At 38.4% G+C, this 72,089-nt stretch overlaps 4 protein-coding genes across 4 annotated transcripts in view; all 4 read right to left on the bottom strand.

Moving 5' to 3' along the window:
* Positions 1–5,424, bottom strand: part of LOC141631220 (protein FAR-RED IMPAIRED RESPONSE 1-like) — a 6,490-nt gene extending 1,066 nt beyond the window's left edge. The window contains exons 1-2 of the mRNA XM_074443921.1: positions 5,348–5,424; positions 1–156 (exon numbers count right to left, since the gene is read on the bottom strand). The exon at positions 1–156 is cut by the window's left edge and continues 5 nt beyond it. Coding sequence (XP_074300022.1) covers positions 1–156; positions 5,348–5,424 — 233 coding nt within the window. The remainder of the gene's footprint in view (positions 157–5,347) is intronic.
* Positions 5,425–10,321: 4,897 nt separating this feature from the next.
* On the bottom strand, positions 10,322–10,969 carry LOC141631219 (protein FAR1-RELATED SEQUENCE 5-like). The gene has a single exon (XM_074443920.1). The coding sequence runs from the start codon at positions 10,967–10,969 to the stop codon at positions 10,322–10,324; it is 648 nt and encodes a 215-aa protein (XP_074300021.1).
* Positions 10,970–27,864: 16,895 nt separating this feature from the next.
* Positions 27,865–30,330, bottom strand: LOC141631217 (protein FAR1-RELATED SEQUENCE 1-like). Its single transcript, XM_074443919.1, has 4 exons — positions 30,062–30,330; positions 29,851–29,965; positions 29,047–29,544; positions 27,865–27,975 (listed from the first exon to the last, which is right to left on the bottom strand). Exons 1-4 carry the CDS (start codon positions 30,328–30,330, stop codon positions 27,865–27,867), a joined length of 993 nt encoding a protein of 330 aa, XP_074300020.1.
* On the bottom strand, positions 30,330–70,812 carry LOC141631216 (protein FAR1-RELATED SEQUENCE 5-like). Its single transcript, XM_074443918.1, has 2 exons — positions 70,599–70,812; positions 30,330–31,486 (listed from the first exon to the last, which is right to left on the bottom strand). The coding sequence occupies exons 1-2, from the start codon at positions 70,810–70,812 to the stop codon at positions 30,330–30,332; spliced, it is 1,371 nt and encodes a 456-aa protein (XP_074300019.1).
* Positions 70,813–72,089: the final 1,277 nt, after the last annotated feature.

Genomic DNA, 72,089 nt, shown 5'->3' with positions numbered 1-72,089 from the left:
CCCAATGAATCCTTCAAGGTAGTAACCTCTAAGTTGTTCGACTCCAAGAAACCCTTACAACTAAATCCACCAATTGCATTCTTTAACTCCTCTTGAAACTCCTCGAAAATATCATGTGTGTAAATCTTCGCACCATCACTCTCTATTGCCAACTTACTGCATAACTTAGGTGATACCCGTCGTAAAGTGTCAAAAATAATATTTATATTCCGAACTAAAACTATAGATAGTGATAGTAAGGGTCGAACCACAGGGAGGTAGGGAATTATTAGTTGCTTTCTATTTTAGTCTAAGGGTAACAATGAGGGGGGTTTTGATTGATTTATAATTAAACTAAATGCAAATAAATAAATAGGCAAATGAAACTGACGATGTAAACGATGATAAAAAGGATGCTAAGACGATCGGTTCATTGTAGCTACGACGACGCAAGTCCTAGGTAAATCTGAAATAATCACGTAAGGTGGGAAAATAAGAAGTCCTCTCAGACCAACTTAACAAGTAGCGCCGCTCAGCCTAAGCTACTAGTCCCTAGGTCTAACTAATACTAGCTCACGCCCTGAAAAGTGATTCCTAATGCCTAAATTTTACTTATCTTACGATCTTAGTATAATTTAGTCGTTCAATTGGTAGTCTATTGCCCTCCCCTCTCTTTCGATATATTGGGTCGGTCAATTCCTAAGAATTTAACAAATAGCCTCTTGGTCTTTTATCAAAAATTGCAATTAAATCAATTGAACAATGCTAATTCTTACGCGATACAGTCGATTGACTAGTTGGGGCAGTCGATCGACCAGGTTTTCAGTCGATCGACTATTGACATCAGTCGAGCGACCAAACCCCGAAACAGGTCTACCTATTTTACATCGTCTACGCCACAAATTCCCTCACATCTTAGCTGTAACACCCCAAGTTATTGAGAGTAAGGTTGTCCCACATCGGGGAATTGAGAAGGTTGTGATATGTTTATAAGGGATTCCACCCACCACTTAGTAACAAGGCCTTGTACTTTTGGGCTTAAGTGAGGACAAATAACTGGCCCAAAAGTGCACACCCATCTTATTGGGTTGTGTTACGACAGTGGTGGGTCAGGTTGTTATAAATGGTATCAGAGCGACCCTGCGACCGTATGGTGAGCCCGTGGTCGGGAGTACCCGGGTCACACACCTAGCGGGGGAGGATTCTGGGCTTGGCTGCGGTCAAGTTGGAGGCACAACGAGGACGTTGTGTTCTTTAAGTGGGGGAGATTGTAACACCCCAAGTTATTGAGAGTAAGGTTGTCCCACATCGGGGAATTGAGAAGGTTGTGATATGTTTATAAGGGATTCCACCCACCACTTAGTAACAAGGCCTTGTACTTTTGGGCTTAAGTGAGGACAAATAACTGGCCCAAAAGTGCACACCCATCTTATTGGGTTGTGTTACGACAGTGGTGGGTCAGGTTGTTATAAAAGTAATAAATTGATTCATATTGTAAGATACTGTAATACCCCGTATTTTATTGAGCGAGATATTATTTAGTAGTATCGTAAAAGTAATAAATTGATTCATATTGTAAGACGAGTCGGGTTTATAGTTTTAGGTGGCATTTTTGGGTCAAGATGTTATAACCCATTTACCCATTTACCAAATGTTATAACCCATTTACCCATTTACCATATAACCTAATTTTAACCTAAGTTTAACCTAATTCTACCCTAACACAACCCGCCTCACATTCCCTCAACCCGCCTCCCTCCTTTCTTCAGCTTAGATCTCGGCTTTCACGCAAAACGAGAGAGAGAGAGAGAGCATGGGTGGTCACGGTGCAGCAAGGAAGGGCTAGGGGTGGTCGTCGACGTTCTTAGGCGGCCGTGGTGGCTGTTATGGTGGCGGAAAAAGGTAAGGTTCAGCACCTCCTCCTCTGTTTTGTTTTCTGTCGAGATGTTGGTCATGGTTTCGTGTCTTATAGAGGTGTTAATGTTGATTGGTGTCGGGGTAGGGGAAATGGGTGATGAGTGGCGAGTGTAGTGGTGGTGGTTAGGGTGGTCCTAGGTGGTTGTAGGGGCAGAGAAAGGCGGCATCGATGGGGGTGGTCAAACGGGTTATAATATGAGTTTTCAGGCGAGTTTTATGGTTGGGATTTGGGGTGGCGCCACCGTTGACTCGGGGGAGGTCGAACGCGGGCGGCGTCACCGTGTCTTGGTTCGTGGGTTGACGGCGAGTGGGGCTGTGGTGGTTGACAGGGTTATGGGTGTAGAGTGCGGTGGTGGTAAAGGAGAGAACAGGTACATTTGAGGAGGCACGGCGAGTGAAGCGGCAGATTACCGACCACAGTTCGACTCGCCGGCGGCGATCGACCAGTGAGTGGTGGTCGTGGGTGGTGAGGTCGAGTGGGTGTTGGGTCAGGTGGTTGTCGCGGTGGTGAGGTGGCTTGTGGTGGTGTGTGTGCGGCGTGTGAAGGAGTGCGGGCTGTTTTGGTTTTTAAACGGATTTTTCATCATTTAATCGTTATATTTCGTATCGGGTCGTATTCTAAATTAATTAACTTAATTCCCGAGTTAAGTAAATAATTAAAGACGGGTTGTTTGAATTGTTTGTGTGACTCGGGTTTTTCCTTAAATCGTTTAATTCATTAAAATGGTTATTTAATTTAATTCCGAGTCATCTAAATTAGTTATTTAATTTAACTCCCGAGTTATTTAAAATGATTCAAGTCGGGTTTTGAGTCGGGTTGGTTAAAAGAGAAAAGTTACTATATCGGGAAAGTTTCCATTTTAAGAAATTCTATTTTTAGTAACTTCTATTTTGGGAACGGGAATAGTTAAGTAATTGGTTATCATTTCATTATCTTTCAGAGGGCGAATTATTGTGGATTATCACCGAGCTTCCGACTATTTGACTGCGGATTCGAGGTAGGGAAATACACTTGACTTACCGGTGTTGTTAAATTGTGTTGAGTTGTTGTGTTATATGTGACCGAGCTGTGATCGATGACTTGTGCGTGGTTGTAATTTATGTTATGATTCATACACTGGAGTGTGGTTGACTGAACTGTTCGTGTTGATTATGCTATTTCATTATTTTGATAGCTGGCATGATTTCATTCATTGATATACATATCATGTTGCATTGATTACTGTTGAGCATTGCATATGCATTGGAGTTGGAGGATGGTGTGGTGGTGACGATGATGAGATATGATGTGATGTTGTGATAAGGCCCAGTGGTTCTGCGGGACTTGCCCTGGTGTCCTCCGGCGCGGCGGGCGGATCGACTACGGTCGATATATATAGTCTACCTAGGGGATCGGTATGGCTGGGCGTCGGGGTTGTGTGTGATGAGTTGAGGTGGAGATGGAGGTGACGAAGTATCATGCATATCATATTTTCTTGTTTTATTGTTTTCCCTACTCAACCTCGTGGTTGACCCTGTGTATTCGTGAACACCTGTGATGAACCGTTTTATGGGGAGCGAGACTTGACGGGTTTATGAGATAGGACGGGAGCTGGATGGGCGTGAGACACTGGATCAGATGACCTAGTGGCTAGTTCATCATCTAGAAGACTTCACTTTTAATTACGTCAGTTCTTGTAATTTAATTTAAAAGGAGAATTTGTAATAGTTAAGTTAAGATGTTAAATAAATTGCCTTGGAGAATAATTTGTTATTCACTACCTCGGGAAACCGAGATGGTAATGATTCGGTTTATTAGGGAATGTCTTGCCAAAGGCTCCTTCATAAACAAGGGGTGTTACAAAGTGGTATCGGAGCGAACGATCCTCGGGCCTAAACCAATGAACCTAATGAACGTAGGATTTGTCTAAATAAAATGAACCCCAGGAATAAACTGCTAGGAGCTCACGGTGCGGTTAAGAAGGCGCCCTTAATGCGTGCTCTTTTGCCCTCTCGGTTTTGAACCAGGCAACCCAAGAGAAAACGAGTGAATGGGGTAGTTAGAAGGAAAACCTTGGATATAAGCGAGTTGATGTATACCTTGAGACCTAGTCTTGAAATTATGATATTTATCGGATGGATGTGAATGACGTGTTGATAGTGCTATTATGTATGCGGTAATATGTGGTTATGTGATCCCAAAGCCATGCTAGTATAGTATCGTGATAGTAATGAGAGACACCATTGAATTGCTTGTTTCTAGTCGTAGCAATCGTGATTAGATGCAAGGGGTAGGTCGGGAGGCGAAGGGACATCTATGGGATGGATGTTTACGTAAATACAAAAGTGTGAGATTTAAGTTAGGATGAGTTAGTATCGATAGTATGGTTGTAAGAGCTTGGAACATGGAAAATGAATGAATTAGTGTTGAAATCCGTTTTGTTTGATTTTACTCTGTAATTGATCTTGCTGTCATTTCCTTCCTGTTAATTTTCTACGGATGAAAATTTTATGAGAAATAGCCTCGTGAGTTAATGTTCTTTTGGCGTTGGTTTCATGCTTATAGGGTATACGGATTAAGAGTAATAACTGTTTTAGTGGGCTGTGGTTGGGAAGTTCCTGTGCAGTGATGTGTTGACCGACGATTTTGTAAAAATCCTCATTTAATTTGTGTAAATGATTTTTGCATAATTCCAACTCCATCGACTAGAGGTTTTGCATACGTTTTCAAATTGATAAGCCACGAAAATTCTTGATGTCTCTATATTAAAAGGTAAGCTTTGCGAATTGACCCAAGTTTCGGACCAATTCTTTGTCACATACTTGTTTGGACCAACTGAGTTGTAAAATTCTTTAAAAATTGAATTCTTGAACTTTCGACCTCATTCTTTTTATCACAAATTATTAACTCTCTGTATGTTAAGAAAAGTAATCTAACTCAAGTATTCGTTGGACGGTTATTTATTTGTGATTTTGGAAAGTTACAACGTGAATCATGACCTGTAAAATGTGCGTTCTATGCTAAGTTTTCACACAGTTGTTTGATTAATTCATGAGCCTTAGTAAGGTGAAATTATAATGTTTTATATGATGATAGTAGCACGCATGTTCAGTAGTCATATATCTTAACAAGTGATAAAATTAAAACTTAGTTGATAACATTGTTGGCATGATAGCATGAGTAAAATTGGATAGCTTAATTTGATTCTTAATCGAGGGTGAAATGTTTATACGAGTCTAGTTGTTTGCATACTTTGTATACATTTGGCATGATGTAATGTCTCTGGGTGTGCATCTTATTTGCATAGTGGTCGGGTATATATATAAATATAAAACTATATTGTCATATCTTGGTAAGTTGATAGCGTTAAAAGTTAATTGATTTGTTCTAACATACACGCATGAGTAATTATAATAATTAGGTCTAAATGTCTACACATGAATGGTAGTAATGGTTATGCCTAAATATTACCACATGTAGGATGTCATCGGAGTCCTAAGGTCCTTTTTGTGAGCCTGTGTGCTTATAGTTATACCTATTGCTTCCATTGCATTAAATGATTTCGGTTGAACCTAAACCTATAACATGATAATAAACAGTGTTGTTATTTTTGTTATTGAATATGTTCGTTATTACAATATCGTAAAAATACTAAAGTGATTCTTGCAATTGCATGAGTGTGATATAAAGGAAACTGTTTGATATAACACGACAATTGGCATATTTATATTCTCGAGTCGTTACTATCAATTTTATTAAAATAAAAATTGTCATAATAACTATGTTGGCAATTATAATGGGATAACTCTTTTGATGATTCACATGATATGCATGGGTTTAAATGATAGTCATTATAGTTACATTTAATTGAGCCTACGAGTTGCCTAATTATTCAATCATGCAAATCAGAGAAGTTGTTCAAGTTGCTAATCTTTTATCATAGCTAGTGTTCTACAAAGTATATGATGGCAAATGTATATGTTTAAACTATTTATACAAGATCTCTTGTTTTGCTGAGAATGAATTCTACCAAGTTGCTAGACACAATTGAATGATATGGTTGCTAGGATGTGAACCATAGGTGTGATACGGAAGTAATGTTGTCGTTGTCATAGATCATATGTAGTTACTTTTATTGAGAAACATGTTTTCAGAATTGATATCGTGCAAACAATTTTTTATAATTTAAAGTATGAATTATGGGTATGTTGGTGATTGCTTAAATTCATCGACCTAATTCGTGACCTAAACCAATGAGTGAATAAAGGGTTGAATGGACGTGTCAATAAGATCCTGTGATTGTGATAGATAATAGTGGTAGATCTATTTCTGTGGTATGTTTACAAATGTGAGAAGTTCTTAAATTGTTTTGTTGATTTTGCTCTCGCTCGTTCATAGTCTATAATTGATCATCAAACTTGTTTACTTGTGAAACCGTGTAAACCTTGGTTCCTTTCTTGTTGTTCTTTTAGTTTGAGGTTGTGTTTTAAGTTAAGCATGAGCTAGTAATAAATGCTACTTGTTGACAATCAGTTGATTCCTTAATAAAACCTCGTTTCGACCTTAATGTTGATGCGCAATCTCTTATCATGCATTATTTCCTGTCACATGTGGTTGATAATGATTTTGTTGTATAGGTATATGAAAATTGAAAAGAGGTTACGAGGACGTAACCATGTTTCTAGTCGGGTAGGATTGTAAAATCTTAATGTTTGTATTGCACTTATTTGTAGATGGTGGTTTTGATCAAGTAAATGTTCCGTTGTGGGGTACCTATGCAAATTAGTTCTATATGTTTGTTCCTATACATTAGTTGGTTGATGTGTAGAAGAAGAGTGTAGTAAACTATTGATATTGAGATTGAGATTGGCCACTAGTATTGAGTTGTGGGGCCTGTGTGCCGAGTTATGTTTACGGTCCAGTGTGATCATGGTTATTGAGTTACTTGAGTTCGAGATCGGAATTTAGATGGAAGACGACGGTGTTCTCAGATGAATATTTAGTTGTTATGCATTTGTGTTCTCAGGTAGTTATTAGTTGTAGTTAGTTGGGTTAAGTGAAAATGAGTTAAACTTCGGGACGAAGTTTATTTTTAGGAGGGCAGAATGTAACATTTCGTGTTTGTTATGTTTAATTGATGTGTCAAAAGTGTGTGTTAACTGTGTTAGAAATGCGTGACGTCCGTATGTACGATATTGTGTACCCTTCTGAGGTTTGAGTATGGGAGCGAACTTCGGGACGAAGTTCATTTAGGGGGAAGACCGTAATACCCCGTATTTTATTGAGCGAGATATTATTTAGTAGTATCGTAAAAGTAATAAATTGATTCATATTGTAAGACGAGTCGGGTTTATAGTTTTAGGTGGCATTTTTGGGTCAAGATGTTATAACCCATTTACCCATTTACCAAATGTTATAACCCATTTACCCATTTACCATATAACCTAATTTTAACCTAAGTTTAACCTAATTCTACCCTAACACAACCCGCCTCACATTCCCTCAACCCGCCTCCCTCCTTTCTTCAGCTTAGATCTCGGCTTTCACGCAAAACGAGAGAGAGAGAGAGCATGGGTGGTCACGGTGCAGCAAGGAAGGGCTAGGGGTGGTCGTCGACGTTCTTAGGCGGCCGTGGTGGCTGTTATGGTGGCGGAAAAAGGTAAGGTTCAGCACCTCCTCCTCTCGTTTTGTTTTTTCGTCGAGATGTTGGTCATGGTTTCGTGTCTTATAGAGGTGTTAATGTTGATTGGTGTCGGGGTAGGGGAAATGGGTGATGAGTGGCGAGTGTAGTGGTGGTGGTTAGGGTGGTCCTAGGTGGTTGTAGGGGCAGAGAAAGGCGGCATCGATGGGGGTGGTCAAACGGGTTATAATATGAGTTTTCAGGCGAGTTTTATGGTTGGGATTTGGGGTGGCGCCACCGTTGACTCGGGGGAGGTCGAAACGGCGGCGTCACTGTGTCTTGGTTCGTGGGTTGACGGAGAGTGGGGCTGTGGTGGTTGACAGGGTTATGGGTGTAGAGTGCGGTGGTGGTAAAGGAGAGAACAGGGCTGTTTGGGGAGGCACGGGTGAGTGAAGCAGATTGCCCAGATTGCCACCACAGTTCGACTCGCCGTGGCGATCGACAGTAGTGGTGGTCGTGGGTGGTGAGGTCGAGTGGGTGTTGGGTCAGGTGGTTGTCGCGGTGGTGAGGTGGCTTGTGGTGGTGTGTGTGCGCGTGTGAAGGGGTGCGGGCTGTTTTGGTTTTTAAACGGATTTTTCATCATTTAATCGTTATATTTCGTATCGGGTCGTATTCTAAATTAATTAACTTAATTCCCGAGTTAAGTAAATAATTAAAGACGGGTTGTTTGAATTGTTTGTGTGACTCGGGTTTTTCCTTAAATCGTTTAATTCATTAAAATGGTTATTTAATTTAATTCCGAGTCATCTAAATTAGTTATTTAATTTAACTCCCGAGTTATTTAAAATGATTCAAGTCGGGTTTTGAGTCGGGTTGGTTAAAAGAGAAAAGTTACTATATCGGGAAAGTTTCCATTTTAAGAAATTCTATTTTTAGTAACTTCTATTTTGGGAACGGGAATAGTTAAGTAATTGGTTATCATTTCATTATCTTTCGGAGGGCTTAATTATTGTGGATTATCACCGAGCTTCCGACTATTTGACTGCAGTTCTGAGGTAGGGAAATACACTTGACTTACCGGTGTTGTTAAATTGTGTTGAGTTGTTGTGTTATATGTGACCGAGCTGTGATCGATGACTTGTGCGTGGTTGTAATTTATGTTATGATTCATACATCGGAGTGTGGTTGATCGAACTGTTCGTGTTGATTATGCTATTTCATTATTTTGATAGTTGGCATGATTTCATTCATTGATATACATATCATGTTGCATTGATTACTGTTGAGCATTGCATATGCATTGGAGTTGGAGGATGGTGTGGTGGTGACGATGATGAGATATGATGTGATGTTGTGATAAGGCCCAGGTGGTTTTGCGGGACTTGCCCTGGTGTCCTCCATTGCGAGCGGGCGGATCGACTACGGTCGATATATATAGTAGTCTGGGGATCGGTATGGTGGGCGTGCGGGGTTGTGTGTGATGAGTTGAGGTGGAGATGGAGGTGACGGAGTATCATGCATATCATATTTTTTTGTTTTATTGTTTTCCCTACTCAACCTCGTGGTTGACCCTGTGTATTCGTGATCACCTGTGATGAACCGTTTTATGGGGAGCAGACTTGACAGGTTTATGAGATAGGACGGGAGCTGGATGGGCGTGAGACACTGGATCAGATGACCTAGTGGCTAGTTCATCATCTAGAAGACTTCACTTTTAATTACGTCAGTTCTTGTAATTTAATTTAAAAGGAGAATTTGTAATAGTTAAGTTAAGATGTTAAATAAATTGCCTTGGAGAATAATTTGTTATTCACTACCTCGGGAAACCGAGATGGTAACAGTTCGGTTTATTAGGGAATGTCTTGCCAAAGGCTCCTTCACAAACCGGGGTGTTTAGCAAAGGGTGATTACCTACGCATATTAAAATTGATAACAACAACGAAATTGAAATAAACGATATGGGAAAACATAATTTGAATGATTAAAGCAATAAAACGCAATAAAGAGATTAGGGTTGCGGGAATCTAATATATCAATTCTATGCTAATGACAAAATAAAGTAGAAACTGAAATTAAGGACAAAATAATACCGAAGTAGGAAGCAAGAATTGAATCCGAAAGCAAGCAAGGAACTTTATTGAGAAATTAATGTAAACTAAAGAACCCTAAATTTTTGATGATGAAAACTGAATAAAAACTGAATGCTAAAGCTACGTTATATAGGAGTATCACGCAACTCTTATTCCTAAACCTAATATACAATGGGCTTAAGCTAAATCTCGTCTTTAAATTCTCGTCACACTCGTGGAGTGGTCGATCGACCACTTGGACCAGTCGATCGACCAACAGCGCTGTACAGAATTGCATTCTGACGATTCCTGCAGCGCGCACCGATCTTAAAACAGCTGTCATTTCTTCGTTACTTGGTCAAATCAGGCGTTCTACGCGGCGTTGGAAAGCTAAGAGGATAAATTTTACCTCCAATTGGAATCACTCGATTATCTGCTCTAGAACTCGAGATATAGCCATCTGAAGCAGCCTGCAATGTCGTGAGGTGCTTCTTTGCTTGTTAAACTCGTACGCACCCATGCTTTTGCTATCTTCAGGCCTTGAAATGCATTCTAAACTTCAAGTCCGAGTCAAATATTCATGTCCTTCCTAAGCTTAGCTTTCGGGGTCAAGATTTGGTTCATTTTTTACTCATTTCCGCAATAATCTGCAATATTACATAAAAACACGAGAGTAGACAGAAATAGGGGAAATAGTAGAATAAACTACATATAATAGACATAAAATGCGTGGAAATAAAGATGTAAAACATCATATTATAGACACGCATCATTAGGGTTTGAATGACGGTTTTCGTTATCAAGCCTCTTCTGGTTGTGTCTTTGTTGGTCCAAAGCACTTTCAAAGCGCATCCAAAACTCAACCAGAGTACCATTTCTCGCCTCAAACCTCTTGAAAAAATTGTTTTCACTTTTCGACCGCTGTATCGTCCTCATAATACCACCCATTCTCAAGTCCTTACAGTGCGCCATCACCCACTGCCTCCTTATATCATAGCAGTCCGTAAACCATTCAATGTCAGTGGGTACGTGTTCCTCCATTATTGCTGACCATCTATTGTCGAACTCCTCTACTTCAAGTTCCTCGTCCCATACAATAGCATTTAACTTTTTTAAAAATACCTGGTAATCTTTCCTTTTGCTACCATACTTACAGGGAACCTTATTCATAATGTGCCACATGCAGAACCGGTGCCGTTCTGTCTTGAATTTTTCGGGTACTGACGCAATTATTCCAGGATCTTGATCTGTTATTATGTACTCTGGTTCCTTTCCTCCCATAGCAATAAAAAACCTCTCGAACACCCAATTAAACGATTCCGTAGTTTCTTTCGCTATAAGGGCACAACAGAAAGTTATTGATCGTTTATCGTTGTCAATCCATGTGAAGGGAGTGAAAACCATCTTTTACTTGTTAGTGGAGTAAGTAGGGTCGTAAGAAACGGCATCTCCAAAGACAGAATAGTTCCTCCACCAATGCCATCCTGTGACATCCCCATACTCCAAGTGCCTTACCAGGACCACTCAGGTATAAGAATGTCACCATCTCGGTTTCCCGAGGCTATGATCATCAAAAGACAATAAAGAAACAATACTTAAATAGTATAAAGTTTAGGTGATTACAATCCAAAAACCAAAGTAATAAAATACGTATACATGTTCTCAAAACCAAATGTCTAACAACTACTCAAAACTACAACGGAAGACTCTATCATCTCGTGGTGACACATCCCAGCTAGCCCATATGTCTCGACTCATACCTGCTCAACAACTGCTCACCATCCCCGAATGGATCACCACAATTTTTCAAAACAAAGACGGGGTCAGTACTAATCACACAAATATATAATTACAAAAGGACAGAAACCAACACAGCGCAATCGTCACATAACCCAAAATCCAAAATCAACTCCTCATCACTGACTACACACTAAAGCGTGTAGCCCTGCTAGAGTACCCATCGCAATAGGTTACTCCACTCCGCTAGTGGGGGACCGCAGCCGTTCCCACCTAAGCCCCGCTCATCTCCATTGAGCGATAAACCCAAATCCATTAATGTGCACATCCCTTCTGTGGCGGGTTCCACAGAAGGCGAATAATGGGCGTGAAGCCACTCCCGCAAGTGACTCCACTCAGCCAGGGACGTACCCCGAAGAACACAGACAGATACAATCAATCACAACCATCAACAGTAACCAAATCTAACAACCGTCACAATACGAGTATGATACTATAAAACAACCACAACCAACAATCAACACATTATGTGACTAATACTGAGTAGGGAAACCCTACCTGGAATGCAACATACGCAGACGATCTCAACAGCTGTATCAAAATCTCTCTTCTATAAATCCTTCTCCTAACATACAATCATATAATTACTAACAACACAATAACCAACAAAAACCCCCAATCCCCCAAATTAGGGTTTAAACAAACTTAACTAATTACTATAAAATTGGTACGTAGATCTTACCCTCGACGCAAGGATGACAAGGACACAAAGAACAATGGAATTCGACCTCTCAAGCTCCGGGATTTGTCAATAACACGGATGATGCGAAGAACGTAGGTTGAATCTCCTTTTTAATGTGATTATGTTTGTAGAAGTGTATTATGAAGGTGACGGAAAGATTTATATACTAATCCGTGTTATTAACAAAACCCGTCGAATTATCACCCGTCAACCGAGCTACTCGATCGAGTAACTGACGTACTCGATCGAGTGCCACTTACTCGATCGAATACCCAGGCTGCTCGATCGAGTACCCTACAGACAGAATACTGTTTCTAAAATCAAAACACCCTTACTCGACAGAGTAAGGCCCACTCGATAGAGTACCCAGAGACTCATAAAACCGTAGTATTACAGTCTTCCCTCCTTAAAAAGAACTTAGTCCCCGAAGTTCAAACCACAACAAAATAAAAACATACTACCACACTCCCGACACAACAACCAAAACAAAATGCAACATAAAAACTCCGATACATACTACCAACTAAACTCAACCCGACTCAAACCACTACTAACTATACCCAAAAACAACTTAAAAAAGATGCAAAAACTCTTCGCGATCATCTCCTACCCCCCTAAAAGAAACAAGGTTACGTCCCCGTAACCATACATACCTGATCAAAAAGGAAAGGGTAACGCTCTCTCATGGCCTCCTCTGCCTCCCATGTAGCTTCTTCAACCTCATGATTGGACCAAAGGATCTTAAGCAAGACTGTCTCACCATGTCTAGTCTTCCTAACCTTCCGGTCAAGAATCTGCTTAGGCACCTCAAGGTCTGCAACACAATCCTCAGATGCTCCTCATGTTCCTCCTTAGTCTTGGAATACACTAAGATGTCATCTATGAAAACCACAACAAACGTGTCCAAGAACTGACTGAAGACTCTGTTCATTAAATCCATAAACACAGCCGACGCATTAGATAACCCAAACGGCATTACCACATACTCATAATGGCCATACCTCGACGTAAAAGCGGTCTTTGGTATGTCCTCCTCTCTAATCTTCACCTGATGGTATCCCGATCTCAAATCAATCTTGGAAAAGACTGATGCACAACTCAACTGATCAAACAGGTCATCTATCCTTGGCAAAGGATACTTGTTCTTCACCGTCACTCGGTTCAGCTCCCTGTAATCTATGCACAACCTCAAACTCCCATCTTTCTTTTTCACGAAAAGAACTGGTGCTCCCCACGGTGATACACTAGGTCTAATGTATCCCTTCTCTATCAGATCATCTAACTACTTCCTGAGCTCCTCCAACTCCTTAGGACCCATTCGGTACGGTGCTTTAGAGATTGGCCCCGTCCCCGGTTTCAGCTCAACACTGAAATCTAACTCCCTCTTCGGTGGCAACCCCGGAATCTCCTCTGGAAAGACATATGAGAACTCCCCCACCACTGGTATCTGATCAACTGTCGGACTCTCTATCCGGTCATCTCTCACATGGCACAAGATCATCGGGCACCCCTTCCTCAGATAGGACTTCAAGGTCACAGCTGCAATCAACTTAACTTTGGGTTTGACAACAAACACACTATAAGACACACTAATGCCCTTAGGGCCCCTCAAAGACACTTTTTTTGATGACAGTCTATCTTAGCTTTGTACTTTCCTAACCAATCCATCCTGACTATCATCTCAAAACCGTCTAAAGGAAACTCTAGCAAGTCTACAGGTAGATCAACTTGGCCAACTATCATAGATACGTCCCTAAATAACCTCCCACATGTTACAGACTCTCCCGAAGGTATGAAAACTTTCTCACTTACAGACTCATATTCTCTCAAACCCAACTGTTTAACATGACTCGAAGATACAAACGACTGAGACGCCCCCGAATCAAACAAAACAAAGGTGTAAACACAATTAACAAGAAAGGTACCAGTGATAACATGTGCGTCGTCCTCACCTGCTTGTTTCTCCATCATAAACAGCTTTCCACTGGTCTTCTGCCCACCTCCTTGGACAGTACTGGTTGAGGTAGTCGGCTTAGCACCCGACCCCTGGTTGTTGTTGGTGTTGGTAGCTGGCTTCTGATAAGAATTACCGCCATTGCGGTTACCTCCCCCGTTGTTGCTCTGACCTCCCCGGTTATTCCATGACCCACCTAGTCTGTTGCTCGCAAAACTCTGTGCCGGCCCCTGAGAAAAGCTCCCCTGTCCCGGCCTCTGGTAACCCCCGCTCACCGCACTGGTGCACTCATGTCTCTTGTGGCCTACACCGCCACAGTTAAAACAAGTCATCCCCCAGCTGCTGCTACTGTTCCCACGGTCACGCCCATAGGAAGCCCCTCTACTAAACCCCGAGCCAGATGAATATGCTCTAGCCTGAGTGTGGTTGCCCTTCTTGTAGTTAGATTGGCCACCACCCTCGCTCTCAGCCTTTCTTTTCTCAGCAACTCTCTCACGGGTCATCTCTACCAGCCTCTCAGCTCTCCCAGCCCTCTCATAAGCTTCCTTACCATCTGTAAGGATCCCTACGGATAACTTTTCCATTATCTTGGGGGTCAACCCCTTCTCAAACCTCAGAGCTAGGTTCTCATCACTCAATCCCATATCCTCAGCATACCTAGCCTTCTCATTAAACTGTTTGTAGTACTCGACCATCGACATCTCAGAGGTCATCTTGAACCCGTCAAACTCCTCCCTCAGCTTACTCCTCACATGCTCCGGCACGAACTCCCTCTTCATAGATTTCCTAAACTCTTCCCAAGGAATAGCAGGCAGCCCCTGCTTCGCATACAAATCTCTAACATTCACCTTTACCTTATCCCACCACTCTCCTGCTATCTCCCTCAAGTAGAACGCAGCTTGTTCTACCCTTATCTCATCCGGACAATGTACCAAATCCAGAATATTCTCCATCTCACGATGCCAATTGTCAAGAAGAATTAGCTCCCCGGTTCCCTTATACTCTTTCGGGTTAAAACTAGCTATGTAGAGACTGATCTTAGAATGATCAACCTCCTTATCCTTCCCCACTCTCTTTAGCGCTTCCGTAAGAGCATCTTGGTGCTCCAACATCTTAACTATGTCATCAACGTTCATGCTCTCAGCTCTAGCATACAAGGCGGTTTTCTTTGGCGGCATCTTGAAACTATATAAGAAAAGGTATATATAAACATACATAATGTAACCCAAAACACGAATACAGCCTGCACAGACCCTACTCGATCGAGTACCAAAACCTACTCGATCGAGTTGAGGCTACTCGATCGAGTGCCCAACATACTCGATCGAGTGCCCCGACTCCAGACCCCAAACAGACCTTCTGATCACAAACATACTCGACCGAGCTGACAAGCCACTCGATCGAGTGCCCCCTACTCGATCGAGTGCCCCTATGTACTCGATCGAGTACCCAAAAACACGGTTCTGACCATACAAACGTCAAACTATCCACTCGATCGAGTTAGACCCACTCGATCGAGCACTTCACCTACTCGATCGAGTGCCCCCCCCCCCCGATCGAGTCATGCTGACTCGTATACACTACCCGCATGTTATCTCACTTACCCCAATGTAATATGCAATCTTTATAATCTTAGCATCATAACTATAGCTAAGCATGAAAATCTACGCAATTTCTCATATAATCATTAAAACAATCTACTTCATGTCATCAAAATGCCACATTATAAACATTCAACATGCTTCTTCATTCAATTCAACATATAAACACATCTCTTCAACTTTTAACCGTACTTTAAATTCTCTACTTCCAACATCCAACAATTCACAACACATACCGTTATATACACATACGAACCAAAAGACAACACATACGACCTAGACACATACCCCCATGTGACCGCTTCAAAATTGCAGGGCGAGTTCGCGACTTTAGGACGTCTCCCAAGTCTTTGAATTAACTCCTACAACTTTTACCCCGGGTTCATTTTAATTGACTCCCTATGTTCATTAGATTCATTAGTTACAGGTTTCAGGATCGTCGCTCTGATACCACTTTGTGACACCCCCATACTCCAAGTGCCTTACCAGGACCACTCAGGTATAAGAATGTCACCATCCCGGTTTCCCGAGGCAATGATCATCAAAAGACAATAAAGAAACAATACTTAAATAGTATAAAGTTTAGGTGATTACAATCCAAAAACCAAAGTAAGAAAATACGTATACATGTTCTCTAAACCAAATGTCTAACAACTACTCAAAACTACAGCGGAAGACTCTATCATCTCGTGGTGACACATCCCAGCTAGCCCATATGTCTCGAATCATACCTGCTCAACAACTGCTCGCCATCCACGAATGGATCACCACAATTTTTCAAAACAAAGACGGGGTCAGTACTAATCATACAAATATATAATTATAAAAGGACAGAAACCAACACAGCGCAATCGTCACATAACCCAAACTCCAAAATCAACTCCTCATCACTGACTACACACTAAAGCGTGTAGCCCTACTAGAGTACCCATCGCAACAGGTTACTCCACTCCGCCAGTGGGGGACTGATGCGTGTCTTTTATATGATGTTTTTCATCCCATTTTACACGCATTTCAGAGCTCATTCATGTAGTTTATACTACATTTCTCCCTATTTCCGTCTACTTCCGTATTTTTGTACATTATTGCAGAAATGTGAAGAATCCAGCGGAAATCGAGCTAAATCCGTCCCCGAGTATCCTGCATTGCATGTGACGAGAAGTATTTGCTTAAGGAACGAGCTTGGTGCGCATTTCAAGGCCCAAAAGACAAATCCACGAGTTTATAGAAGTCAAGTAGCAGCTCAAGCAGTCGATCGACCACCTCCTTTAGTCGATCGACCAACTATCGGGTTACAGAAGCTACTGTTCAATGCTATCCCATTCGATCGACCACCTACCTTAGTCGATCGACCACACTGCTGTTCCAGACGTGAATTAAAAGACCGAGGAACTTGAAGCCCATTAAGTTTAGGTTTTGGAATAATTGTTACGTATACTTTCTATATAACGTAACTGAGAATACCTAGTTTAGAATCAAGCTTTATGATCAGAAATTTACATTGAGTTTTAGTTTACTAATTAGGGTTTGGGATATTAATTTGCATTGGATTTCCGTTGTGCTTTCAATCACTCCGTTACATTCCTTCTGCGAAATTCGGTATTCATTCCTTCCGTTCTAATTTCAGATTATTACTTATTTCGTCATTAGTATAGAATTACTAGTTAATTCCCATGACCAATTTATTGTTTATGTTAATTGTTCTCTTTGTCGTTTCAAGCATGAATCCGTTAGTTAATTTCATTATTAAAGTTATTGTTTTTACCCTTAGCATGAGTAGCTAAATAGTTTGTGCTAGGATGTAGGCGAATTTTAGCGTAGGCGGCAAAGTATTGAACACGGTCTGATTCGCGTGTCAGTCGATCGACTGGCATCATCGGTCGATCGACTGACCTCGTGAGGTTACCCTTCGTTTTGATTGATTTTAATGTTGTATTTAATGAATCGAATGCATGCGACCAGTTAGATACCTAATTTGTGACTGACCCATTAGATCGAAAGATAGGGAAGGTTGTTAGACCATCAATTAAATCGACTAAATGTCTTTGAGATCGAAAGATAGGTATATTTTAGACCGTTAGTCACTTTTCAGGACGAGAGTCAGTAATAGTGATATTAGGGATCTATAGCGAGATCGAAAGATGCTATCTGTTAAGAGTGGACTGAAAGGACCTCTTGTTTCCCGCCTCACTTGTATTCGATTTAGACCTGTTTAATATGCTGCCGCCGAAGCTTTAATGAACCGATCATCCTAGTACCCCTTCTTTATCTGTTTAAGCCATCTTTTTAGTTTACTGTTTTTACTCTTAGCTTTAGACCAAATCAACTCAACCTCCACACTTGTTATCTTAGACTGAATCTAGACAACTAGAATTACATCTGCCTCTCTGTGGTTCGACCCGACTGCCACTTGCTATAGTTGTAGTTGGAAATTATAAATCTTATTTTTGACACCTCACGACGGGTATCAGGGACCGCAGCCGTTCCCACCTAAGCCCCGCTCATCTCCATTGAGCAATAAACTCAAATCCATTAATGTGCACATCCCTTATGTGGCGGGTTCTACAGAAGGCGAATAATGGGCGTGAAGCCACTCTCGCAAGTGACTCCACTCAGCTAGGGACGCACCCCTAAGAACACAGACAGATACAATCAATCACAACCATCAACAGTAACAAAATACAACAACCGTCACAATACGAGTATGATACTATACAACAATCACAACCAACAATCAACACATTATGTGATTAATACTGAGTAGGGAAACCCTATCTGGAATGCAACACACGCAGAGGATCTCAACAGCTGTATCAAAATCTCTCTTCTACGAATCCTCCTCCTAACATACAATCATATAATTACTAACAACACAATAATCAACAAAAACCCCCAATCCCCAAATTAGGTTTTAAACAAACTTAACTAACTACTATAAAATTGGTACGTAGATCTTACCCTCGACGCAAGGATCACAAGGACACAAAGAACGATGAAATCCGACCTCTTAAGCTCTGGGATTTGTCAATAACACGGATGATGCGAAGAACGTAGGTTAAATCTCCGTTTTAATGTGATTAGGTTTGTAAAAGTGTATTATGAAGGTGACGGAAAGATTAATATACTAATCCGTGTTATTAACAAAACCCGTCGAATTATCACCCGTTAACCGAGCTACTCGATCGAGTAACTGACGTACTCGATCGAGTGCCACTTACTCGATCAAGTACCCAGGCTGCTCGATCGAGTACCCTACAGACAGAATACTGTTTCTAAAATCAAAACACCCTTACTCGACAGAGTAAGGCCCACTCGATAGAGTACCCAGAGACTCATAAAACCGTAGTATTACACATCCGCCCAAATTGCGCGTCGTAGGCTACCATCTACGTCAACATCATAGTCGAAGTAGAAGTCTGGCCGAGTCTCTGCCATGTTCTTGAAGTGATCAATGAAAAGTTGTCCGTCCCTTTCATGAATGAAACACTTTATGTCTCTTTGAAAATTTTTGAAGTCGTTCAAACTAGCCCCTATATTGTGGAACCCGTTAACAACCTCCTTACACATTCTGTAAGTCCTTGTTGCTCCAATATTCAGCTGTAATGAATTAACAAACCAACGTCAGAACAGAAATTAAATTCACACTCAAACATTCAAACGTCTACTACTAATTTCTACCTATCAGTTGTACAAACTTTAACCCTGTTCAGTAAAATTCATTCTCACAAACGTAACTGTCAATGAAATTTTAACCGTTCCATTCCAAAATTCAGCACTCTTTTCTGAAACTTTAACCGTTCCATTCCAAAGTTCATGGAAAAAAATTACAACATTATCTTACCTGACTTTTAACACCCAAGCTGAGCACTAAAACTTTAAAGGTTAACTTTAAAATTTTAACGACAAATTTTGCAACTTCAACACAGTTCATGTCTGCAAACTGCCACATATAGCACTGAAACTTTTAAAGGCAATTTTGAAAGTCTAATTCACAATTTGTGAAACATTAAATCTATTTCCGGAAATTCAACTACATATTTCAGTAATGGAACTTTATGCGTGAACTACGAAATTGTAATATACAAAAATTAAAACATCAACAACGTACAACATAAAAACTATGACACCATAACACACACTCACTACTGAAACTTTATAAGTAAATTGTGAAACTCTAAACGTAAATTTTAAAACTTTAAGTTACTAACCCTTGAATTTGAGACAATTAGTCCCATGTGATACTTGGAAATGTTTTTGGATAATTTTTGAAACTCCCTATCTTTGACAGCAACAAGCTCGTGATTATGTTCTTCATGAAACCGGTCCACTAAAAGCACACCATTCTTCGAAAATAACCTCATCCGAGCTTTACAACCAATCCTCTTTAGCTTATTTCTTCTCTCCTGCCTACTTCCATCTTCTTCCTTACCCGGATTTTCGTTACTTGATTTTGTAAACCCCTCCTTATTACAAACCAATAGTTTTGATTTTATAGTTCCGTCACGCCACTTTTTAGTTGTGTATTTTCTCACATCGAACCCAACCCCAAGTGCGTACACCTTATAAAATGTTATAGCTTCCTCAATATCCCCAAACTCCATCCCAATGTATGGTGTAAATACATCCTCCAACTGGTTACAAAAGTCTTCATCTGACACCGGTGGAATTGTTTCATCATCTGCATCAGCTATAACTGACGACACAAAAAAAAAAATTCCGTAAAAAATAAAAAAAAATCTAATCAAAGGAAACTAAACCAACGTACAAACATATCAGTACCAAAAATCTGCTAAAAAAACTCTAATGTACAACAACTAAAACTTTAATTACGCCAAAAATTGTCAAAAACCCTAAACCAAAAACAGCCAACGACTACTCGTCTCCCCTCCATCGTCTAAAAAAAAAGTTCTGTAACCTTTTTCCCTTACCTCCTTCCCTCTGCCTTTTCTAATATGTCTACATACAAACACCACATGTTCATCTTCCACCCCCACAAACAATATAAAGATAAATTTCACACCATGCAAATATTACTACTCATATAAACACAATTCGTTTTCTAACTATAAAGACGTTTAACAATGATAACTAGTAAAATATCTCTATAGAACAATTAAATTACAAGTACTCATCTTACCGTTCCCAACAGCCTCATAAGCCACAATCTCCATATCAGCCATGAAATATAAGTGATGAACTAAATAGAGGATGAATATGGTCGAAAATTTAAGGAAATATTAAAGAACTAACTAAAGGATGAAAGGATGTTATTAAACCAGTATGAAGAATAATTTTTTAGGGAGTAATATGAGGAAGAAGAAAGGGTTAGAGAGAAGGATACAGTTGAACGTGAAAGGTGATATTACAGTTGTGCTAATGAATACGAGGTAATCAGTGTTGGGAGAATAAAAAGTGTATTCATTATGATTATTAGTTGATTTCTTTTTTTTTTTTTACGTAAAACTCAAACAAATCTCAGCCCATGGTTTCACCTAATCCAATGGCCAAAAAAGGACTTAGGGACTCATATATTTGAGTGGACTCATTTGAACTTGGCTATATATATATATATATATATAAATAGGATCAAATGAGTTAGGGTACTTTTGGTGAGTTACCCCTCTGAATCTGGACCATTCATCTAACATAAGATATGTGGCTGAGATTTAATTTTACATCTCATATATAAACCAAATTTTTACAATTCAACTTCTTTTTTTTCCCACTTTTCTCGTCAGTTTCTGCTGTTTCTCTCTCTCTCTCTCTCTCTCTCTCTCTCTCTCTCTCTCTCTCTCTCTCTCTCTCTCTCTCTCTCTCTCTCTCTCTCTCTCTCTCTCTCTCTCTCTCTCTCTCTCTCTCTCTCTCTCTCATATTTTCATTCGTCAGTTTCTGCTGTTCTCCATTTTCGTTTGTGCTTCTCGTCAATTGAACTTCAGTTATTGTGCTCAATTTGTTCGTCCTTCTACTCCATTTTTGGTTTCTCTCAACAGGTAATCAATGAACTCAATTTGTTCGTCCTTCTAAATTTTTCCGCTGATTTTGCATTTGTCCTCTTCTTGTTTTCTACTTGATTTTCTTTTGTTTGCCGTGTTTATTCTTCATTTTGTTTAGTATATAGTTTAATTTGTTTTGTTTTTGTTGATAAATTAAATTTTTTCATTGTTTTCGCATAATTTAGGGTTTCGTAATTCATTTTTTCATTTTTGTATCTTTTCTTGAGGTTTTTCTTTTTGTCTTGAATTCCTGTACATTCTAATGAACATAATGTGTGTTTGTTTGGAATTATTTTTGTTATTGTAATATATTGATGTTGTTATTGTAATGTATTTGTGCTAGTTATTGTAATTTAGAAAATCAGTTATTGTAATGAGTATTATTTTAGATGTTGATCTTTGGTTAGTGTTTTAAAGTCAGCTTTTAGTCAAGTCCAGTTATTTTAATATGAAAAGTTTGTTATTGTAATATATTGATGTTGTTATTGTAATGTATTGGGATAGTTATTGTAATATAGTAATTTAGTTATTCTATACGTAGTATTATTTAGTTATCATTTTAGTCAAGTCCAGTTATTGTATTACTGTATGCTGATTATTGTATTATTAAAACTCAGTTATTGTATTAGTTGTTGTCATATTTTTTGTGTTTATTCTGATAATTTTGTATTACATTTGCTCGGTGATAAAAACAAATGGGTCCTAAACGTAGCAGGGAGCCTGAAGATGGTAATAAAGCTGATTTGAAATGCTCAAAAGTAAATTTTCCAAAAAAGAAGCTCAGTAAGGTTCCTGGAACTCCAAGATTGAACATGTGAGTATATGTGTCCTGCCCCCTTGTTATGAGTTTCTGTTTATTTGATGTGTTACTCTTTTTATATTTTGCTTGATTTTCCATTTTCAGTGCTGCAAACATTAAAGTGAGCTGTCGTCCTAATGGTTTGGTTAATCTGGTAAAACAACTTGGTCCAAATCAGCGAAAGGCTGTCATTGAGATCGGATTTGGTGGTTTGCTTGATTTTAAAGTGAACAGTTTACCATTGGGTGTTATACCATTGTTTGTAAAACACTTTAATGCTACTGCTCATATTTTTCAAGCAAGAGATGTCAAATTTTTTCTGTCAAAAGATGATGTGTATGATGTTTTTGGATTGCCAAATGGTGGTGATAAGGTTGAGGTTGTTTACACTGGACATAGTGTATTGTCTTCACAAGAAACGTTGAAAGCTGAGTTCCGGAAGAAGTTTAATGTAGAAGGGGCAAATTATGTTACTATCCCTGCTGTTTATAATGCAATTACTGCTATGGGGGTGATGGGGGAGATGAATTTCGGAGGCTGTTTGTGCTTTATGCTATGTCCATTGTCCTTGCTCCCCTTTCAAATTATGGAATTGACTTTTCAATTCTTAAAGCGGTGCAAGATGTTTCACGTATCCACCATTTGGATTGGTGTGGGTATGTGTTTGATAAATTAGTTGAAGGTGTTCAGCGGTGTAGAACTGGGTCCTCTACTTTGCGTGGTTGCATACTTGTTGTTATGGTGGCATACTTCCATCGTATGTCTTTTAAGGAATATACAATGTCTTCTGAGACTCCTCTTATCAATCACTGGGATAAGAAGTCTTTTGTTAGTAGGGGTATTTCAGAGCTCAATTCTGGTTCACTTGGAAATGGGGAATATGTCAATGGTGTGTATCCTGTCTGCAAACGCTTAAGAGAAGCAAAAGCTGCAGAGGTATGTGCAGTCGTTGATAAACCTGAACCTGGGAAAAAGTATCCGGAACCGCTGTTGTTTTGTTTTGATATCGATGATGTTATTCGAGCAAAGGCTGCTGATGTAAGTTCCAATCATTCTTTCCATCATTTTTGTGTAGTTACTGTAAAGGTGTAGTGTAGTTATTTTAAAGCTTTGTAGCAGTTATTTTTTCAATTATTGTAAATTATTGTAAAGACTTTTGTATAATTATTGTAAAGACTTAGTATAATTATTGTAAAGACTTAGTATAATTATTGTAACGACTTGGTATAATTATTCTTTTTTTTTTTTAGGTTTCCCAAGCACATCTTTTGATGATGAAGAGGGATGTTGAGATATTTCTCCATTTGTACACGCAACGGAAGGAAGCGATGGGAAAGGATTGTGGTTCTTCAACAGTTGAAGATTCTTCGACAGCCACTTCAGTTTCTTCGACTCCTGCTTTTATTAGTGACGATGATTCTTTGTTCACTAAATATTTCAATTTTATTTGTGAAAAAGCTGAGGAAATGAAACAGGCGGGAAGTAAACTGCCGTTGTATGAAAGTTTTTGCAAGGAGCATGAAAAGGGGGAGCATGAAAAGGGAAAAGATGAAAGGAATGGGGGTTTAGCGTTTGATCCAGAAAAATATAAGGTGGTTTATTCTCGGGAGAAAGGTAAAAATAAGATCCCTGATGTAGCGGTTGAGAAACCGAATGAGGAGGTGCCAACTAATGACGGCATTGATAATATTGATGTTGAGAATGAAGCTGTGGACTTGAGTAGTGTGGATGACGTTGTTAACAAAGTTGTCAACGAGGCTGTTGTTGGGGATAGAATGCAAGATAATTCTGTTATAAATGCTTACCTGCTGCATTCAGACGTTATGCCTAAGCATACGTTTTTTGGGAATTGTGGTATAGGGTGTGATTTAAATTGTGAATCACCCAATCCCGATGCGATTGTAGTTTTTTTTTTTTGTGCGAGTACAAGGAGCTTTTTGCTCCTATTTTAATGCGGAGGAAGACTGTACTTGATTACTGTTTTCTGCACGATCATGACCTACGAATTGAGTAAGCATTATATGTTTTTCGTTTCCTCTCTTTTTTTTTTTGCTAATATATCTACTTTTTAAAAGCTTTTATTGTTGTTTGGGTTTTTGTCTTTACTATATAATTTGTTTCCATGTGGTAGGGAGGATTTGGTTGTGTTTTCATTTCACAACATGTTAACTCGAGATGACATTATTTCACTGTCTGCTAAGACTATGATCACATCGAACGTGATTGATTCTTTGGTCATTTTTACTTAATGACATCTTTGGTCAATTTGGGAAAGGGTTATCCCCCATAAGAAGTTTTTTTTTTGTACAAGTCATTCGGTATGTGAAATTTTTCTTATATATTTCTGTATCAGTAAATTTACAATGGTTATGACAGTTATTCTATTGTAGTTACTTGATTATTGTAAAGTATATTAGCTGTTATTTTATTCAGCTAAAACAGTTTTCTTATTCTTCAATTTTCCTATTCTTCAATTTTGTTTATTGTTTCTGTGATTATTCTAATACTGTATTGCAGTTATTGTATTATACAAGTTCAATTATTCTATCTTTTTTACAAGTTATTGTATTACAATAACTATGTTATTGTAATACAATAATCGATTATTGTATTACAATAACAATGTTATTGTATTATGAAAACTCAGTTATTGTATTATGAAAACTCAGTTATCTTTTTTACAAGTTACAATACCTGAGTTTTCATAATACAATAACTATGTTATCGTAATACAATAATCGATTATTGTATTACAATAACAATGTTATTGTATTACAATAACATAGTTATTGTATTATGAAAACCCAGTTATTGTATTATGAAAGCTGTTATTGTTGTGATAGTTATTGTAAAGGAGAATAGTAGTTATTGTATTTAGTTAACCAAGTTTTTTCAATTGTGATACTTCATTTTCTCTTATAGTGTGGTAATATTTTTCATAGGCTTCTTTATTTAAGCTTATCAAAGCTGCTGATGATGAGAAAGATTTATACAGAAAGGAAATTCGTAATGCTTGGGACACTGTCATTGAGAACAGCGAAGGTTCTCTTGACATTGGTGCCGATTTGGTAATTTTTCCAATCCTTTCTCTTCTTTCTTTCTTCTGTTGATTATTTTATCGTTGAGAACAGCAAAGGTTTATGTACGCCTGTTTTATCATGCCAGGTTTTTATCCCTGTTCATTTTGGAGATCATTTTTTCTGTGTTGTTGTTAGTTTTGTGGGGGAAGAGGCGTGGACTATCTTGACAATCGTGTATATGATGATTTTGAAGATAGTATCTGGGTGTTGGCTACCAACTCTATTGTATGTACCTTATTATAAGTTTTTATTTTCATCTACTTCTTTTAGTTATGTTTTTTGTTCTTGAGTGATGAATTTTGATTTAAAACTGTAACCAGGTTGAAATATTTGGTAGTTTTCTTGTCGAGAAAGGGTTTGAAAGAGGCAGTGAGGTCTGCAATTTCAAATTTGTAAATGTTGCTTTTGGGTGGAAATCGGAAGGGTCCCAGAATTTGGATTGTGGTGTTTTTGTCATGATTCATATGATGTTTTATGTTGGGAAGTTGTTCAAATCAGAGTTGCATGACCCATTGAAAAGGATCATATATAGAGCTGAGATAGCGGCCATCCTGGTTTTAGCCGATATCAACAAAATTAGGAAACAGTTGTTGGATTTGGTTGATCATTTTACAAAGGCAAAGGCACCTTTTCTTTGCTTTTTTTGAGAAGCGTAAGCTAGCCGAGTTGAAGCGGCAAGGGTGAAGCGGATGTTTTGGAAGCTGCAAGGGTTATGGCAGAAACGGGTGATGGTGTAAGTACTCCGGGGCCTGGGAAAAGAGTATGCCCGATACACCTATGAGGCCGGGATGATTAGATCAGGCCGAGGTAGTAGACCGAACTCTGATGGTCTTGGTTGCTCAATAAACTGTGGCAAGGCAGATACAAATCTTGTTGTTGTTTCTAAAGTTATGAGGGCTAACAGCAGATATACATGTGCCATGCCAAGCAAGAAGAAACAAGTTGTTGATTATTGTTTCTTGGATGATTACAATCTTGCAAATGAGTATGTTCTTTTTTCTCCAAACCCAATGAGAAACAAGTTTCTGTGATTATTCTAAAACTGTATTACAGTTATTGTATTATACAAGTTCAATTATTCTATTTTTTTACAAGTTTCAATAACTGAGTTTTCATAATACAATAACTATGTTATTGTAATACAATAATCGATTATTGTATTACATTAACATAGTTATTGTATTATGAAAACTCAGTTATTGTAGCTGGTAGTTTTTTTTATATTGTTTTAAAATATTACTATGCTTTTTTTTACTCCTTGCAGTGAACTTTTGTTTTCTGTGGGCAATGCTATCTTGGATAGGTCTGATATTCTTTATACGAAGCCCGAAAATTACACTGAGTTGCGCATAATAGCTGCCTGGTCAGTTGTCTTGAATTTCATGGAGGTTAAAGAGAAAGAAGCGCCAGTGATGATGTTTCTTGGGACAGAACATATGGTATGATCTGTTTTTCATTGTGCAATTACTGTAGAATGTTTAATCATTTATCTTCAATTTTATTCACACTTTTATGGTATTTATAGGGAATATTTGAAGAAATGCTAGAGCAAGGAGGGGATAGTGATGCTGTAACTGACAGCCAGAAAGACAAGGTTGTGCGGTTTTGGTCCTATTTCTTAGGTGAAAATGTTGTAAACTCTGAGATCGATGTGGACCTTGTCTTCATCCCGTTGTCTTTAGAGAAGTACTACTTTTGTGTTTGTGTGAACTTTATGAACAAGACGGTTGATGTGCTGGACCATACGTCGCATAAAGATTGGGAAAAATCCGATTTTTACAGACTTGCAAAGATTGCAGTACGTTTTTCTAACTCCTGATCATATACAAATCCTATTTTCAGTCAGAATTATTGTATTGCTGTAACAAAGTTATTGTATTGTTTTAAACTTGTTGTTGTATAGTCGTGCTTTCTAATTCTTTTTTTTGTTTGTACATGCTGTAGGTTGATTGTTTTTCTGACTTTTTGGATACAAGGAAAACAACAAAAGAAAGAGTTCTCATTAACACATTTACATTCGTGAATGTTGATTTTGAATGGAAAGCGAATGTCAAGGCTGATAAGGAATCGGGATTTTTCACCATGTTTCACATGCTCACATATGAAGGGAAGCACGAGCAATGATTGTATGCGGTTAAGAAGAAAGTTGAGAGGATTCCTATATGGCTTGAGATGGTGGCTATTTGGTTGATGTCAGATGTCAACGAGTCAAGAGCGTCTCTTTTGGAAGAAGTGGAAATTTTGAGGTGGAGTATATTGGAAGTAGAGAAAGATCTTTTAAAAGACAGAAAATCAAGGAGGAAAAGGGTTAAAACAACAGCCGTTACTGGTCATTCTCGGCGAAAAACATAAAAGAACAATTGATTGATTCTAGATGGATTTAGCGAACAATTCTAGATGGATTTGTTGGATAATCTAATGTTTAGATAGCTGTTATTGATTGACTGAACAAATTTGATGTAGCTGTTATTGATTGACTGAACAAGATAGTGTTTTTGTAATGCCTATAAGTTGTTATTGTAATATCTCCAGACAGTTATTCAAATGATCAAATACAATTATTTTAAAGCTTTCATGTAGCTGATTATTGTAAAGCGTTTGCCCAATTATTTTAAAGCATACCTCTGATTATTTTAAAGCTCTCATGTATCTGATTATTGTAAAGCTTTTCTGCAATTATTTTAAAGCATATCTTTTATTATTGTAACAAATTGGCAAGTGCAAAGCATTATCAATTACTATAAAGCATTATCAAATTAATATATTTATGGAAAAAAATCAGAACAATTGCAAATAAACTCAACATCAATTATTATAAAGCATAATTGTGATTATTGTATAGTTTTCACATGATTATTAAGTTATTCAAATGATCAAATGCAATTATTTTAAAGCTTTCATGTAGCTGATTATTGTAAAGCGTTTTCCCAATTATTTTAAAGCATACCTCTGATTATTTTAAAGTTCTCATGTATCTGATTATTGTAAAGCTCTTCCCAAATTATTTTAAAGCATATCCTTGATTATTGTAACAAATTGGCAAGTGTAAAGCATTATCAATTACTGTAAAGCATTATCAAATTAATATATTTATGGAAAAAAATCAGAACAATTGCAAATAAACTCAACATCAATTATTGTAAAGCATAATTGTGAGTATTATATAGTTTTCACATGATTATTGTAATAGCGCAAGGTATTATTAAATGAACAAAATCATAACAATTGCAAAAAAATTCAACATCAATTAATGTAAAGCATAACTTTGATTATTGTAAAAGTCTAACACACTTATTGTAAAGTATACCCCTGATTATTTGTAAAAAAGTCTAACACAATTATTTTGCAATCTTGCGGTTATTGTAAAGCATAATATGGATTATTAGAAAACGTAATCTTGATTATTTTAAAGCGTAATGCATTTTTCATTCTTCTTCTTCATCTTCATCCTCCATTTCATTTTCCTCTTCATCTTCTTCCTCCAAAGCATGCTCAACAAACGGATTTGGACAGTTTCTCTTGTCAGGGTGTCCCATTTGTTTGCAGTTATTACATAGCCTTTTCGGTTTGCTCGCCTTCTCAATTGCCTTATCCTTGTTTGATTTCATTCTCTTGCCGCTTCCTTTGTTTTTTGCAATCTTTGGTGGAAGAACAGTAATATTTGATTTTGCTGAACAACCTAAGAGCATTTCTAGTTCTTGTTCCTTTGTCAAGCTCTCTTTGGTTGGATTTATTTTCTCTCGGAATTGTAAAAGCATCAAACTTAGCTCCTTGATTTGATTTTCAGGCATCGAGTTAAGAACACTTATTGTTGCATAAAACTCTGACCATACCCTTGATAATTCCAACTTTCTCAAATCAGTGGGATCGTAGTCTTGCAATAACTTTCTATCCAGTCCATACAAAGGCTTTCTATATGATTTCTTCGTCCATCTGGTTTCGATGTACTGCTCCGGTATGCTTTGCAGTCCTTTTCCTGATATAATCCATATAATGTGTTTACAAAGGATTCCTTTCCTCTCAAACATCTTGCACGTACATGTTGTTTCCTTTGATTCGTTATTGTGATCAACCTGCATTACAGTGTAGTTATTTTAAAAGGCAAACATAGTTATTATATAGTTCAACATGAATTATTTTATGCAGACTAGCAATTAACACCAAGGTAGAAGTCCTTCAGTTTTTTTAATGGTAAAACACGGTTATTGTATTCTTTTATCACAGTTATTGTATGTTAAAGTAAAAAGACAATTATGTTTATAAAATTGAATAACCTGAAATATTCAATGCTTCTTGTAGGCATCTTCAACATTTATAATGTGCATGTTTCCTTGCTCAGAAAACCCCCTAACGGCACACAAACAGGGAGCCATTTGCACTTGCTCTTGGAACTCATAGAAAACAGTATGTGTGTAGATTTTAGAGGCATGTTTCTCAATCATTGTCTTAGAAGAAACCTGTGGCAATGTGCTGTCACTTGCAGCATCAAGAAATCTGTGATTATAGCGTGTTGTTGTTCTATTGCACTCTGAAAAAGCAACCAAAATTCTACAAGTGTGCCATCTATGCTCTCAAATCTTTTGAAATAACTGTTTTGACTCTCTGATCTTTGTGTAGTTTTCAAAAGGCAGCCTAAAGGACAAATCCCTAAAGTAAGCAGGTATCCATTTGTGCCTTTTGCCATACATGTATGTCAACCAAGTATTATCATTCAACTCAAAGTCATTAATCACTTGAGTCCATTTTTCTTCAAACTCAATGGGTTCCAAGTCAGTATCCCAAACAACTCCACATATCTGCTCAACAAAGTCAGTCTCCTTACAAATCTGTGACTCAACTTTATCGGTAAGTTTTTTCATTATATGCCACATGCGATGAGCGATGTCTTGCTTTCTTGAATACGAACGCACCCGAGTTTAATTGCCGGATCTTGATCGGTAAGAATGCACCGAGGTTCCTTGTTGCCCATACAATCAAGGAACTTCTTAAACACCCAAATGAATGACCCATCGTTCTCATGATCGACAAGTACAAAGACAAAAGTCACTGATTTTTTGTGGTTGTCAACACCAGTGAATGGGGTGAAGGCCATGTGGTACTTGTTAGTACCGTAAGTAGGATCAAAGGTGATGGTTTCCCCAAACAAGGAATAATTCATTCTTGCTTGTGCATCTGCCCAAAAGATTTTAGCCAAACAATTATCCTCATCAACTTGATAAGCATAGTAAAAGCCATCTTGTGATTCAGAAAGCGCCTTTAAATAATCGAGAATCATGTCAGCATCCTTTTCATCTATATAACATTTAATATTTCTTTTGAAGTTCTTGAATTCTGTGAGAGATGCACCAATGTTTGCATACCCATTTGATTGTTCTGCCAGAATTCTAAATGTCTTGGTAGCCCCGATGTTGAGTTTACAATTGTTAACAATTGTCTGCTTCATGTAAAGGTTAAGTGTTCTTACGTTTTTCTGGAATTCCCGTTCTTTGAGTGAGCAGAGTCTGTGATTATGACCTTCATAAAACGTATCAATAGCATACCCTATTATCTCCTTAAGGTCATTGAATACATCACAAAACCGTATTTTTGCCTTACAACCAAATCTTGTTATTTTTGTTTTCTTTGGCTCTACAGATCTTTTACTCTTCTTTTTCTCTTCTGTGTTTTCAAATTCAACAACAGATTTGAGTTTTTTGCGATCCTCTTTGAATCCATGTCTGTTGCAGACCATTGATTTTTTGTCTATCAAACCATCACGGAATCTTGTTTGTGTGTACTTTCTTGGTATGAAACCACAAGCCACAGCATATAAATTGTAAAACTCTATTGCCTCCTCCAGCTTTACAAACATTAACCCCAGAGCAGGTTTGAAACCATTTTCTACCATCCTATTCCACTCCTCACTGCCACCTGGAGTATATCTCAATCCCAGATTATGGATAGCATTTTCTCCTATTTCAGACGCAACAGTAGGTGTAGAAAAAGTTGTTGCACTAGTAGTATTAATTTCAATGCCTGGAAACATTAAAACAGGAGAACTGTTATGGTATTATTAATTTCAATATCTTAGATTCTATACAAAACAAAACAATACAACCTTTGCAGCAGCAGTTATTTTAACGTTATAATGCAGTTATTGTATTATACAAATGCAATTATTCTATCAGAGAGGGGAGGGCTTTAGTGAAATTGGTAGCCTAGTCCACCACAATACACACACAGTTATTTTAATGTAGTATTAAAGTTATTTCATTATTAAAGAGTGGTTATTGTAAGGATTTTTTTGTCAGATCCGATAAAATAGTATTTATTATGAAAAAAAACAATCTCTGCTACAGCAGTTATTTTAACGTTATAATGCAGTTATTGTATTATACAAATGCAATTATTCTATCAGAGAGGGGAGTGTTTTAGTGAAATTGGTAGCCTAGTCCACCACAATACACACACAGTTATTTTAATGTAGTATTAAAGTTATTTCATTATTAAAGAGTAAATATTGTAAGGATTCTTTTGTCAGATCCTATAAAATAGTATTTATTATGAAAAAAACAATCTCTGCTACAACAGTTATTTTAACGTTATAATGCAGTTATTGTATTATACAAATGCAATTATTCTATCAGAGAGGGGAGGGTTTTAGTGAAATTGGTAGCCTAGTCCACCACAATACACACACAGTTATTTTATTGTAGTATTAAAGTTATTTCATTATTAAAGAGTGGTTATTGTAAGGATTTTTTTGTCAGATCCGATAAAATAGTATTTATTATGAAAAAAAATACAATCTCTCTCTGCCAGATTATTTTAACGTTATAATGCAGTTATTGTATCATACAAATGCAATTATTCTATCATAGAGGGGAGTGTTTTAGTGAAATTGGTAGCCTAGTCCACCACAATACACACACAGTTATTTTAATGTAGTATTAAAGTTATTTCATTATTAAAGAGTAGTTATTGTAAGGATTTTTTTGTCAGATCCTATAAAATAGTATTTATTATGAAAAAAACAATCTCTGCTACAACAGTTATTTTAACGTTATAATGTAGTTATTGTATTATACAAATGCAATTATTCTAATAGAGAGGGGAGGGTTTTAGTCAAATTGGTAGCCTAGTCCACCACAATGCACACACAGTTATTTTAATGTAATATCAAAGCTATTTTAATACTGTAAGGCAGTTATTGTATTATTGTAATCCAGTTATTCAAATACTAGATATTGAATGATATCATGAATGAAAACCTACATGCAATTACTGTTATATTATGTAGTTGTTATTATAACGACAAAATGAGTAACAATATGAAAACAATCTTCATGCAATCAGTAATTTTAACAAAAAACTTATCAACCTAATAACAACAGTTATTATATCAGCATTATGTCACAAATTTACACCTCAATTCATCGTTGTTTGATTATCAACAATATTATCAAGCAGAGTAAGCATTTGATCGTCTGAATTCAGCATCGTTGAAGCTGAAATTTATGGAAAAAACACGTAAATCAAGTCAGAATTTGTTATTTGATTCAATTAGTGAAGTTATTCGATTATTAAATCAGAAATCGGAAGAAATATCAATACCTTTAGTCGAATTTGAAGAATTAGAGTTTTCGGAGAATTGTTGATCAAATTTCGAAAAATTGATGAACAAATTGATAGTTTTAATTGAAAAAAATCAAAATAATGAATGAATTGTTGATCAAATTTTGAAGAACTGATGAATTTGTTGATCAAATTTGTTGATCAAAATTTGAAGAACTGATGAAAAAATTTCGCGTGGTTTTTTTATGAATAGAGTGTTTGATCAGTAGAGAGAGGAAGGGGGAGAAAGAGAGAGAAAGAGCTGGGAAACTTATGACGGCTCAAATTTAGATAATTGGGTTTTGTTAACTCATTTGCTTATATATGCGGGGGAAACTCACGAAAAGTGTCAAACTCACCGGATCTTGCCTATATATATATATATATATATGTGTGTGTGTGTGTGTGTGTGTGTGTGTGTGTGTGTGTGTGTGTGTGTGTGTGTGTGTGTGTGTGTGTGTGTGTGTGTGTGTGTGTGTGTGTGTGTGTGTGTGTGTGTGTATATACATATATATATATATATATGTGTGTGTGTGTGTATATGGACACGGGGGGCCCATGGGGGCGCTTGGGAAAACAAGCCTTTGCATTTGTGGAGTCGGCACCATTTATTGTGGAAAATTAGAAACCGTTCGAATACTTCGCGTCATGTCAAGACACAAAGTAATGACATAGACACCAAGAACTCGTTACCCTTAGCATTCTATGTCTAGAATGACTCTCGTGGATGCCAATGAACACGGATGTTCACAGAGATCTGGAGTAATGAGTGAGGGTACGTATTAGGAAGCTCTTTTGATCGAACACCTAATCCCGCCCGCCTCGATAGCGGCCACTACTAATGATTAGGGAAAATCATCTATACTTCATATGTTGTCGGTTATATGCATGCAATGCAACATCCATCGTTTTAATCCTGGCATGTGAGAATTAAACTATGTTGGTGAACTCGTAATTTAGCTTACAGTAGGTCTAAGTAGAGATTTAGGGTTGATTACATGTGAGAACAAGCAAACAATACGATAATAAAGAGTACAATAAATGAAATACGATAATTAAAATTACAATGATTACAATGATTTGATTGATTTACGTCGAAAATACATTTAAAATGGATAATTTAAGAAAAGAAAAGGAAAATAAATTAGGGTAAAAAACGGACAGATTAGTTGTAACACCCCCATATACCAAGGAGCCTTAATAAGACCTTCCCTAGCATATAAGGACATCGCCATCTCGGTTGCCCGAGAAAAGTAACCATCAAAAGGCGATAAAAGAACATTTATAATTATTTACAAGTGATTTAACCAAAACTACTAATACCAACGATACATCTCATCAAAACTATGTAAACTATTCCTGTCACGACTCGTGAAGACTCATCCCGCCAAGACTCCAGCTACCATCCAAGACATCACCTGCTAAGACTGACTGCTCACCATAAGGGATCACGGCAGACACAACAGAACAAACAAGAAACAACCACCCAAGGTCAGTAACTGAGGCACACATTAACAACCACAGACACTACACAGATTCACAAAACACACACACCACAACTCCGATCAATCACCGTCACCGACTGTCCACTGGACCAGCCCTGCCAGTGGGGGATCGTAGCCGTTCCCACCTAAGCCCCGCTCATCATACTAAGCGATAACCCTATCCCATTAATGTGCACATCCCTTCCCGTGGCGGGTTCCACGGAGGGCGAAACTAGGGCGTGAAGCCACTCCCGCAAGTGACCCCACTCAGCCGAGGACGCACCTCGAGAACCACAGACAATCAATCACAATCAGCTGCGCCACAACAACAACAACCAACGAAACAGCATAACACCAACCAATTACCATAATCAATCAACCACACTGACACTACAATCAATACAACAACCGACACACTAAACAACCAACAGAAACTGAGTAGGCGAACCTACCTTTAGCCAACCGCAGCGATTCCTTGTTCAATCACATGACATTGACCAAGCAAGCGAAACCCATATACAAACAGCATAAAAGCCTATTACTACCACCACAATCCAACAAGGAACAACAATGATAAAGATGATGATGATGACATACCTACGCATCGTATATCAGCGTCAAGACCGCTACCCGACTCAAGCAACCTATCCTCAAGGCACAAGCATCCTCAAAGGCTCCCATGGAAGGAATTAAGGTGAAGGGAAAGAGGTAAGGCAACATCTAGGTCTGAAGGAAGGAGGCGGAAATGATTTGCGATTCTATCAAACCACGATTATAAACCCTCGCTGTAAAGACGATACTCGATCGAGTAACCAATCTACTCGATCGAGTGGCCCCTACTCGATCGAGTACCCAAGCTACTCGATCGAGTAGCCTCGACTAGATCGAGTACCACTCATCCCAAGGTCTATCATGACACAAGGCATCTCTTGCACGAATTCCTAAAGGTTACCACATGCCCCCAAGGTCGGTCAACGTCTAGGTTGCACCAAAAACGGACACGGACACGGACACGGACACGTGACACGGCATCCCATGAAATTTAAGACACGGGACAAGTCGTTTAAATTTAATAAAATATATATTTTATAATTATATATGTGTGATTTTATTTTTGAAAAAGTATTGAATATTAAATTTAAATAAATAAAAGTAAAACTTACGTTAATTATAACTTATTCTCATTTCAAAAACCAAAAACCAACTTATAATCAATCTATTTCGACATCTCATTACTAGTCTAAAGAACATCATTTGTCTCCAATTCAGCTTATTTCCCCACCAAATTCAATCATATAACAATCTCGCCATTTACCTTAAATTCAACTTCATTCCGTTTGGAGGTGTGTCCAAATACCATGGACACGGCTCAAAATACCATGGACACGTGTCGGACACGTGCCCAAATAAAAGATGAAAGTTAGACACGGATTTACAAGTGTCCGACACATTTTAACGTGTGTCCGACGAGTGTCGTGTCTGACATGGGTATCCGACACGGGAACGCTGATTAGGAGGAGTGTCCGTGTAACCTAGGTCAACGTTGGTCAACAGGTCCCTAAAAGGACGGGTATTACAGTCTTCCCACCTTAAAAAGAACTTCGTCCCCGAAGTTCGACTCATCCTCCCCCAAACCACACGACAAGAAACCAAGGTCGACACCACCGTTTACCCGACACAGGTCAACAACTCTCTAGAAGCATTATCCCACTACGTATGTCCATCAAACATCATCATCATCAATTGTCCAACACACACCACACATTCAAGCCTCTAAGAACCACTACTTGAATTAACGAACACACCACATGCAACAAACGGTCCTATCACAGATTCAACAATGTATGATTTATAGTCGCACAACGCAAAACTACCGATGACAACCCCGCTACCGTTCATGACATCATCTTCTCATTACGACCATCTTCTCATTATAACACGTAAATTACGCATTTTCACTTAAATATACATTTTCCTCAACAAAATTATTAAAACAATTATAAACTCGTACTTGGAATATAACAGAGATATTATAAAATATTACAAGCATACGGCAAAATTGTTATAATTTCGGCTTTTCTTTTTGCGACATTACTCTTCCCCTCTAAAAAGGAACTTCGTCCCCGAAGTTCACCATCAGACGACTTCCCTGTCCCTTAACCCGACACCTATCACAACTTATTGACATTACTCCTAAACCACCATTAACATTGATTCATATACACATGCTACTTTGCTATCGGACACTACGTGTTGACAACCCACACAAACATAAACCATTTAAGCTACATACTATTTTACGGACACATATGTATATATATATATATATATATCTTGTGACAACCTAGTAACTTCTCAATAACTTAATGTTATACAAGCACATGGAAGAAGTGAGAATATTATAAACATATTACGCGATTAACCATGACAAATGGTATGCGCATACAGACAAAAGGCAGTACAATTACTACTAAAACTGCGTGAATTGCTCAAAATCCATGTCCATCCCTGACCACTGACGCCACATAACCACTACTCACAAGCCAATGATATGTACATATATAAAAATGAACTTTAAACAGCATTACTTGCATGCCAAGTTCCCGTAACGATACGTATCATCGTCCCGTCACACTTATATCTCACAAAGCTTCATTTATAACGCAAACACGAGTCAAAACATAACTAATAATGCGACCAAAACATGTTACTAACCTTCAACAATGATGATAAATATCGAAACATGCAAAAATAAAAGCATTCAAACAATTTAATTTTCGAAAAGTGCTTATAACAGTGACACTCGATCGAGTGGGTCAGGCACTCAATCGAGCTGGCCCTACTCGATCGAGTATCTTAGCTACTCGATCGAGTAGCCCAAGATCAGAATACCCCTTAAGTAGACACACCTGCAGCTACTCGATCGAGTGGCTTCAGGTAAAAAATGCTCTAAATTTCAAACACAAGCCATATGATCGCATAACTATGAGTCGAGATGATAACCCAACCACAATTCCTGCAAAACAAGTTCGGAAATAAGCATGTACGACCTTATGGCCACCGATACAAATCAAGTTCCAAAAAGTACCAACCGAAACAAACTAATATCCATCAGAAACTACAAACATAAAAGAAAGAAACGGAGTATCACTCCTGCTGCTGCTGCTCGTCCATCACATCATCCTCATCTCCACCACCACCCGAAGTGCCTGCTCCTGACGCACCAAGGCCCGCATCTCCACCGGCTCCAGCATCTGGTCTCACTAACCAAGGGGTCAAACCACCGTAAGGGTATAACTGAGGTGCTCCCCATGTAGACATATCCACCCCGTAGGAGTGAAAAACCCCGCTGCTGTCCCCGACTCCCCTCCACCAAACCGGATGTGGTCCCGAGGTCCCAATACCCTGAACATACGCCATCTCATGCATGTTCCGGAGTGTCAAGGTAGAGGACACTCTCTCGGCTAGGTAGCTCTCACGCGTCTCCGGGGTGTCAAGAGAAGGGTAACCAGGAAACGGATACTGTGGTGGTGCTGTTGGCTGTGGCTGTGTCTCAGCCATCCTCTCCCTCACTTGGCGTGGCCCTCTCCCTATCCTAGGTCGATCCTCCTCAGCTCTCACGTTCTCCCCCTTCCTCGGCTCAGGCATGACTCGGAGGATCTCCGGGTCGATGAAGTACGTCAGCCTCGCAGGACGTGCATCCTCATCCTCCTTCTCGTCAGAATCAGCAGCTACCACTTCCGCGGGTAAAGGCTATGTCGGTGGGAGGTGCTCAGGAGCTGGTATCTTCATCCAACTCATGTCCCCACACCCTCCACGTTAAACTACCGTCCTCCAAGGTTCTCAACCATTTCAGGTCGAGGAAGTAAGCTCTGTCCATGGTAAATACCGGGGTGGCTAGAGGGGTGTAGTCCGGGGAAGCCTCAAAGGAAGTTAGCTTCTCAGCTAAACGGGTGGCAATAGCACCATAACTCAGGATCCTAGTGCCAGACGAAGCCATCAAAGTGAGACTGGCACACACCATAGCGGGAGCACTAAAGGTCACTCTCTCAGTCCGCTCGGGGTTAAGGTACGCCATCAGAAGCATCAACTCATGCGAGTTCAACTTACTCATATCCGATCTCTCGTAGAGGAGACACGACACAGCACGAAGAAAGATCTTTAAAGTGACATGTTGCACATCATTGATCAACATGTTACTAGCAGTGGGAGTTGATTTCCCGGTGATACAAGGCATAAGACTGCAAACCCCACACTCGGTCGGTATGTCACGAAGGGCTCCCTTGGGAGGCTTAGCCAAGCCAAGGTGGTAAGCGAACATGTACATGGTCAAGACAAAGTTGGTGTTCATGAGGCGGAACTCCACAGTTTATTCCACTGGCTCGTATTTAAACGAGCTCATGAACTCGAGGGTCAGAAAGGCATACGAATGCTTTCGTAGGCGATATAGTCCGGTGAACCCCAAGGTCTCAAAGATGTGTCTAACATCAGTCTCAATCCCCAGATCATCCAAGAGGGTCGTGTCAATGCAGCGGGTCAGTCTCATCTTACGAGTCTGTAAGGCTACAAACTTCTTTCTTTGTGTGAAGTCCACAAATACCACGGACGGGTATTCGGGTACCGCCGAAACTAGCAGTCCACTCCCCTCCCCAACTTCGGGCTTAGAAGCCCTACCCCTCTTACTCTGTCTGGTTCCCATGTTCAGTCTCGGCATCTGTTTCAGCATACAATTTAAATATACCACCACATATACACCAAAACGTACAAAGCATACATGTTTGATTATAAAAGAATCATCTAAGTACACACTATCCCCAACAATTCCAAAATTACAAGTAAAATTTCCAATTCTTATAAATCAGACGGTCTCTACAGCTGTAAATTTTTTGACATATTTAGCATGAATTAACTTAACCATTACTACTTTTAGGACTCAAACCTTCAAAACATATTCATATACAACCCAAGTTCACAATAACATGAGACGAATTTCAGTTTGGGGCACTTTTAAGACGGAGTTTTAAGACAAATATTGGGGTGAAAATCACAAAAAATCAACTCTATACATGATATATACAGCATAGATTACCCAATTTTCATCCTTCTACATACAATAGACAATCAAAAATCAATTCAATTTCTCAAACCCTAAAATTTTCGGTCCATATTACATCCAATTTAATTCTATTTTTGCATGATTAACAACAATAATCATCAAAGGGAAGCATCTAAATCATATTACAACAATTGGAAGCAAGTATTAACACATGTAAATCGATTTTTCAACACTTTCCATCATCCTAAATGATTCTAACTAATTGAAAACATCAAAATAGAGTAAGCATTCATACCTTAATCAATTAGGAAGTAAAAAGAACGAATTTAAGTAAGAAAACCGCTAGATTGAAGCACCACCAGCAACAAGAATCAAAGGATTTGAGAGGAAAAAGGGAATTAGGGTTTGCGGAAATAAGGAGAGAATAAGAGAATGAACAAAAGAAAGGGTTATGAACCCGCAAATTTTTTGATACTGTAGCACTTACTCAATCGAGTAAGTATGGTACTCGATCGAGTGGCCTCCACTCGATCGAGTAGGAGCTACTCGGTCGAGTTTCCGTAGAGAATTCCTACTTCCTCGACGTTATAGCTTCCTAACTAGATCAAATGAGGTCTACTCGGTCTAGTAGGCACTCATACTCGGTCAAGAAAGGCTAGGTACACGGTCGGAAATACGAGATTAATTAAGGTACCTGCAAAACAACAACGCGTGTCGATTCTAAAATAACTTTGGGAACCGTCACAGATTATTATACTCATTCACGTAGTATTACTACTATACAAACTCAAAACACATATCCTCGCAAACACATTGCTCTACTAAACACATTCGTTTTTATTTTATGACAACCGTTAACCAATTAAATGTTTAATCTCTTAGTTTTATCACACACATTTTCACACATGTCTTCTTATTTCTACTCATACAACTGTGACTATAACAAAGAAATTCCAATCACGCATTAGTATCTTTGGCAATGCAAACACTAATTGTTCCGGGTGTAATTCCAGAGCAGTTATATGTCACCACCCGTGCTTGTAGAATGACGTCTTTAGTCGACTCCTCCTTGCGGTCTCCTGAAACGATGAACAAACTGAGGGCTCGGCTTTGGGCCGAGCGAACTCACTCTGACGCTCAAGTCAGTAACTTAGAGAGGTAAGTTGTTGTTACTTGGCAAAGTACGTATTGTAGAGAGATAAGGAAGATATTACCAGATGAACAGTGATTCTTAGGTTAAATTGTGGATCCCCTCCTCTATGAGAGTTGAGGAGTATTTATAGACTTTCACCTTTTGTCACGTAGTGGCAAAGTGGCCAAGTGGCAGAGCGGCCAAGTGGCAGAGCAGGTGGAAAGTCTGTTCTACCCTCGGCCGAGGGACCCATAGCAGGCCGGCGGGCCCTGTTGACTCGCCGCCGAGGGCTCTTGGATATGAGTTCGCGGATATGTGCCTCGGCTGGTGGCGCCGTGGCCGAGGCACTGAAGAGACAGCCCGGCTGCGTCGGTTAATTTGTCCAAGTTGTTGACTTCTTTGTGGATATCTTTGACCTTGCTCAATATGTTGACTCGGTCAGCGGGTGCAGAATATGCCCCATCAATTTGCCCCCAGCGTAGTCTATGCCGTGGTATGGGCTCCGATGTGTGTTGAGCGTATATTTTGCGCAAGTAAAAATTTTCTGCCCCGGCTTCTTCTACCTCGGCTTGGTTCTGCTTAGGCCGTACCCTATCCCCCCTCCACATGGATGTGTAATGGACATCCGATGTGGAAAAGAGAGAGATGTTGGCCGAGACCAAGGTTGAGAGTGGACCAATTGGCAAGTAGATACCAAGGAGCGTGTTGAAGAAGATACGTCGATTGGCATTCTGTCAAGGAGCGTGTCCCAACCGCCGCTGTAAACATGTTAGCGTATCGGTCGTTGTGGCCCCGCTGCTTCCCGGCCTTGGCCGAGGGAATCGGGGTTACGGCGCGACAGCGTTCGTATCTATAGACCATTATTGATTGCGTCCTCGTTCACGCTCGGTCTTAATTTGCCGAGGTGTCAGATTTGCGTCTCAACGGTACTTATACATTCTTAAGCTCGGTCTTAATTAGCCGAGGGCAAGTCGTGGTTCCCTCGTCACTCTCGGTCTTAGTTAGCCGAGGTGATCGAGTTACGTTCATTGCCGTTGTAAATATCTAGGCATATCGGCTCGTTCCCGTCGCCCTCGGTTTTAATTAGCCGAGGTGATCGAGGTTTTGGCTTGATTGCATTTACCGGCTCGTTCCCCGTCACTCCGGCCGGCCGAGGTGATCGAGGTTTTGGCTCGATTGCATCTTTCGGCTCGTTCCCCCCGTCACTCCCGGCTTCGGCCGAGGTGATCGAGGTTTTGGCTCGATTGCATCTTTCGGCTCGTTCCCCGTCACTCCGGCCGGCCGAGGTGATCGAGGTTTTGGCTCGATTGCATCTTTCGGCTCGTTCCCGACACTCCGGCTTTGGCGAGGTGATCGAGGTTTTGGCTCGATTGCATTTTTCGGCTCGTTCCCCGTCACTCCGGCTTTAGCCGAGGTGATCGAGGTTTTGGCTCGATTGCATCTTTCGGCTCGTTCCCCGTCACTCCGGCTTTGGCCGAGGTGATCGAGGTTTTGGCTCGATTGCATCTTTCGGCTCGTTCCCCGTCACTCCGGCTTTGGCCGAGGTGATCGAGGTTTTGGCTCGATTGCATCTTTCGGCTCGTTCCCCGTCACTCCGGCTTTGGCCGAGGTGATCGAGGTTTTGGCTCGATTGCATCTTTCGGCTCGTTCCCCGTCACTCCGGCTTTAGCCGAGGTGATCGAGGTTTTGGCTCGATTGCATCTTTCGCTCGTTCCCCGTCACTCCGGCCGGCCGAGGTGATCGAGGTTTTGGCTCGATTGCATCTTTCGGCTCGTTCCCCGTCACTCCGGCCGGCCGAGGTGATCGAGGTTTTGGCTCGATTGCATCTTTCGGCTCGTTCCCCGTCACTCCGGCTTCGGCCGAGGTGATCGAGGTTTTGGCTCGATTGCATCTTTCGGCTCGTTCCCCGTCACTCCGGCTTTGGCGAGGTGATCGAGGTTTTGGCTCGATTGCATCTTCGGCTCGTTCCCCGTCACTCCGGCTTTAGCCGAGGTGATCGAGGTTTTGGCTCGATTGCATCTTTCGGCTCGTTCCCCGTCACTCCGGCTTTGGCCGAGGTGATCGAGGTTTTAGCTCGATTGCATCTTTCGGCTCGTTCCCCGTCACTCCGGCTTTGGCCGAGGTGATCGAGGTTTTGGCTCGATTGCATCTTTCGGCTCGTTCCCCGTCACTCCGGCTTTGGCCGAGGTGATCGAGGTTTTGGCTAGATTGCATCTTTCGGCTCGTTCCCCGTCACTCCGGCCGGCCGAGGTGATCGAGGTTTTGGCTCGATTGCATCTTTCGGCTCGTTCCCCGTCACTCCGGCCGGCCGAGGTGATCGAGGTTTTGGCTCGATTGCATCTTTCGGCTCGTTCCCCGTCACTCCGGCCGGCCGAGGTGATCGAGGTTTTGGCTCGATTGCATCTTTCGGCTCGTTCCCCCGTCACTCCCGGCTTCGGCCGAGGTGATCGAGGTTTTGGCTCGATTTCATCTTTCGGCTCGTTCCCCCGTCACTCCCGGCTTTGGCCGAGGTGATCGAGGTTTTGGCTCGATTGCATCTTTTGGCTCGTTCCCCCGTCACTCCCGGCTTTGGCCGAGGTGATCGAGGTTTTGGCTCGATTGCATCTTTCGGCTCGTTCCCCCGTCACTCCCGGCTTTGGCCGAGGTGATCGAGGTTTTGGCTCGATTGCATCTTTCGGCTCGTTCCCCCGTCACTCCCGGCTTCGGCCGAGGTGATCGAGGTTTTGGCTCGATTGCATTTTTCGGCTCGTTCCCCCGTCACTCCCGGCTTTGGCCGAGGTGATCGAGGTTTTGGCTCGATTGCATTTTTCGGCTCGTTCCCCCGTCACTCCCGGCATTTTTCGGCTCGTTCCCCCATCACTAATAATATCACTCTAAGCATTCATTTAATCATTCAACCATTACCTGCCATTCAAGTCTACTAGAAATTTAACTATGCCACAACTTATATAAACTAGTTTACTCAACTTAATCATATCACATGTGGAAGCATTCCATCAATCGTCTATCATATTCATCCAATATTATTTTGATAATCATCACCACAAATCCACAACCTATTAACTATTATTATTATTATTACTACTTACAAGACTTATAAACTCTTTATATGAACTACTAATACCAACTATTTGGAGCAAACGCAACCATCACCACTTTCTATACACTGTCTCGTACTATAAGATTTCACCACTTCTATTCTTTTCATACACACTTCCATCCGTGCACAACTTTCACTTTTCTCATTATCATCACACACATGCTAATTTCAACAGAAGGTTCATAACAAACAATTCTAGCATAACCATTACACACATTAGGCACATATTTGCCGACTCAACATCCCCATACCCGGTGACTGGCTTAAGCATAATGTGGCCATGATTTTTAAATGAGGACGCCTACTTACCCAAAATCTAGCATCAGCTGGGGCTCCCAAAATATATACACCAGGTTCATTTTATTAGACTTTCTACGTTCATTAGGCTCCTTTGTTACAGGTTCCAAAATCGTCTCTCTGATACCACTTTGTAACACCCCCATATACCAAGGAGCCTTAATAAGACCTTCCCTACCATATAACGACATCACCATCTCGGTTTCCCGAGGAAAGTAACCATCAAAAGGCGATAAAATAACATTTATAATTATTTACAAGTGATTTAACCAAAACTACTAATACAAATGATACACCTCATCAAAACTATGTAAACTATTCCTGTCACGACTCGTGAAGACTCATCCCACCAAGACTCCAGCTACCATCCAAGACATCACCTGCTAAGACTGACTGCTCACCATAAGGGATCACGACAGACACAACAGAACAAACAAGAAATAACCACACAAGGTCAGTAACTGAGGCACACATTAACAACCACAGACACTACACAGATTCACAAAACACACATACACCACAACTCCGATCAATCACCGTCACCGACTGTCCACTGGACCAGCCCTGCCAGTGGGGGACCGCAGCCGTTCCCACCTAAGGGCCGCTCATCATACTGAGCGATAACCCTGTCCTATTAATATGCACATCCCCTCCCTTGGCGGGTTACACGGAAGGTGAAACTAGGGCGTGAAGCCACTCCCACAAGTGACTCCACTCATCAGCCGAGGATGCACCTCGAGAACTACAGACAATCAATCACAATCAGCTGCACCACAACAACAACCAACGAAATAGCACAACACCAACCGACTACCATAATCAATCAACCACACTGACACTACAATCAATACAACAACCGACACACTAAACAACCATCAAAAACTGAGTAGGCGAACCTACCTTTAGCCAACCGCAGCGATTCCTTGTTCAATCACATGACATCGACCAAGCAAGCGAAACCCCTATACAAACAGCATAAAAACCTATTACTACCACCACAATCCTACAAGGAACAACAATGAAAAAGATGATGATGATGATGACATACCTACGCATCGTATATCGGCGTCAAGACCGCTACCCGACTCAAGCAACCTATCCCCAAGGCACAAGCATCCTCAAAGGCTCCCATGGAAGGAATTAAGGTGAAGAGAAAGAGGTAAGGCGACATCTAGGTCTGAAGGAAGGAGGCGGAAATGTGTAGATACCTCATTTCTGCACCCCTCGCAAACCACCCGGTGGTGATTGGGCCGCATGTTTGGTACGCGGAACGATTTGCGACAGTTCGTAAGTTTATCGTCAAGTGATTACTCAAATATTAATTTCTACCTCTTAGTTGTCATCTACGTGCCGATACGGTCGTTTTGACAGTAATTAGAGTACATTTGGAGTCCGGGTCTAAAACCGTCTTCATTTTCTGATAACCGTTAAATCCCGAGTCAGAATGTTCTGGAATGTTCCGGATATTTCTATTCCATATTTTATAAATATTTCACAAATCTTTATTCTTTGGTAAACAATTTCCCGAAATATTCACACAAATATTAAGGAAAACCGAATTATCCTTTTATTCCATAATTTAAACACGGAAATCTTGCTTCCGCAGGAGGAAACCACTTGGGAACAGACGCAGCAGGTGCTGCGCCTCTTCCAAGAGACGCAGTGGCTGTTGCGCCTCTTCCCAGGTCCTTTTCTGCGTATTTCTCGTATCTTTTTCATATCTTTCCGAGATTCACTTCCAAAGACTCTCCGAAACCTTAATTCCTTCACGTGATTAGTATAAATAGGAGCCTTCGCTCCTCATATTTCTCACGCAAGTGTCCGCCCTTCTCTTCTCCTTTTGCATTCTAGACCTTTGTTCTTACTTTTTGGCGTCTACGTGCTTGAACCTTCGACCACGTAAGCTCGGATCCTTCTGAGTACCAGCCTCGTTTGCATGACCGACCAATTTGACCAACTCCACAATCAATCAACTTAATTAATCTATTCTTTTTCCTCTTACGAGGGCACTTTCATATTTGCATTATAGTTCGAGTCGAGCATCGCTAATCGATAACTTAGTCCTTCTCGTTTCGTCAAACATGTAAGTCTGAGGGTGTAAATCTCTCTTTTATTATTGTTATTTACTTTTTGTACCACTATTGTAAGGTTTATGTCGAAAATACCAATTAAAACCGATTTCTAAAACCGTGCTTTAAAAACTCTTTTTTACGGGTTTTCAGAAGACAAACCGTCGAGAAAGGACGCAGCAACTGCTGCGCCTCTTCGAAGGAGTGCAGTTCCTGCTGCGCCTCTTCGTGAGGCTGCCGCAGTTCCTGCTTCCTTTCTTCTTCCTTCGTCCTCCGTAATTCGTTCGTCTTTTGTTTGTTTTCGTTTGTTCTTGTTAATTATTTGACCATAATAGCATGATAATTTTATATGTATATTATTCATCATCATTAACATGTTTTATTCATCATTAGTCCGACTTAAATCCGAAGTAATCTCATATTTGCGGGTTTTTCGTCATTAAATTCAATTCCGGGTTGTAGAAATTTGATTCGTTCATATCGGGTTTCTGGAATTCAAGTTTTAATATATTTTTATTGTCATATTCATCGTTAATTTTTCGTTAATTCGTCATGTTTAACCTATTTCATTCACCCATGTCACTAATTAATCGTTCATTCATGTAAATAATTCGTCTTAAATCCGTCTCATCCATGTTTTATTGCTTTTATGACCATTTAATCACATGTAAATAACCTGTTAATCACTTCCATCCGAGTAAATAAATTAATCAATCATTAAATTTACCAACGAGTATTAACAACGCGCAATTCCGGCTTCACAGCCAGAATTCAGGTCAGGAACAGACGCAGCAACTGCTGCGCCTCTTCCAAAGGGCGCAGTCCTGTTGCGCCTGTTCCAGGTTGAATTCTGTCTCTGAACTTCGTTGTTGCTTGACCTAGTTTAATTAGCTTAAGTATAATTGACTATTATCCGTATTATCATCTATTGTTTCGGTTCGTTATTTTATTCTTTTATTCGTTTTCTCAAATTGTCCGTTTTAAAGGTATTTTCGACATAAATAAATAATCCTATTGTAATTATTGTAATTTTCATTATTGTAATTTCTTTTATTGTCTTTATCATATTTCTTGTATCATTTGTATGTTTTCACATGTAATTGAGCATTAGATCCTACTTCGACATTAATTGTATGCTAATTAATTGTCTACCGACTTAGTCTAATTCTTCACATGCTAGGATTAAAACTTGGATGTTGCATTGCATGCATACAATCGACGATATATCGAGTATAAATGATATCCCTAATCATTAGTAGAGACCGCTATCAAGGCGGGCGGGATTAGGTGTTCGATCAAAAGAGCTTCCTAATACGTACCCTCACCCCTTACTCCAGATCTCTGTGAACATCCGTGTTCATTGGCATCCACGAGAGTCATTCTAGACATAGAATGCTAAGGGTAACGATTGCTTGGTGTTCATGTCTCTACTTTGTGTCTTGACATGGCACGAGGTATTCGAACGGTTCCAATTTCCCATAAAAATTGGTGGCGACTCCACAAAAATGCAAACGCTTGTTCTCTCTCTCCCAAGCGCCCCCGTGGGCCCCCTGTTGTCCACAGAATGATTTGCGATTCTATCAAAACACGATTATAAACCCTTGTTGTAAAGACGCTACTCGATCGAGTAACCAACCTACTCGATCGAGTGGCCCCTACTCAATCGAGTAGCCTCGACTAGATCGAGTACCACTCATCCCAAGGTCTATCATGACACAAGGCGTCTCTTGCATGAATTCCTAAAGGTTACCACATGCCCCAAGATCGGTCAACGCGTCCCTAAAAGGACGGGTATTACATTAGTGGTGATATTACGGTTAATAGTCGATTAATACGTAAACTAACGAACTAGGTCAGAGCAACAACGGAAGTTCAGAGACAGAAATCACCCCAAAACAGGCGCGTCAATGATGCGTCCCTTGGAAGAGGCGCAGTGGTCACTGCGTCTGTTCCTGAGGTGAGTTCTGGTTGTGAAGCCGGAACTGCATATCGTTAATGTTCGTTGGGGTTTTAATGATCGATTACTGATATTCGACTCAAGTAGAAGTGATTTAGCGGATTATTTACATGTAAATTAGTTATAAAAGCAATAAAGAAACAAGTTTAAATTAATTAGAACGAATTAATAGACTAATTACAAATTTTGTTAACATAAATTAATTAGGTTTACTATGTTAAACTACTGATAATGATGACGATAAACAGATGAAAAATATACAAAAGGCGAATTCCAGAGACTTGATATGAACAAATCTAATCTCTAAAATCCGGGTTTGATTTTGATGACGAAAACCCGCAAATATTGTTTACTTGGGATTTAAGTCGGAAGAAGTGATAAATTGTGATGAACTATATGTTAAAATTATTATACAGACGAATAATGAAGAAAAATAAGAAAAACGAAACAAGAGAGAAAGAAGACGAACTAACAGAGAACAAAGTAAGAAGAAGAAAACTAGAAACTGTGGCAACCTCAGGAAGAGGCGCAGCAGATGTTGCAACTCTTCGAAGAGGCGCACCAGTTGCTGCGTTTCTTCTCGACGTTTGTCTTCCATTAATCCGAAAAAAGGGTTTGACAAAAGGTTAAATCGGTTTTAAACATGCTTTCGACGTAAACTTTACATTAATTTTATACAATAAAAAAGCACAATAATAAAACATGGGATTTACACCCTCATACTTACATGTTTGACGAACGAGATTAACTAAGTTAACGATTAGTGATTGCTCGACTCGAATGTATGATGAAAGGGCCCTCCTAAGAGGAATTAAATTAAATTGATTAGATTGATTGAGTGGAGTTGGTCAAATTGGTCGGTCATGCAAAACGGAGCTGGTACTCAGAAGGATCCGAGCTTACGTGGTCGAAAGTTCAAGCACATAGACGCCAATAAGCAAAGAGCACGGTCTTAGAATTCAAAGGGAGAAGAGAAGGGCGGACACTCGCGTGAGAAATATGAGGAACGAAGGTCCCTATTTATACTAATCACACGTAGGAATTAGGATTTCGGTAAAACTTTGGAAACAAATCTCGAAAAGATCTTAAAATACACAGAAAAAAGCTGGGGAAGAGGCGCAGCAGCCACTGTGGCTCATGGAAGAGGCGCAGCAAGTGCTGCGTCCTTTCCCCAGGAGTTTCCTCCTGCGGAAGAAAGATTTTCCGCGTTTCTGTTATGGAATTGCGGTAGATCTCAACTTCCTAATTGTTTAAAATATAATTTCGGGATATATTTTGCCAAAAGATTAAAAGATTAAAATATGGATTAGAAATATCCAGAACATTCCAGAACATTCCGACTCGGCATTTTAAACGGTTTATTAGAAAATGAAGACGGTTTTTTACCCGGACTCCAAATGAACTCTAATTACTGTCAAAACGACCGTAATTGCATGTAGATGATGACCAAGGGGTAGACACAAGTATTTGAGCTATCACTTGACGATAAACTTACGAATTGTCATAAATCGTTCCGTGTACCAAACATGCGGCCCAATCATCACCGGGTGGCTTGCAGGAGGTGCAGAAATGAGGTATCTACAGAGCCCCCACTTTGACTGAGGCTTGGATAAGGCGAAAGTCAAAGTATAGCCATCATGTCAATCGAAGATTACAACCTGACGACTATGACGACGCGAGGCGGCTCAAGGGGTCTGAGCCAAGGACCTGTCATCGGGAACATTTTAGAGTCTATCGACTATCGGGGAGGGTCGTTTAAAGTCCATTAGACTACGTAAGGAAGCTCGCCATCCATAAGAAGAGACCATACCTGAGACTTCTTTCCTGAGATGTTTCCGGAGTTGCGTAGGAGCTAAGGTTAAGACCTAAAAGATATGTAAGGATTATGCAAGGGTGTGGGGCCCTAGAGGAAAACATTGACGGGAAGGAGGTCAAATATAAGTTCAACCTAAGGGGTAGCCAAGTTTTGGGTGTAGGAACTCTAAGAAAAAGGTGATCCTAAAGAGAAAAGGTGATCCTAAAGGAATATGATCCTAAAGGTAGAAGTGTATGAACTCTAGGGAGTTTGGGAACCTAAAGAGATAGGCGTGTGAACCTGGGCGTACGAACCTACAAGGACGTCTGGTATGGGAACTTAAAGGCTTATGAACCTAAGTGGAATGGGGATCCTAGGGTTAAGTTTAGGAACTACTGGGTTACTAATTCTTGTTTTAAACGCGTGCGTTTAAGCTTTCTAAGGTATGAGAACTCCAAAAGGATTTATGGGTTTATGAACCTAAGGTCGTTGGTGTGGGAGTGATACCGTCGTCAGGTACCAAAAATAAACCTAGATAAACTAACAAAAGTCAGCGGTAAGTAGGGTCGATCTCCACAGGGAGGCGGCCACTATCTACTTGTCAATTTAGTCCGTCTGAGGTCACAAGATGGGGGTTTTAATTGTTTGAACTAAACTAATCAAGATTAAAGGAAGAGAATTAAGGATAAGAGGAATTAGCAAGAGAGAGAGAGAGAGAATTAGGATTGTCGGGTCATCAATGAATGTCAGTTAATTGCAGCTAAGGTACGGATCGGTCACATGTGTCGATCAACGAATATCTCCTTCCGGTCTCAATTCGCTCTAAAATACTATTAGCTTAGCTTCCGCCCTCACTAAAGCACCTATTGTTCACTGCGGGTCTCACCCCTTCCAAACTTCCGGTCTAGGTCAAGGCTTACCAAGGTTAATTAAGCTAAATGCATCGATTCAAATAGCTAGTCACAATTAACGGTAGTGATTAACAACATAGACAGAACGATAGCAAAGGATCTATAACCTAATTAGCAATTAACATCAGTTCACTGACTGCCCTAAATCCTAGCAGGGAAATTAGCTAGACATAATAAATAAAATAAAAGCAGAAGATGAAGAAGTAAATAACATTGCAAAATAAAGAGAGAATAGAGAAAGAATTACTAAATAAGATCCGGAAGAAAGGCAGTGTTCAACAGAGAGAAAGGGAAAAGATTAATGTATGAGGGGATGTGTAAGTCCTCCCTTAAGTCGTCTGTCGTCTTTCCTATTTATAGGAAAGACAATTATTTGACCTAAAAACGAAATAAAACTGAAAAAGCCCGAGCCCAATAAATAACCACTCGATCGAGCCATTTGAAACTGCTCGATCGAACAGAATCATAGCAAAATCTCTCGATCGAGTAGAAAACCTACTCGATCGAGGAACTCCAAGTATGCGCAATTCGATCGAACAATGATTTTACTCGATCGAACTCTTCTGCTATCCAAAACTACTCGATCGACCATAAAAGCCTTCGATCGAGTGACTTTGACTCAGCCAGCAACGTGTTTCGTTGATTTCAGCATTGACTTGTTTATTTAGCTTCCGAAATGACTTCATGCATCCCATAACAGCGGTATTTCCGCTCCAAATCTACTCATCCTCAAAATGCATGCAAAACGGACGATAAAAGGCTTGATTCTACCACTTTCGGGTATATTCCTGCAAATAAAGCAAAACAAACCAAAGTAGAATATTCGGGGCATTTCGTAGCATAAAACTACGATGATAGCATAGAAATACGTGCATAAAGAGGCCTAAAAAGACTATATAAAATGCACGTATCAAATCTCCCCAAACTAAACCTTTACTCGTCCTCGAGTAAACTAAATGCAAACTAAGGAACGGATAAGAAAACTCAGAGCTAGCTACAAATGCCCACTTAAACCAATTTAATGCAAGCAAACAATATTCGTAGCAAAACAGTCAAATGCAAACGAGTTGTAGGATGTTTATAATAAAGCTGAACCGTCGACCTTGCAAGACCTTTAATGATGGACTCTCACGGTTCACTCTTCTCTTATGAAGCAAAGGTAAACGAATGAATGTAAGAGAGAAAGAAAAATAGTCGCTCGCCTAAACTACGACCCACATAAAAATGCATGCAACTAATATGATAGACAATTCTAACTACCGTACACACATTCCAACCAACAAGGTCCTGTCACAGCCGAGGGTTTACAAAAGTATGGTAAACTGAGGAAATGGGTAAGAAAAGGCAAAACATTTATGGGAATGTGGAGGTATAGGCGGCCAAGCTAGTACCTAAACAGAACCAAATAACAACATCCGATTCTCGCTCAATTATAGAATTAAACACATGTGCCCTTCATTTGGCACCAAAACTCACCAAACCAAACTGAACATACCCCTCAATAGATATAAGTAAAGCATAGGAGTGAGACCGTCACAAACACAAACTCTTTTTTTTCTTTTCTTCTTCTTTCTTCTTTCTTTTTTTTTCTTTTCTTCACGTTTTTTTTTTCCATTTTTTTTCAAATTCTATATTTTTTCAATTTTCTTTTCTCATCCTCCTTTTCTTCATAAATTACCAACTCCAAATCATCAGATACAATCCAAACTTGGCACAATGAAATATATATCGTGAAACATACACTAAACTAGCTTGACAAGGCAGGCTAAATTTGGATGTAGCTAAGGGTCAACAGGAAAATTTGGCTAAATGTGGAGTTAAATGGGTAAAAATGAAAGAAAGGGGAATGTAAGCACCTCTCTGCATGTGACACCTGTTAGAAATCTATATCTCATTGCTAAACATATTCATATATGTGATGATTTAATTTAGTCATAAAATTAAACATTGATCTTATGCATGCAAACAATGATAAGAATAAAGAAGAAATCATCATCTTACATTGAAGATTTCGGATTATTTGGGCACAAGTAAGATCTCCTTCTTACTTGTTCTTGATCTTTCCTCATATGGATGAACAAAGATTCAAGCTTAGAATCTCTCCCAAAGATGAATACCCAAGATAACCCCTTAAAAGATAAATATTATTTAACTAGAACAATATAAATCTTACTAAAAATTGACCCAAAACATTTATATTGGTTTCTATTATTTCGGTATAGAGAAGGTATTTAGGAAGTTATAATCTCTCTAATTTCTCATAAGATGTAGAGAGTATTTTCTATTTCTTACACTAGAAAAATTATGCAAAAGTATGAATAAAATGATAGAGAAAAAACTCTCTATTTAGCACTTGGAAAACCGGTGGGAAGGAGAGAGAGGGAGCCAATGTATGGTCAAGTTTTTCTATCCAAGAAAACACATAGGCTTGCATGGCTATGGCTAAGTGTAATTATGTTGTTTTCCACTCAAAAATATAACATAATTTAAACACCATACTCCCTCCTAATTTTCGGTCCAAATGAGATAAAATGGATTTCATTTTATCTTTGTCAATTTGTCAATTTTGTCACATGTCACAAGTCATGTAAAATTGTCATGTATTTTTTAACATATTAAAAATCAACGTATTAATAAAATACGTCATGTACAAAATCGACTTAGTAATTCACAATTACTTGTACCAAAACACTTTGCCAATTATAAATTACAACATCTTGTATTTATAATAAATTATTCATTCGAGTTCAATTGTTTAGTAAACAATAATTTCATCTAAGTAATAAAACAATTCGATCACTTAGACCGCATCTCATTTAATCAAATTATAATGAGATACGTAAATATTACTTCCAAAATCGTCCGTCAATTTTAAGTAATTTAATTAACCCGTATCGATATACGATCAATTAAATAATCAATTAAGAGTGTTACCCTTTAGGTATGACCTAAGGGGATCAACTGATCACCACCGTCGCACGACAGTAATGTCAAACTCTAGTCAGCCAATCATTACCGATATGTGTGGACCAGTTGACATTGTAAAATATTACATCCCACATGTATTCTTAAAATGAGACTTAAACATGTGATCATCATGATCGACAGTTGTGATCGCATTATTGTCGGAGGACACATATTCCAACAATCTCCCACTTATCCTCGACAAGTGTGCGTCACCAATTCTCTTGTCTTATTACTATCTCCCACTCAATGCAAGGTGTATTTCGGGTCGTACTTGCAAGTGATCATATCGAGAGTGGTTTCCTCGATCTGGAGAATAACTGATTGACCGGAATTTATCCACCATGGATACCTTCCGAGCGTGGCCACGCATTTCCAGTTCATTACTCCTCGAGTGGCCCTGAGATATTGTTATAACCCTGACAAGGGGTGGACAATTCCTATCGCACTTATTCCCTTCGACTAGCCACAGCCATCATAACCCAAAATATGCCCATTTGACCCCATTTACGAAGGTCGTAGTAACACAAATCAAAGTTAATCTGAAACTGTGCCATCTTAGGCGAACAGCCTTTAGTCAAAAGAATCGACTCATTAGAATACTATAGTAGCTCTCGCCACGACCAGGCTATATAAATTTGCCAGAACTCTATAAGCGGTCATAAGGCCCGACAAAGTGTTCCTAACAGTCTGCCTATGTGATCGACTAGTCATTCTCATATGACTCTATGGCACTTGAACTTGCCATAAATCGCATCACACTCTAGTCACTTCAAGACGTCACCTCATGTAAGTAACTATGGGCGAATACAATGCTATTCCGTGTTCACTTTAACGGGGTTCAATTGTCTCTACAACCCATTTTGATGTAACAAAGTATAAAAGGAGTTTTCAGATTTAAAAAACTCGAACGATAAATGTGATTATCATATGAGTAGTCAATACTTGATTACTACATCATATTCTATAATCCAGTTTGGCCTTGAATGTAGTTGTACATCTCAATTCAATTTAAATGACATGACTCATCATGTTAAGCCTATGAGAAGGCTTTGGTAAGTAGGTTTTAACAACTTCTTGTACCTTACTCAACCTTACTACATATTCGTTTTCCTTTGTAATGTATACATTTGCATTACAAAACTTTCTGAGTACGCGTCGAGATCCAATCAAGACATAGGCCCTCTAGCCTTAGAATAGCTCCCACTATTTTCACAGTGTGCGGGACTCATCCTTCTTGCATATCTCATGATTGCAAGTGTACTCAATTTCCGTTGTAAATATTTCTCATTGTTCTTAATTGCCTAGAACGATTCTAGAAAATCTATTTCTTAAATAACATAGCCACAATGGTATCTTAACCATCCTCATATGTTTTGATTATGGTTTTGTCAGAAACCATGCGCAATCTCAATTGTCAATTGTCATTTGTGTAATACCCTTACACAAAATTGCACCAAAAACACTTTGTTTTACATCCTTAATGCTTCTGCAAGCACTTAAGGTTAATCTATATGGCTACTTGGTAACTATTACTTGAATTCGATTTTGAAACAATTCATTATACTCAAAGTATATGAAGTGTTATACATCATTTCCTATTTAATTGATTCGGCAGCGGAAGCAAATGGAATCAATCAAATATGTTCAACGTAATTGAACTAGTCATGAATCTTATCAACATAAGACTTCTTATTTGACGCTAATATCATGTGGATTTATCTTCATAAATCCGGATATTAAAGATGTATTATAATACTCCAAAAGTCTTAACTCATTCCCAACGATCAATATGTCATCCACATATAAGACTAATTAAAATTTACGTAACTCCCACTAAACTTCATGTATAAACACAACTTCTCAACCTATTGAGAAAAGTTTTATAACATGATCAAAACATTGATTCCAACTCATTGATGTCCTACTTAAGACAATCTCTTAAGTTGCACATTATCTTAGGATTGTAAGAATCTATAAAACTCATAACATATATTGAATACATTCCTTCTAATTGAAGAAGTGGGTTTTAGATTCACTTGCTATATGTATATCATCATAATGAAACACAATCCCTAAGAAGATTCAAATAGACTTAAGCATTTCAACTAGTGCAAAACCCTTTGCTAACCAATCAATCTTTGAAATCTCTCTTTATTAGTGCAAAACCCTTTGTCACTAATCAAGCCTTTAATTTCGGATTTTCATGGCTCTAAGCCTTGAATTGAGTTGTGACTTAAATACTTCTCATGTAAGTCATATATTCATTACTTTCCAGAAGTAACTTGAATCAAACAATTTCTTTGTAAGTTGTAAGCTTTTTACTTTAAGCACTTTACTTTCTTAAAAGTAACACTAACTCATCATCTTCAACAAGTGATGACTTTAACCTCCTAGGTTTTGAAGAAACGTCTTTACACATGATGATCACATGTAGCCAAGAAAGACCAGTTTCTTGCGACATAACATTGACATAACATTCTTTGTGGCTCTTGAATAATTTCTCCCACTCTGTCTTATAGAAATAAACTTGTATTCTAGGAAGACAGCTTCACGAGCCACAAACTCGTTATACTCGTGATTATTGAAAGTGAAAAATGAGCATTTGTTTCTTTGTGAAAACTTACAAACATGGTACCCTACCATTTCATATCTCATATGATTCGTTTTAGATTTAGTGGAAAAATATTTTAGACAAAATGATAAAATCCCCAAAAGGATCAAGTAACTTGATCGAAGTCCAAACCTTATCGAATAGCATTTGAATTTTTATCCAACCACACATTATTCCATATTGCGTGCTAAGAGAGATTTAACTTGTGATACTATATCACATTTCCTTTGGCTTATATCAAAGTCTTCACTTAGATAATCCCATCACGACTAAATCGTGATTCTTTGAACTCTTTGAACGTCTTCAAAGATTTCTCTTTTTACCTTATCAAGTGAACATATTAGTGTCAACTTAAATCGTTGGTAAAAGAAAATGATCAACCTATTATGTATCAATGATTTACAACCTCGGTCTCCTTTTCAACCAAAAGGCACGAGACATCTTGCTTTGAATACAAGATACGCATATACCATAAGATCTAATGGTTTCAAGAGTACTCGATAACTCTTTGCGTTCATCATTCCATAATCTAAGGTTTAATCTTTGGGTTACCAATTTGAGTCTTGCATCATCTTCATGATATATCATTCTAGTTTGGTTTAGAATATAATCACTTTGATAATGGGCTAGCCATACATCAAATCATGGTGTATAGGGTCACAAAAGTGAAACCTCTTTTGTATCTTAACAAGTTTATATTCTTATTTAGAGTTTATGTACTTACTAGTCACAATTAAGTACAACTCTAAACCCAAAAACTAGATTGAGTACACAATGACTCTATATCTCGACATCATAGTTGTTAGTCGTCATATTCTAATCATCCTATGTATCAAGTACAATGATGAAAACCACCACCGGTTTCTAATATTGACAAAATGGTACTAGCAAAACTTATGTCAATTAAATAAATAAAGAACTAAGTCTTATTAGATGTCCCACAACTAACTTGCTTATTCTTTAATAATTTGGGGTAGTTTCCTTTCTAGTGTCCAACATTTAAGACAATGGAAACTTTATCGGTCGAGATTGATAGGTTTTGTATCGCTATTCTCAATAACTTTACTTTTAACATTACCTTGTATCAATTCCATTATAATCTTTACTTCTTGAACCTCGTCCTTTTCTTAACGGTTTAAGAGAATGCTCCCACTCATTTCAAAGAATCTTTACTTAGAAAGGCAAAGTTGAATCTTATGAAGACTACTCTTCAATTGAATCGTTTTAGTCTTAAAACTTTCATTGAAGTGGTTGCGTTATTTTGGTCAATTACTAATTCTGACAAATCTAATTACCAAAACAATTTATCGCTTCAAGGTACTTAATTTAATTAAGTATATGAAAAAACAATCCATTATAAGTAGATGTGTTAGTCAAGAATCAAAAACCTGTTTGATAATGAATAACTTTTATCTATACTTTTCCATGAGATCCTTCCAATGGATAATTCGAGGTTTTTAGAAGAAAATTCAAATTTTGTCTTTAGTTACGATGTTTTAATGGAGAATTGAATCAAAATCGAAATGATATCGCATATGAATTGTGGTAAAGAAATAGAACAAAATGATAACGTAATAGTGGAAAACTTAACATTTATCATTTTATTAATACTTGTAAATAACAAGTAAAGCATTTACATAGTGACCTCTACCCAACTATGATAAATGATTCCAAGATCCAAATTCATATTAACTTGGGGCACGGTGTGCCGAAATACCCCTCATCAATATAACTCGGTGGATTAACTCTTTAATCGATTCTACTTTTAGAACTCTTGGTCGATAAAATTACATTAATATTTATCTTTAGCCCGAAACACATCCGGAAATACGTCGTGAATACTTTCGTTGAGTTCAACCCAAATTTCGAATAAATGTGTCCATGATCCAAATCCACATCAACTTAGGGCACGGTGTGCCGAAATACCCCTTATTAATATAAATTTGGTGGATAGACATTTATCACCCACTTCACCAACGTAACAAGGTTTGTCTTACGGTAAAGCCGGCTCAACTCCCTTGCGAAACTGGTACTTCATGGTTTCTACTTTTTGGTAAGGCTAAGTCTCAATTGTTTATTTTTAGCGAGAGGTCGTGTCAATTTATTATCTATCACGTTTTAAGTGAACTAAAGCGGTGAGCTATGATAATTGTAATTGACACGGTCGATAAACTCGATTAAAAGATGATGCATGTTTTAGTTATGGCGATTTAACGATGCATGCGACATATAAATAAAATGCAAAGCATAAATTTAAATCCTATTATGGCCTTCCTAAAATAGAAAATCTAATTACCTATTACATATTCGGAAACCAACTCCATTGGTCCCTTGAACTTCGATTTTGGCACGCATCTCGAGGTAACACCGTCTTTATGTATCGTCTTCCTTGAGTGACATCATCTTCAAGGAACTCCGGAATAAATAAATTACATAACGAATTACATAATTTCCTATTATACATTTGTAATTAAAATAAAATAAATCTATTAAATTAAAAAACGGTGATACGAGATCACAATAAATTACAACCGAATCGATATTCCCATACATTTCGGGTAATACCAATTAAAACCTAAGGCCATACTAAGTAAAAATTACATAAAATAAAATTATGACAATCATAAATAAAATACAGCATTATAATATGTATGAACGTGCCCAATTTTATGCTAAATCGCCTTTAAGGAGCCAATATCGTATATTAAACGGTTTTTACGGATTTGCGTGATTCAACCTTTTAGAATCACAATAAATTACATAAATTCATATTTATGCACAAGTTAATTACCCTAACCAACTTAGGACTCAAAATTAGTCTCCACTAACTATTTGACTATAATTAACTCACATTTCTTAAAATTGTTCATTAATGGACCCAAAATTTCAATAAAATGTTATAAACTTCAAATAAATCACAAAAATTTCAAATAAATTTGAAATTTGAAATTTAAGCTCATGAACATCCTGGAAAAATACCATGACACTCATAATGTTCAAAAAACTTAGGTTAAAAATTCGGAAAAATTATCGGAAAAAATTATGTTGCGGTTTATCGGATTTAACAAATATAATCATAAAAACATGAGAAAAATTATATTTATCAACTTTTCAATTTTAGATCTGAAAAATATAATAAAATGCAACATGTGACGTTTTTCCTTAGTCATGAAGTATGTTTTACCAATTATTCACTAATTAAGTCACTATTTATGCTATTTTTCATCAAAAATTCATAAATCATGCATAAAGACTTCAATATAGCGTATTATTTCACAAACATCTTGTAAAATTGCATGTGACAACATACTAAATTTATATGACCAGATTCGAAATATTTCTCATATAAAGCTATTTTTCATTTAAATTCGATTTTTATCATGAAAAATCCATATTTCGAGCATAAGAACTCCAAAAATTTTGAAACTTTCCATATCATCTAAAAATAATATATGTGAAAACATATCCAAAAACCACTGGAAAATTCGAAGTTTAGCTAATTTTAGTCCGAAAAAGATATTTTTATCATAAAATCACATTTTTAATGCCATTATTATATAAAATGAACAATAAAAATCCATAAATTAACCAAAATATCCTAAATACATTTTAGGATCATAAACTTTAACATGCATAAAATATCTCAATATATATCATAATAACACAAATTTACAAGTTTTATATGTTAATCGTATAACTCGGAAAAACTATAACCGATTTGCATGCAAACAACCAAGGCTCTTGATACCGTGTAACACCCCCATTTATTTAAGGGCCTGGACTAGGACTCCTCAGATAAAGAAGGGTGTTACCATCTCGGAAACCCGAGGCAGTAGATAACAAAGGAAAAATAAACAGTACTTTAAATTGAAAGTTATAAATGTTTACAACTCAAATGGAACATGTCCCAAAACTGAAAATAAAGTCTGATAGCTAAACTGCAATAAAAGTGGGCTAGCTCTAAGTCAGGTGATCCATGCTCCCTCCCCTGCCAGCTCCATATGTCTCAACAACCTGTCAATCTGCTCCCCAATAAATGGATCATCACAGGCGTACACGAATACACAGGGTCAACCGCGAGGTTGAGTAGGTAATACGATATAATAAAGAATGCAATGATATGATCCTCCAATCTCAACTCCATCACACACACATCCCCGGAACTCCCAGCCATACCGATCCCCGGCAGACTATATCAATCGACCGTCGTCGATATACCAGCTCGTAGCTGAGGACACCAGGGCAAGTCCTGCAGAACCCGCCTGGGCCTTAATCGCAATAATCTCATCTCCTCCAACTCCAACTCCGATGCAAATGCAATGTATGAAACGTATGAAACAATAATGCTCAACAAGATAAATAAGATAATCAGATATGTCATATAATCACCGAACATGCCAACTCTTTATAATCGTAAGAACTCAATCAGTGTATTCCCCTACCTCGATCTGAGTCAAATAGTCGGGTGCTCAGTAATATTCCACAACAAATTCGCCCTCTGAAAGATAAATAAATGATAAACAATTACTTAAACTATTCCCGTTCCCAAAATAGAAAGTTACTAAAAATAGAAACTTCTTTAAATGGAAAGTTTACTTAAATGGAAACTTTCCCGATATAGCAGCTTAGTTTTGGTCATGGCGTGGAAACACAGACACGTAAAAATAAAAATAAACAAACAGAATAATAAAAACACTCCCCGGATAACTAATCTCAAACTCAAACCAACTCCTTCTAATTTCATAATATAATATACTCTCTCGACCCAATAATTAACCAAGTCTGACTCATTACTCCACCTCAGTCATTACTCTGTCTCACTCATTACTCCGTCTCATAATATAATACTCCCAAGTAACCAGGTATTGTATTCTCATCGTCGAACCTAAGCCAAAGACAAGGGGTGAGTGAACTGGCGGATAAGACCGCGAAACAATATTATCCATCTCAATGTCAATTCCAATCTCATAATATAACTCAATAACCAGGGTCACTCTGGACCATAAACACAATATGGCACAACGACCTCATAACTCAATACCAGTAACCAATCTCAATCTCAATCTCAATTTCAATATCGTCAAATGTTCAAAGAACCGTGCTCAACACTTAGAGTAAAACTCTAAGCTACTCACCCGCTAGACCTGATCAAAGGATACGACAATTCGAACACAATACGAAAACCATAACTCCACTCTCAATATAACCATAAATTCAACTTAACAGCCCATATACAATATCCAATATCTTGTACGCATCATCAAACACACTTTTACGTCAATACACTATTTAAACTAATGATAAACTTCAAGGAAACAATCCTCATCAGATTTACACAAAATTTCCATTCCCTGGAGTCCATTGTTACAATTGAACATTTGGACATAAGTCGCTGACATCATCCCACCAACTATAAACCAAGTAAGGTCAACATTCCCGACATTCATAGAAAAGGAATATATAATTATTACTATATATACTACTCCGTATGATAAATTGTCAGTGTTCAGACGATAAAAACACAATAAAACACAGCACACAGATATCAAATGGCATATAATTCACACAACCTCAAACAATAGTAAAACAATAGTAAAATTATTAGGATCGGTAAAATCGTGTTACCTTAACTCGTGTGACCTATCCAATAGATACTAACATGGTGCTCGAAATCAACCCATAAAATTCACAAACCAGGAAGTAGAGGGATAAAACTTATGATGCGTGGTGATGGATCAAAAGAGCAGACCAACAAAATAATAAGAGCACCATTATTATGCATACAACTAATGATGGGCAAGACTAAATTCATAGATGATAATGGGTAATAAGATCAACTGGATGAATTATGGCATTAAGCACAAGAGGCGGCTGATAAGGCATGGCTAAAGGAATTAGGAAACTTATAGAATTGTTATGAGCATGGGAGAACCGGCTACAAGGGTTTATAAATATTATTTTTTTCCTTTTTAAACTACCATATTAAAATAAGCAAAATTAGTAATAGTCTTATATAAAATATATTCGGGTATTACAATCTTCCCCTCTTAAAAGGAACTTCGTCCCGAAGTTCGCCACCCCGTAACGATAACCAACATCCACAAGCATAAGACAAACACAAGTAGTACGTATACATAAGCTCTAAAACGCGAAGTGTTATATTCTATCCCCCTTAAGAAACTTTGTCCCCAAAGTTGAACATACGACAGAAGTATGTGACACTTAAAGAACCACAACATTGACCGAATAATAACAAATTAAAACAGCCGACTCCATGCATGGTCAATTCTCGATCACCAATTCTCGATTGACCAATCATAACATACCACTTAGCCAGATCGTAAACCATCAAGATTTTACAATCCTATCCTCCTTAAAACATGGTTACGTCCCCGTAACCCCATTATAAAATTCCACATCCAATGTTCAAGAAGATTACTGAAACAATAGGCACAAATCATCTGATAAGCTAATTAATCTATACTGGCAACTAGCATCCGACTTTTCAAGCAACAAAACACACTTGTCAATTTCATGCTACACATTACACAAAATCAAGGTAACAAATACTTGGATGCTTTGACACCAAATTAACACATTTACATCAATGTAGGCAATCAACTAACTCATAGTTCATACTTGACGAATTAAAATATTTCATATCAGTAATCATATCATAGAAGTAAAATCAATATTTCTGCAAATCAGGTTTAGAGAAAGACACCAGGCAAAATTCAAGCAATGTAATAGCGTTTGTATAATTGAGACTACTTTACATGAAACTCACCGAAACAAATAAGATTATATTATCATATAACAAGGTTCATACTCATATCATATGCCTACCGTTCATGCTACAGAATTCATATCAGAGTATTACATGGTTACATCACATAATTCATATTTGATTAAACTTTTATATGAAACTCACATAACTTACAATTTCAACAATCAAACATCATGCAACAACTTTCAAAATTCATAATTAATAACCGCTTAGCTATTTTGCGAGCTATTATCGTTTTTAGGAAATATAATGAATTAACTAATCATAGGAAAGAGAATCAATTGCAAAGCTTAAGGAATTTATTTATAACAAATTTTACAACTCAGTTGGTCGGAACAAAAACTTTACAGCAATTAGACAGAAAATTGGGCAACTTGCAAAAATCACTATTAAATAACGACTCGTTAAGATTTTACGTGGCTTATCATTTTGAAAACGTGAATGAATATTCTAAACAGTGGAGTTGGAATTATGCATAAACAATAAACACGTTTTAAATGGTTTCTTTTTCAAAACATGGGTCGAAAGCAGTAATCGTGTGCAAGTAACAATCGACCACTTGTCAACTAAAATATTTATTTCTCTCAAAATATAATTCATATTAGCATGAAACTAAAAGCATTGAAAAGCTAAATCAGAATGTTATCACACATAAAATGTTCACCATCATATAGAGAACACATTTTAAATGGCAGCCTGTACAAACAAGGTAACATTCTGGAATTTATTAAAAATTTTGGTTCCTTTAAATTACTTCACATTATCACACAACCATTCTTCCTCCAACACATGTTACATATCATTTGAGGCATATAAATCACGTTGCACCATATACATGTAATTGCCATCTAGAAAACGGTAAAGATTGCGAAACCGAAAATAAAATCAACTAAATAACTCAATAATCATGTATGTATAGACAATGCATTAGTTTCTCATCGTAACAATCACAACTTATTTAAATACGAAAATATATCCTAGAAATCACTAAGGTGTCACTTATTGAATACTAACCTTATAACTAAATTAAATGTATATAATTAGACGTAAAAATTGGCATGAAATTTTCAACACACAACTATATAACATTCATGGCTTAGGGCAACACATTCCACATACCACTAGACATGGATTGCTAAGGCAATTAGTAAAATAATAACAATCATAAATCTCAAAATTCGATCACATTTGCCTAGTAAGCAAAACAGTAAACTCTTGCAAAGAATAAGACATTCAACAAGAAGTATATACACACTTAGAATAAAAGCAAAACAATTATCAACGGACCCGACACCCGTTTCGGTCTACTAGCTCTACACATAGGACTTAACTTGATTCTTCATCCTGTAACAACATAGCCTGGTTGGCTCTACTAACCGTTCCAGTCAATCATGGTCATATCCCTCCTACATCTAACCTCTTAGGTAGCTATAGCTTATGGTGCCTCTATGATCAACTCATTAAACATATCATTATATTATATCTCTACCTAAGGGTTCAGGGATCAGAAAGCCGCATGCATATCATCATATAATTCATAATTCACAAATCATGTCATCCATACACTAAAATTTCACTCAATTATTCAAATAAGTCAGCATGCCAATATCAACCATATTCTTTCATTGCTCATCTTTAACCATGTATCACATCATTACTTACCTCATTCCGCTCTGCAAAAGCTGTTAGTATAATATAGGCAAGGTCGATCCTTTATTTTGTTACTACCCACTCTCTGCATCACTCAAGGGTTACCAGGTTAGACTGAAAGGGCCAGTGGCTTGGTTTGAGGGGACCCATAACTCATTCCAATCCTGGGGGCTCCTACGATTACTAGCCTGGGTTCATTTTATTTGACTCTTCCTATATTCATTATTTTTGTTCATTTGTTTTTAGGCACGAGGATCGTTCGCTCGATACCACTTTGTAACACCCCCATTTATTTAAGGGCCTGGACTAGGACTCCTCAGATAAAGAAGGGTGTTACCATCTCGGAAACCCGAGGCAGTAGATAACAAAGGAAAAATAAAAAGTACTTTAAATAGAAAGTTATAAATGTTTACAACTCAAATGGAACATGTCCCTGGCGAAAATAAAGTCGATAGTTAAACTGCAATAAAAGTGGGCTAGCTCTAAGTCAGGTGATCCATGCTCCTCCTGCGCCAGCTCCATATGTCTCAACAACTGTCAATCTGCTCCCCATAAATGGATCATCACGGCGTACACGAATACACGGGGTCAACCGCGAGGTTGAGTAGGTAATACGATATAATAAAGAATGCAATGATATGATCCTCCAATCTCAACTCCATCACACACACATCCCCGAACGCCCACCATACCGATCCCCGGCAGCTATATCAATCGACCGTCGTCGATATACCGGCTAAATGGCGAGGACACCGGGGCAAGTCTGAGAACCCACTGGGCCTTAATCGCAATAATCTCATCTCCTCCAACTCCAACTCCGATGCAAATGCAATGTATGAAACGTATGAAACAATAATGCTCAACAAGATAAATAAGATAATCAGATATGTCATATAATCACCGAACATGCCAACTCTTTATAATCGTAAGAACTCAATCAGTGTATTCCCCTACCTCGATCGTAGTCAAATAGTCGGGTGCTCAGTAATATTCCACAACAAATTCGCCCTCTGAAAGATAAATAAATGATAAACAATTACTTAAACTATTCCCGTTCCCAAAATAGAAAGTTACTAAAAATAGAAACTTCTTTAAATGGAAAGTTTTCTTAAATGGAAACTTTCCCGATATAGCAGCTTAGTTTTGGTCATGGCGTGGAAACACAGACACGTAAAAAAAAATAAACAAAAAGAAAAAAAAAATAAACAAACAGAATAATAAAAACACTCCCCGGATAACTAATCTCAAACTCAAACCAACTCCTTCTAATTTCATAATATAATATACTCTCTCGACCCAATAATTAACCAAGTCTGACTCATTACTCCACCTCAGTCATTACTCTGTCCCACTCATTACTCCGTCTCATAATATAATACTCCCAAGTAACCAGGTATCGTATTCTCATCGTCGAACCTAAGCCAAAGACAAGGGGTGAGTGAACTGGCGGATAAGACCGCGAAACAATATATCCATCTCAATGTCAATTCCAATCTCATAATATAACTCAATAACCAGGGTCACTCTGGACCATAAACACAATATGGCACAACGGCCTCATAACTCAATACCAGTAACCAATCTCAATCTCAATCTCAATTTCAATATCGTCAAAGGTTCAAAGAACCGTGCTCAACACTTAGAGTAAAACTCTAAGCTACTCACCCGCTAGACCTGATCAAAGGATACGACAATTCGAACACAATACGAAAACCATAACTCCACTCTCAATATAACCATAAATTCAACTTAACAGCCCATATACAATATCCAATATCTTGTACGCATCATCAAACACACTTTTACGTCAATACACTATTTAAACTAATGATAAACTTCAAGGAAACAATCCTCATCAGATTTACACAAAATTTCCATTCCCTGGAGTCCATTGTTACGATTGAACATTTGAACATAAGTCGCTGACATCATCCCACCAACTATAAATCAAGTAAGGTCAACATGCCCGACATTCATAGAAAAGGAATATATAATTATTACTATATATACTACTCCGTATGATAAATTGTCAGTGTTCAGACGATAAAAACACAATAAAACACAGCACACAGATATCAAATGGCATATAATTCACACAACCTCAAACAATAGTAAAACAATAGTAAAATTATTAGGATCGGTAAAATCGTGTTACCTTAACTCGTGTGACCTATCCAATAGATACTAACATGGTGCTCGAAATCAACCCATAAAATTCACAAACCAGGAAGTAGAGGGATAAAACTTATGATGCGTGGTGATGGATCAAAAGAGCAGACCAACAAAATAATAAGAGCACCATTATTATGTATACAACTAATGATGGGCAAGACTAAATTCATAGATGATAATGGGTTATAAGATCAACTGGATGAATTATGGCATTAAGCACAAGAGGCGGCTGATAAGGCATGGCTAAAGGAATTAGGAAACTTATAGAATTGTTATGAGCATGGGAGAACCGGCTACAAGGGTTTATAAATATTATTTTTTTCCTTTTTAAACTACCATATTAAAATAAGCAAAATTAGTAATAGTCTTATGTAAAATATATTCGGGTATTACATACCGCTTGTTAGAAATCTATATCTCATTGCTAAACATATTCATATATGTGATGATTTAATTTAGTCATAAAATTAAACATTGATCTTATGCATGCAAACAATGATAAGAATAAAGAAGAAATCACCATCTTACATTGAAGATTTCGGATTATTTGGGCACAAGTAAGATCTCTTTCTTACTTGTTCTTGAGCTTTTCTCATATGGATGAACAAAGATTCAAGCTTAGAATCTCTCCCAAAGATGAATACCCAAGATAACCCCTTAAAAGATAAATATTATTTAACTAGAACAATATAAATCTTACTAAAAATTGACCCAAAACATTTATATTGGTCTCTATTATTTCGATATAGAGAAGGTATTTAGGAAGTTATAATCTCTCTAATTTCTCATAAGATGTAGAGAGTATTTTCTATTTCTTACACTAGAAAAACTATGCAAAAGTATGAATAAAATGATAGAGAAAAAACTCTCTATTTGGCACTTGGAAAACCGGTGGGAAGGAGAGAGAGGGAGCCAATGCATGGTCAAGTTTTTTTATCCAAGAAAACACATAGGCTTGCATGGCTATGGCTAGGTGTAATTATATTGTTTTCCACTCAAAAATATAACATAATTTAAACACCATACTCCCTCCTAATTTTCGGTCCAAATGAGATAAAATGGATTCCATTTTATCTTTGTCAATTTGTCAATTTTGTCACATGTCACAAGTCATGTAAAATTGTCATGTATTTTTTAACATATTAAAAATCAACGTATTAATAAAATACGTCATGTACAAAATCGACTTAGTAATTCACAATTACTTGTACCAAAACACTTTGCCAATTATAAATTACAACATCTTGTATTTATAATAAATTATTCATTCAGTTCAATTGTTTCTGTAAACAATAATTTCATCTAAGTAATAAAACAATTCGATCACTTAGACCGCATCTCATTTTATCAAATTATAATGAGATACGTAAATATTACTTCCAAAATCGTCCGTCAATTTTAAGTAATTTAATTAACCCGTATCGACATACGATCAATTAAATAATCAATTAAGAGTGTTACCCTTTAGGTATGACCTAAGGGGATCAACTGATCACCACCGTTGCACGACAGTGATGTCAAACTCTAGTCAGCCAATCATTACCGATATGTGTGGACCAGTTGACATTGTAAAATATTACATCCCACATGTATTCTTAAAATGAGACTTGAACATGTGATCATCATGATCGACAGTTGTGATCGCATTATTGTCGGAGGACACATATTCCAACAACACCAACCACTAACCCGAATGTATGTAGGCAAAAAGCAATTTGAATTTCATATACGTGCAAATTAATGAACATGTTATGCAAGGAGTAACTACTCACAATCCTACATGAAACTGGTCACAAATGACACCAGTTTATTAAGCTCTAGTTCTTAGAATATATAAGTAGTTTGCCAAAATTTTCAGGTCAAGTCTATTCGTTCAGCTAAATTTTTAACATTAACTCGTAGATATGCAATAAGACAATGCTAAAAAGATAATTAGTTTTATGCAAGGCTTAAGCAAAAAGACAATTGCAGTGCAATATCATCACTGAAATCTACCGTTCCGACTCAACTTACATGCTAAAATAAACGTGATTTTTTTGATTTTTTTGAATTTTTATAAGATTTTTGAATTTTTATTAAAAATAAACAACAATGCATACAGAAGTTAAACGTGACAACAGAAATGCAATAAAAACGACATGCAGACACAGATATGGATGCATAACCTCCCCAAACCAAACTGTACAATGCCCTCATTGTACCCAAAAATAGGGAAAGAAATGCAAACTAAAAAGAGAGAGTGGAGATGCGGAAAACTCACAAGAATACGCGAAGTAGGGACCTCCCCAAACCAGCCAGCAACATGGGAGGTCGCCAACAACTCCATAGCAGCGTCATAGGAAGCGAATCCAAGTCAAAAGCACTCGATCGAAATGAAACACTGATCGATCGAGTGAACTGGGCACCTAAGCAGTTCGATCGAGGAAGTAGGGCTCTCGATCGAAAGATCTTCTTTGGCATGCACTCGATCGAGAAGAAGTTGTACTCGATCGAGTGAAAACAGCAGCAAAAGGGTTCGATCGAGTATTTAAAGTACCCGATCGAACCATCCACAAAAGATTCCTGCAAAGACGCAATAAACAGCCCGCGAAAACTAACAAAACAAGCTTAACTGTTCCAGGTCTATGGTTCAAAAACCAATTATTACACACAGCTAAAATGTTTGAAAAGCAATTAAAAATTAAAAACTCTGGGTTGCCTCCCGGTAGCGCTAGTTTCAGACAGGTCCCAGCTCGACCTTCTTTTCTTTCTTCAGCTGCTCCAGTTAGTCATGATCAAAGCAACTCAAAGCCCTTAGCAATAGATCATAAATCTGCGCATGTGCTACACAAGAGCATAAGTAGCACCAAAATAAAGAAGGAGCATATGAAAGAAATCTAAAATACCGTCTCAGCCATCAAATTTTCGAAGATAAATACGGTGAAACATTATCAAATTATTTACCCAACTGGGAAGGGGTGGAGCATTAAAATATAAAGCACAAGTCAAATGAGGTAGTGTACTATACCAATAATAATATAATTATCGTTAATTACCTCAGGTTGGTCGCTCCTAACGGCGGAGTCATCGACAAAAGAATAAATTACCTCTTTCGTGCTAGGAACAACCACTGACTTAGCTACCTTCTCGTTCCCCTCCTCTGTGGGTTCTATCCCGTAAATCGCAGCCTCCAAGGCCTCCAGCTCGGCTTTGAAAATGGGGGATTCACCGTATCCATTGTCTTCGTCAAAATTGTCATCCAAAATGAACCAAGATGACGGTTCATTGGTCTCCATGGCCAAAGTACTCGATCGAGCAAAGATAGAACTCGATCGAGAGGTTTCTTCACACAGTTTACTCGATCGAACAAAGCAGGGCGTTCGATCGAAGTCCTCTAATTCAGCACTACTCGATCGAACGGTATGGGGTGTTCGATCGAGGTCTTCATCATACAAACCATTCAATCGAGTTGGAATTTCTGCTCGATCGACTGTTGAGCTGTTCGATCGAATGTTTTATGCTGAACCGTGGTGAAGTGTTTGAGAAAAGCCTCATCTTCATTAACACCTTCAACTTCAGAGTCATAAATGTCTTCATCATCAATAGACAACTCAGGTCTTTCATGGGAAAGACTAGTGACGGGAATAACAGCATATACCATCTCTGAGTCTCTAGAATCCAACTCGGCAGCCATTTGAGCTACTTGAGATTTAAGTAGCTTGAGGTGAGCATCCCTGTATTTCTCGGTTTCTTGCATTTGAAGTATAAGTGCTTTCACCATAGACTTCAACTCGGCAGTCTCTTCATTCTCTTCAACGGGAGGAAGGGTTTGTTGTTGTGGGGGCGAGATAAACGGGGGCTTCTGATAGCCTCATTGCTGAAGCGGATGTGGCGGCACGTATGTAATGGAATGACTAGCTTGTCTACGCTGCCTAAACGCATAGACTTCGTCGCGCCAAATTTTGACACGGTCGTTTCCCGCTAGACAGATGACAGCATTGTGCCCCGCAGCACCACATCTCTCACAATAAACCACCTGTTGCTCCATTGAATGGAACATGGGTGGAAGATCAAAAGTACCCAAGCCTTCCCTTTGACGATCTTTTACCTAGAACTATCTACGTAGGACCTATCAAAACAGCACTAAAGAAAAGGATGAGAACGGCCTCAAGGGATAAGTCCCTTGAGGCTAAAAACAGACAAACATAAACAAGCAAATAAGTAGTTGCCTCCCCGGCAACAGCGCCAAAATTTGATACCGTCGTCTGGTAGAATAGTCGATTAATACGTAAACTAATGAACTAGGTCAGAGCAACAACGGAAGTTCAGAGACAGAAATCACCCCGGACCAGGCGCAGCAATGCTGCGTCCCTTGGAAGAGGCGCAGTGGTCACTGCGTCTGTTCCTGAGGTGAGTTCTGGCTGTGAAGCCGGAACTGCATATCGTTAATGTTCGTTGGTGTTTTAATGATCGATTACTGATATTCGACTCATGTAGAAGTGATTTAGCGGATTATTTACATGTAAATTGGTCATAAAAGCAATAAAGAAACAAGTTTAAATTAATTAGAACGAATTAATAGACTAATTACAAATTTTGTTAACATAAATTAATTAGGTTTACTATGTCAAACTACTGATAATGATGACGATAAACAGAAGAAAATATACAAAAGGCGAATTCCAGAGACTTGATATGAACAAATCTAATCTCTAAAATCCGGGTTTGATTTTGATGACGAAAACCCGCAAATATTGTTTACTTGGGATTTAAGTCGGAAGAAGTGATAAATTATGATGAACTATATGTTAAAATTATTATACAGACGAATAATGAAGAAAAATAAGAAAACGGAACAAGAGAGAAAGAAGACGAACTAACATAGAACAAAGCAAGAAGGAGAAAAGCAGAAACTGCGGCAACCTCAAGAAGAGGCGCAGCAGATGCATTTTGTGCATCGAATTTCCCGGCTTCTTTCATGCATTCCGACTCATATCAAGTCGGTTTTGTGTGCTTTGCCTAGCATTTTTTGCCCGATACCCGTATCTGTGATTAGGC

Source organism: Silene latifolia, chromosome Y (assembly GCF_048544455.1).
Source record: "Silene latifolia isolate original U9 population chromosome Y, ASM4854445v1, whole genome shotgun sequence".
Lineage (NCBI taxonomy): Eukaryota > Viridiplantae > Streptophyta > Magnoliopsida > Caryophyllales > Caryophyllaceae > Silene > Silene latifolia.
The sequence above is the reverse complement of the archived record's forward strand: the minus strand, read 5'-3'. Positions and strand labels throughout refer to the sequence as shown.

Coding starts and splice junctions, on each gene's coding strand:
- LOC141631219 (XM_074443920.1), bottom strand. CDS start 10,969: ATGGTTTTCACTCCCTTCACATGGATTGACAACGATAAACGATCAATA.
- LOC141631217 (XM_074443919.1), bottom strand. CDS start 30,330: ATGAAAAAACTTACCGATAAAGTTGAGTCACAGATTTGTAAGGAGACT. Junction 29,966..30,061: donor AAGATCAGAGAGTCAAAACA/GTTATTTCAAAA, acceptor CTATAATCACAG/ATTTCTTGATGCTGCAAGTG. Junction 29,545..29,850: donor TCTATGAGTTCCAAGAGCAA/GTGCAAATGGCT, acceptor ACTGTAATGCAG/GTTGATCACAATAACGAATC.
- LOC141631216 (XM_074443918.1), bottom strand. CDS start 70,812: ATGGTGAAAGCACTTATACTTCAAATGCAAGAAACCGAGAAATACAGG. Junction 31,487..70,598: donor TTATGACTCTGAAGTTGAAG/GTGTTAATGAAG, acceptor TAATGTTTCCAG/GCATTGAAATTAATACTACT.